Source organism: Thalassophryne amazonica, unplaced genomic scaffold, assembly GCF_902500255.1.
Source record: "Thalassophryne amazonica unplaced genomic scaffold, fThaAma1.1, whole genome shotgun sequence".
Taxonomy (NCBI): Eukaryota; Metazoa; Chordata; class Actinopteri; order Batrachoidiformes; family Batrachoididae; genus Thalassophryne; species Thalassophryne amazonica.
Genome location: NW_022986377.1, coordinates 1 through 58352, shown reverse-complemented (window position 1 = coordinate 58352; position 58352 = coordinate 1). Strand labels below are relative to the sequence as shown.

Sequence of the window (58352 nt, the reverse complement as noted above, 5' to 3'; positions counted from 1 at the left end):
CCACACCACCCAGGACCTCCACATCCAGCATGTTCACCTCCAAGATTGTCTGAGACCAGCCACTCGGACAGCTGCTGAAACAATTGGTTTGCATAACCAAAGAATTTCTGCACAAACTGTCAGAAACCGTCTCAGGGAAGCTCATCTGCATGCTCGTCGTCCTCATCGGGGTCTCGACCTGACTCCAGTTCGTCGTTGTAACCGACTTGAGTGGGCAAATGCTAACATTCGCTGGCGTTGGCACGTTGGAGATGGTGTTCTCTTCACGGATGAATCCCGGTTCACACTGTCCAGGGCAGATGGCAGACAGCGTGTGTGGCGTCGTGTGGTGGGTGAGCGTTTTCTGCATGTCAATGTTGTGGATCGAGTGGCCCATGGTTGGCGGTGGGGTTATGGTATGGGCAGGCGTCTGTTATGGATGAAGAACACAGGTGCATTTATTGATGGCCTTTGAATGCACAGAGATACCGTGACGCGATTCTGAGGCCCATTGTTGTGCCATACATCCAAGAACATCAGCTCATGTTGCAGCGAGGATAATGCACGGGCCCCATGTTGCAAGGATCTGTACACAATTCTTGGAAGCTGAAAATGTCCCAGTTCTTGCATGGCCGGCATACTCACCGGACAGTCACCCATTGAGCATGTTTGGGATGCTCTGGACCGGCGTATACGACAGCGTGTACCAGTTCCTGCCAATATCCAGCAACTTCGCACAGCCTTGAAGAGGAGTGGGACCAACATTCCACAGGCCACAATTGACAACCTGATCAACTCTATGTGAAGGAGATGTGTTGCACTGCATGAGGCAAATGGTGGTCACACCAGATACTGACTGTATCCCCCCCCAATAAAACAAAACTGCACCTTTCAGAGTGGCCTTTTATTGTGGGCAGTCTAAGGCACACCTGTGCACTAATCATGGTGTCTAATCAGCATCTTGATATGGCACACCTGTGAGGTGGGATGGATTATCTCAGCAAAGGAGAAGTGCTCACTATCACAGATTTAGACTGGTTTGTGAACAATATTTGAGGGAAATGGTGATATTGTGTATGTGGAAAAAGTTTTAGATCTTTGAGTTCATCTCATACAAAATGGGAGCAAAACCAAAAGTGTTGCGTTTATATTTTTGTTGAGTGTATAAAAAGATCAGATGGTTTTATCAATTAGACAGCTGTAAAAGGATCTGATAGTTTTACCAAATACAAGGACATTTTGTGCGTCAGCCATTTTGTGTTATGCATCATGGAACTCTCTTACAATGGAGTATCAGCGGTGGGGACTGTTCCGCTAATCCAATAACATAATTATTGAAACTAATGTTTTTGTTAGTGGATTAGCTTTTCAGATAAGTTTTAAAACCATCATCAGACCAATTATCTTCTGATAAATCTAGTTCCGATAGTAACTTGAAAAACATTTATAACCCCTTTTGCATTATTTCTTAACCCTATACATGCAGCATTGAGGCAGAGGTCTTGAAATCAGAAGCAGGTTTCACTTATGGTTTTGCTTTATAAATAAAATTATTCCGGATAGAATAATTGCATTAATGTAAACTTCTTATAATGTACTAAGTGGATATATAACACATATCTGTTATTTTTAAAATTATGTACTCATTCTGAAGATTTGAACATTAACACACAGGTGCCCAAAGGGATTATGGGTAAACTTAGCCTCTGCTCATACTGATTGATTGACTAATTAATTCTGTGTAAAAACTAACACAAGTGAATCAATGTAACATGTGTTGGTGTTTACAAATAAATGTGCTTTTGTAAAATATGTCTTTTTTTTATTTGTATAAAAAATAAATTTTCAAGATCCCACTAGACAGCGCCTAAGCGCACGCATGATGACATCACAACTCTATCTGGTTAGGGAGACAAGGTTTCTTTCAATAACAAGAACTGTCAAAAAACCTTCTCGTGTGTGGTTAGAGTTGTGTGGCGATAGGAATCACTGTTTGAATGCTTGAATAACGATGTCAGTCGCACAAAGAAATCAGTTTATTGGTTAAGCATTAAAAAAGATAACTTTCCAGTTATCTGATTACCAGTTATCGAAGCTAACGTGCTTAGCTGTGCCCACCACTGTGGCATATAGATAAATGTATACATTAGTTTTATAATTTAATAAAGAAACAGTTTGGATTGTTCATTTGAATTTCTCTCTCTCTCTCTCTCTCTCTCTCTCTGTGTGTTCCCCCCCACACACACAGGACATCACTTTAATTTCCTCTGCTTCGCTCACCAGGTTTTGTTACAAAGATGAACACTTTTTCAAGGCCAGGAAAAGAAAGTTCCATGTCACTCCAGGGTCTTAAACTACCTTGTTAGGCTTGCAACCACAGATACATATTAGGGCATGGATCTGGATTCTTGATCAAGTTTCACTTTATATAGGCTTTGAAGGATTACTTCAAAACGACTTCTCAGATTCTCACCAAATATGCACCACAGATAGATATTAGGACATGGAAGACTGAAGACATGGAGGGGATTCGGATCCAGATTGGTGCATACATGTCAACCCCTTTGATGGTCCACCTGTATACCAAGTGAGAAAATCCATAAAATCAACACAAAATCCTTATAACTTCCAAATCGCACCAAAATCAGTTTTATTACTGTCTTTAAATGTGAGAGGAAATCGGAGCACGTGGAGGAAACCCACACAAACGTGGGGACAACATGCAAACTCCACAAAGAAAGGCCACAGGTGGGAATCGAAGCAATGACCTTCTTACTCTGAGGCAACATGCGCTAACCACAAAGCTACCGTGGTTATTAATCTGTAAGATACACACAGATATTGTCTGTATCTTATAGATACAGAAACAGCTTGAAACAGCTTGGGACTCCGACGAAGGCGGTCGCATCTCCTCCACTCTCCCTTATCTCTGCTCTCTGCTTTAACCTTCAAGTCCCTACTTCACCAGACTGTGAATTCCTCAAATTATATTGGATTCTGGATCTATTGGACTACTATTAGATTAACCATGGAATTGATTAGCTGGTCTCTGAACGCTATTGACAACATTTTTTCTACAAGAAGGTCAGGACCGGGGGATCCTACCTGCCCAGATGGAATGTATCCTGCGGGCTATGTTGTCGACTCCTGGGGATCTTGGCGTATTGCATGCTTGATGCCATTCTCCATTGAGGACGTTGAGGATTTATTCATATTTGGTCTTATGGTAGCAGGGCTGGTACTTTCTGGCTTATGTGCTGCCCTGATCTATCGGAAAATTGGCAATATGGCGGCATCAAGAACCACGGCCCCTCACTTGTAAGTCATGATTAATGATGTATGCAAGGCAGTTCATTCTCAGACTGCGATGACTCTTGAACTCAGACACAAATTGGATGACATCTTGGAGCAGATGCGTGCCTTGCAGATGAAGTTGAAGATTTCGAAGGCCGGTGAATATTCTTAATTCATAATTGGGAATATTCTTAATTCATAATTGGGATTTGGTTGTTCAAGTGGAACTGTTAAAAGTGTTTTTCACTGCTCAACCACAACACTCCAGGCTTATCAAGTCTGAAGGACAAATGCCTGACTGTTTTCCTCCAGAGGAATGTCTTCAGGCCTTGGTGATTATTTGGCTCCTTTCTTATCTCAACCCACAAAGACAATAAACTGTTTTTCATAGGACTGAAACATGCTCCATTCCCTCCCCCCCACCCCCCATCACACACCCCACACTCCGGCTTCTGCTCATGTCACCCCCCCCCGGTTTTAGCTGCTGCTGGTCCCCCCCCCCCCCCCCCAAGATGATGGCGGCGCAACTCAGAGTTGCTGTGTGACCTTCACCCACTTGCCTCAATTCGGATAACGGACTTCTTCAAACTTGTGCACATAAACAATGTCAAATGTGTATGTGCTGCCTTTAATTCTGATGTGTGCCATTATTATGGTTTGGACTAATTGCTGTCTGAGGTAACTGCAGTGTAAATGTAATTTCTCCACTGTGAGATCAATAAAGTATATCTCATCTCTTCTCATATTAGAGGTGGTGGCCAAGTGTTTAGTGCACTTGGTTTCAATAACAAAGGTTCCTGGTTCGAACCCCACCCCTCCACATTTCACTGTGTAATGTGATGTTGCAGCAGGAAGGACATCTGGTGTCCAGCTTTTGCCAAATGAATGAATGAATGAATGAATGAAAACTGTTTATTTCGAACATTTGATACAACAACAATTACAAGATAGATCAGTAAAGACAACAACAAAAAAGTTCCTACTGAGTACCCAACATGTCCGAAAAGGGGTAGGGTGAAGCATCAGCTTATTTATCCCTACCCCTTCTTCCCCACAACCAGTAATACCCTTTGCCACATATACACATAGATTCCTACACACCTAAACCGATAATATATATATATATACATATACATACACATATACGAGGTCTGTCAATAAAGTAACGGTCCTTTTTATTTTTTTCAAAAACTATATGGATTTCATTCATACGTTTTTACGTCAGACATGCTTGAACCCTCGTGCGCATGCGTGAGTTTTTCCACGCCTGTCGGTGACGTCATTCGCCTGTGAACACTCCTTGTGGGAGGAGTCGTCCAGCCCCTCGTTGGAATTCCTTTGTCTGAGAAGTTACTGAGAGACTGGCGCGTTGTTTGATCAAAGTTTTTTCTAAACCTGTGAGACACATCGAAGTGGACACGGTTCGAAAAATTAAGCTGGTTTTCAGTGAAAATTTTAACGGCTGATGAGAGATTTTGAGGTGATTCTGTCACTTTAAGGACTTCCCACGGTGCGAGACGTCGCTCAGCGCTCTCAGCCACCGTCGTCAGCCTGTTCAAGCTGAAAACCTCCACATTTCAGGCTCTATTGATCCAGGACGTCGTGAGAGAACAGAGAAGTTTCAGAAGAAGTCGGTTTCAGCATTTTATCCGGATATTCCACTGTTAAAGGAGATTTTTTAATGAAAGACGTGCGGACGGGTCCGCGCGTCGGGACGCAGCCGACGCGGTGCGGCGGCACAGGAAAAACACCTCCGTGTTGATAACCATTTGTAAAATCCAGGCGGCTTTTGATGGCTTTCAGTGGAGTGAGTATATGAGAAATTGTTTAACAGGCAGGACATGTTCCAACTTGTCCTTAAGGCTTTCAACAGAGGTGTTTTTCCTGTGGCGGAGCGTCGCGGCGGCTGCGTCCCGACGCGCGGACCTGTCCGCACGTCTTTCATTAAAAAAATCTCCTTTAACAGTGGAATATCCGGATAAAATGCTGAAACCGACTTCTTCTGAAACTTCTCTGTTCTCTCACGACGTCCTGGATCAATAGAGCCTGAAATGTGGAGGTTTTCAGCTTGAACAGGCTGACGACGGCGGCTGAGAGTGCTGAGCAACGTCTCGCACCGTGGGAAGTCCTTAAAGCGACAGAATCACCTCAAAATCTCTCATCAGCCGTTAACATTTTCACTGAAAACCAGCTTAATTTTTTGAACCGTGTCCACTTCGATGTGTCTCACAGGTTTAGAAAAATTTTGATCAAACAACGCACCAGTCTCTCAGCAACTTCTCAGACAAAGGAATTCCGACGAGGGGCTGGACGACTCCTCCCACAAGGAGTGCTCACAGGCGAATGACGTCACCGACAGGCGTGGAAAAACTCACGCATGCGCACGAGGGTTCAAGCATGTCTGATGTAAAACATATGAATGAAATCCATATAGTTTTTGAAAAAAATAAAAAGGACCGTTACTTTATTGACAGCCCTCGTATATATACATACACACATCAACATACATACACATACACACACATATACATATATACACATATATATACACAAACATAAATATACACCTACACATACCTACTTACATACAAAATACTATATATTTACAAGCCGAAGCAAAGACAAAAACACCCTAACCCTCAAATCAACATGCAGACCCTCCTTGCATCTGCTGTGGTGACCCTGACTGAAATCAAGGGAGCAGCAAAAGGTTTAATGTCAGCATGGCCATGCCAATTCAACATGAAAAAGACCATCAAAATTACACATTAATTTTTTTTAATTACAGGTTTAAACTGTAAAATTTACATAAATATGTATGTGCAAACCACTTACATATTCATTGTAATTTTGACAGAATTCCCCTGGAAACCACAGCTGACAGAATTTTTCTAGAAAAACTGGATTTTTTTTTTTTTTTTTTTTTTTTACAGTGTAAAAGCTGAATTTTATTTCTTGTAAACCAAAACAACCATCGCCCACATCACGTTTGTCTGCTTATCTTTTATTTAAAACAGAAAAAGCCACAGACAAGTACAAAGAGTGTCAGTGGTGGGCACAGATAACCAAAAAACTAACTTCGATAACAGATCAGATAACTGAAAAGTTATCTCTGATAAAGATAAACCGATGAACCACGCAAAAATGTATCGGAGGTTACAGATAACCGATAAATTCCAGTATTGTCTCTGGTACATTTGCAACTGCTAATAAGCTGAATTTGAGTTTAAACACCACGATTGCTTTTGGAAGCATAAAAAGCGACAAAAGACCCAAACAATGAGTCAGCACTTCTATGTCTGAACATGCTGCCCTCTTCTGGAAGCTACACAGCTACAGCACTGAAGCACCCTGAGAGCAGCCACAAGGCCAGCTCTCTGCCAATCACAATGCTCCGGTCAGGCGGAGGTCTTGAAAAATAAAGGCATCCTGACTTATGGCTTTGTGTGAATACTGATAGAATAACTCCATTAATGTCAATTCTGTCATTTGTATAAAGTTAAAATATAACATATATCTTTTAATGTTGAATAATGCACTAATTCTGAGGTTTTGTAACAAACAGACAGATCGCAAAGGATTCTGGGTAAAAGTGCCTCTGCTAAACACTGATTGGTTCAGTCATTCATTATGTAAACCAACACGTTAAAGTGACGTGTGTCATGTGTTGGTGTTTACAGATAAATGTGCTTTTGTAAAATATTCCATTTTTTATTTGTAAAAACAGGCATTTTTACGGAGCCCTGGAAGTGTCATCGCAAAATGTTTTGCATGTGGAGAGAATGTGCGCACGTTTTATGATGTGCACATGTTTTATGATGTTGTAAGACGTGCACTCAATATTGTGTTGACACATAAATGTTGGCTTTACACTGTGCGAGTTTTGGCCCTTTTTCATTCGTGTGAGAATTTTTTGGACTGAGATTCAGGTTAATCGCGCGTCCTGCATAGGTTGACATGTAAGTTGGTGGATGTCACAAATCTTTTATTTATCGGTGTGTCTGCTAGCAGGATTACGTCAAACTACTTCATGAATTTTGAGGAAATTTGCATCACAGGTAGATAATAGGGCAGTGGTCTCCAAACTATTCCAGAAAGGGCCGAGAGGGTGCAGGTTTGGATGTTAATCAGTGAAATCACCTGCTGAAGTCAGTGGCTGCAAAGAAAACCTGCACCCTCTCGGCCCTTTCTGGAATAGTTTGGAGACCACTCTCTTAGGGCATGGAAGAACCCATTAAATTTTGGAGGTGATCCAGAACCGGATTATGGATCAAGATTTCACTTTATATAGGCTTTGAAGGATTACGTCAAAACTACTTCATTAATTTTAACCAAATTTGCACAACAGATAGATATGAGGGCATGGAAGACTCCACTGAATTTTGGAGGTGATCCAGATCTGGATTGGCAGACCTCAGAAATCTATGATTGCTCATGTTACAGATGCTCTGTAGGCCTGGTTGATTTCAGTAAGACCCAGGCCGTCTTCTCTGTGAGGGAGATATATTCTGTCCATGCACTGATTTCTGTATGTGACTTTGTGGAGGGTGAGGATCTTCTTGGTTTTCGTGTCCAACTTATTCAGCTCACACTGTGGCCAGGTCTACTACGCAAAACCCATAGGTCGCCACTACAACCCCAATTCCAATGAAGTTGGGACGTTGTGTGAAGTCAACCTATATTATAGGTATATATTATAGTAAAATTTATCAGTTTATATAACCTATATAAACTGATACATTTTACTGTTTTTGTGCAAATATTTGGTCATTCTGAAATGGATGCCTGCAACATGTTTCAAAGAAGCTGGGACAGCTTTTTTGAAACATGTTGGATGGATGCCTGAAACAGGTTTTGACATGTTGCAGGCATCCATTTTTACCACTGTGTTACATCACCTTTCCTTCTAACAACACTCAATAAGCGTTTTGAAACTGAGGACACTAATTGTGAGTGTCATGATTGGGTATAAAAGGAGCCTCCCCAAAAGATGGGGTGAGGATCACCACTTTGTGAACAACTGCATGAAAAAATAGCCCAATGGTTTAAGAACAATGTTTCTCAATGTTCAATTGCAAGGAATTTAGGGATTCCATCATCTACAGTCCATAATATAATCAGAAGATTCAGAGAATCTGGAGAACTTTCTACACATAAGCAGCGACGCTGAAAACCAACACTGAATGCCCATGACCTTCGATCCCTCAGGTGGCAGTGTATAAAAACTGACATCATTGTGTAAAGGATCTTACCGCGTGGGCTCAGGAACACTTCAGAAAACCATTGTTAGTTAACACAGTTCGTTGCTACATCTACAAGTGCAAGTTAAAACTCTACCATGCAAAGTGAAAGCCAAACATCAACAACATCCAGAAACACCACCGTCTTCTCTGGGCCTGGGCTCATTTGAAATGGACAGACGCAAAGTGGAAAAGTGTGCTGTGGTCTGATGAGTCCACATTTCAAATTGTTTTTGGAAATCGTGGATGTCGTGTCTTCTGGACAAAAGAGGAAAAAGACCATCTAGATTGTTACCAGCACAAAGTTCAAAAGCCAGCATCTGTGATGGTATGGGGGTGTGTTAGTGCCCATGGCATGGACACCTTACACATCTGTGATGGCACCATCAATGCTAAAAGGTACATCCAGGTTTTGGATGTACCTTTGGACCCCAGACTGTTGAACAACTGAAGTCGTACATCAAGCAAGAATGTGAAAGAATTCCACCAACAAAGCTTCAACAATTAAGCCTTGGTCCCACCGAATAATGAAGGCCGTAGAAGGAGCCACGCATGGGTGTGGTGTGATTATTTGAAGAATGACCCACGTTTTCATCTATCACATATCCACTATGAAGGTGCCACTATGTGCCTCTCTGTACCCCGCATGTGCCACGTAGCAGCCTCTAGTGAGCCATGACTGACCTGTCATTACTGCCTCGAATGGCTCGCATCAGCCACACTAAGCCACATAGTGCCATGACAGCGCCATGATAACACCATGTTGGCACACGTTTAGGCATGAGTTTGGTCCAAACCTCCAGCCCTCCCACACCTGGTCCCTTTAAAGTGTGGGTTTTCAATTCACAGATTCACAGCAGCATTTAAAGATGTCCCTTTTTTTTTTTTAAACGCAGTCCAAAAATAGACACTCCATCACAGTTCCGCAGTTGTGCGCTGTGCGCCAGGCTGCTGTCCACCTGTAATGCACGAGACCAGCTAGACCCGAACCACGGGTTCCTGGAGAGCCGCCTCTGTGCTCCTCGCTGGCGCCGCGGCTCTCTGGCTTTTTTTTTTTTTTTTTTTTTTGCGGCTTTAAACACACAAAACTTTGTTTGTCCGTTTATTTCTGCAAAATCACTCTTTTGCGCGCACGCTGCTGTTGTCCTTTCATGGACAGCCGCCTCTCTGCTCTTTCTAGTGGCTTCCTTTTCATCCGTGGCTTGCTGGCTTTATTTTTTCCCTGGCTTTAAACACAATCATTTTTACAACGTGAATCCACTTTTGACTGTGTTCGTCCGTTTATTTCTGCAAAAGCACTCTTTTGCGCGCGGTGCCGTTCTGCATACAGAATGAGGTGGCCGTTTTATTATATACACCTGTGGATCATTTTCTATCTATCTATATGTATATATTTCTTTATTTCTTCCGCAGCTTACAAGTCACCATGATACTTTAACTTTGTGTTATGTCTTCAAAATCGCTCTTTTGCGCGCTCTGCACCTGTGTTGCCGCACAGCTCCTGCTCTTAGCTGCTCCACTGGAGTTATCTTCTTTGGCTTTAAACACACATCCACTTTCACGCAGTCACCCAAATTTTAACTTTGTGTTCGTCCAATATTGACTGAAATATCACTCTTTTGTGAGCTGGCGTTCTCCCTAAATGCTCGTTTGAAGCGTGATGATGAGTCACTGCCTCAGTGCGCACACACAGAACAGAGTTCATGTGATCCATTAATTCCAGAAGTGATTAGAGGTATTTTCGGCATCCAAGGTTTGACAGAAAATGATTAATCCGCTACAAAATAATTATTTTATATAGAGTCCAGCGCACAGAGCTGGTATAATTGTGTGCGCAAGAGCCGCTCCAAAAATAGCCTCTCAGGTCCTGTCTCAGTGTGCACACACAGCGGAGCTCATGTGAGCCATTAACAAGATATTAAATTAACACACTTTTACATACAACAGACATCAACATACAGACATACTTTTACAGCAAGGAACTGTTTTATCAAGCTATAAAAAACATTAAAAATAATTACCTTAAGCTGTTCAAAATACATTCCACATGGAGCAGGAAAGAGAAGAAAAAAAGTGTCCAGATGAAACAGTCCACTGTGATGCCAGAAGTGATTAGAAGTGTTTTCAACATCCAAGGTTTGGCAGAAAATGATTAATCCACTACAAAATATATAGAATCCAGCGCACAGAGCAGGTGCAATTGTGTGCGCAAGAGGAGGAGCCGCTCCAAAAATAGCCTCTCAGGTCCTGCGAAGGTGCCAGGCGCATGGATAATGGACTTTTTGCAGGCTTGTAAGCACCATGCAAATGCCTCTAAGCCGTCGCAGTAACTCGAACACAAACTGCGCCACGCTGTTGTTGCTAAATTTTGAACATCTTGAAATTAGCGCCACTCTCAGAGAGGAGCCTCGTTAACTGAAGATAATGCCTCTAAGAGCCACTCTGAGCCACTATACTGCCACGATAGCTCACGAAACAAAAAAAAAAACAGGGTGCGTGGCTCCTTCTTCACTTGGTGGGACAGAGGCTTAAGTGTCCTCAGTTCCCAAACACTTATTGAGTGTTGTTAGAAGGAAAGGTGATGTAACACAGTGGTAAACATACCACTGTCCCAGCTTTTTTGAAACATGTTGCAGGCATCCATTTCAAAATGAGCAAATATTTGCACAAAAACAATAAAGTTTATCAGTTTGAACATTAAATATCTTGTCTTTGTGGTGTATTCAACTGAATATAGGTTGAAGAGGATTTGTTTTAATTTAATGTCCCAACTTCATTGGAATTGGGGTTGTAGCATTTCAAACTGTTTTATAGCTGTGATCTTGTTCTTTGGTGTTAACTCCAATTTGCAGATCTTTTTTAAGTGGTTTAGGTATTATTCTGTTACTCTTTTTCTCATTTTCTTAATTCCGAACTATATGTGGAATGCTCAGCCAAATATTCAATGTAGCTCCCTTCAGTCAACCGTAGGTTTTCTGCAGCTTCCTTTTTTTCACCTCTTCTAATTGTGCATTTAGAGCATTTGTCCAGTCCAAATTCCGTAACATCTTTGGAGAACTTATGGACCGCTTCCACGAGCCGACTAAGTCCCTCTTCTGTGTCGGCAAAGATTTTTAAATCATCCGTGTACAGCAGGTGGCTCACACTTTGATTTTCCTTCTTCTGCCTCTATTTAAGTCAAAACTGATGTCATGCTCCTGGATCTTGCTAAGCAGGTTTATGGTTAAGCAGAATAAAAGTGGTGAGCGATTGTCTCCCTGGAATACCCCTCTCTGAACTCGTATGTCTGTGTTTATTATTTGTCCCTCTGTGTGGTTTAGGGTGATGCTGGTGTTCCACTTGTCCATTTGTGCCCTCAGGAAAGATCTTATTTCCTCATTGCTGTTGTAGAGTTCTAAGCAAAATATAGCGAGGATTCGTCCCATCCTGTCTATTGCTGATGCTGAGAGTCTGATTCATGCATTTGTCTCTTCCAGATTGGACTATTATAATGTTCTATTTTCTGGTTTACTGCAGTCCAGTATTAGGGGTCTTCAATTAGTTTAAAATGCTGCTCCCAGACTGCTGACACAAAGCAGAAGGTTTGACCACATTACACCCATTTTGGCCTCCCTTCATTGGCTTCCTGTCTCTTTGAGGTCGGATTTTAAGGTGCTGTTACTGGCCTATAAAATTGTTCAAAGACTGGCACCTCCCTACCTAGCTGACATGGTTAAGCCCAACGTAAAGGCTCGGGCCTTGCGTTCACAGGGTGCAGGACTACTGTGTATTCCTTGGGTGAATAAAAAATCTGTGGGTCACAGAGCTTTCTCTTATCGTGCCCCTGCTCTGTGGAACAAGCTCCCTGCACGGATACAGCAGTCGGACTCTGTGGAAATTTTTAAGTCTAGATATAAGACTCATCTTTTTACCCAGAATTATCATTAGCAATTTATGTGATTGTGTGTTTTCTTTATTCTTTTTTTTTTTTTTTTTTATCTTTTAATTATATTATATCTTTATAATTATATAATTTATATATAATAATATAATTATATCTTAATTAATTTTAATCTTTTAATTAATTTAATCCATTGGGGTTATTAGGGCTACCCCTCTCCCTTCGGGTTTTTCTGTCATAGCCTCATGAAATTCGGTACACGTTTACCATGCTGGAAAGCACAAAACAGTCTCTTACCATCATGGTGAAATGTCGACAGGAAGTCCGCCATTGTGATTAGAAGTTTCGATTTTGAGGTAATTTTTGCCAGTTTTGGCCATTTCCACTACTTACATTTGAACAAACTCGTCCTAGGGATTTCATCCAATCGTCTTCAAATTTGGTACACATTATCATGGCACCATGCTGATCAAAAGTTATAAAAAAAGAATTTCTGTCAGTCAAAGGGCGTGGCAGCTAGGGTTCATCAAACTTTGGCGAGCTTTTCGGAGCACGCCATTTCACTCCGAACGGCTGTCACGACCACATACTTCAACGTAGAGCCTTCAAACTTGCTGAACATGATGAGGGCTCCGTCCTAAACGTCTGCATATATTAACATCCCACCTTAGTCATAGCGCCCCCCCCGATGGTAACAATGTCCTATTTATACTTTAACAGGTACTGTTGTCACAAAGTTAACTCCATCATCTTCATTCCACTTCTAAAACATGCAGAACAAGTTGTTGAATGTAGGCAATGAACGCCATGAGGCTACGAGTAATGGTGTCCGTGTGGCAGCGTGCCGAATATCGACCCTTCGCCATGAAATTACGTTCTTTTTGATGGCTTTAATTTTGTCATATCATCATGAAAATTGATACACGTCAACCATGATAACCTCTTACAGGTCATAGGGGCGTCGCCCATGGGCGGAACAAAAAAAAGCCTCAACAGCGCCCCCTTGCAACTTTCAGAAATCCCTCCCCATAGGGTTTTTTTTTTTTTTTTTGCAGTAGGGAGATGAAAATTGGTACACATGTGTGACTTGCACAGCCGTACAAAAAAGTCTCTTGCACCATTGGTGTACTCCAAACAGGAAGTCAGCCATTTTTAATTTTCGTGTCATTTTGGCGTGATTTCCACGTCTTTGATTCTGATTTCACAGAATCAAAGCCAAGATTTTACAGCCAGCCTCCCACTCAGCTGTTTATCTGTTGTATTTTCTTTTAATGTGACTGACTTTTTTAAGGAGGTTCCATTTATGTTTTTGGCCTCCCAAAAAATGTTTGTCATTTGAGATATCTCTGCTCTTACACAGCTGATTTTTTTGTTGTAATGTCTTCTTCCATTGTGGCACTCTATTCTTTTTCTTAATTGTGGCTCCTCTTCTCTCCAAATAATGTGGGGCTAATTTACTTTGTATGTACCATGCCACTCCATAATTCAGACAGTTTAACTCTCTCAATGTGGTTCCCTCTGGGACCAGTCTAGCCAACTTTCTGGAACATACTTTTGAACTTTTTATCCTTCTTCAATTTGATCAGTTTTGGACGCTCTTTCACGTTCATTCTCCTTGTTTCCTCAATCTTGTCACCCAATTCCTCTTCTAATTCCCACTGCTGTGGGTCTGGGTGCATGTGTATGGGTGTATATTGTGTTGTGGCTGAAGTGGTGAATGACTCCTAATTTGTTGTGGCGTCCTTTCCTTGATGCATGTTTTCTGAGGACAGACATTTCTAGGTTGCCCCACTTCTCATGCCTTGAGTAAGCGAAGCAGTAAAAGATCGCTTTCTTCTCCTCAGTGGTCCAGTTTACAGTGGTGTAGTTTCGTGGATTTCTTTTGGCCCTTTGAGGCTGTTGTTGCTGGAGTCTAGGATCAAAACTCTGCTGATCTGATGGATTATCCAGCTTAGTGCTGCCGAAAGAGAAATCATTCCCCGCAGCACTGGGAAAATAGAGAAATGATGAATAGAGCACCATTGCTCTCCTCACACACCCTGGTGCCTAGGTGTGATTTGGGGACCATTTAGACTTTTTCAATATTTGCTTTGTGGAGTTTTCAGCTGGGGTTTGTTTTCATTGAAACGTCCTCATAACAAGATCTCTCCTGGCAAACCCTCTTCACAGTGGGACCGCGGACACTCGAGGCTAGTGTCCAGTAGGAACACCAACCCCCTCCTCTGTATGAGTTCTTAGGTGTCTGATCAGACTACTCTTACGTTCAAATCTTTTACTACAATGAGAACAGCCAAATGGTTTTTCTCCTGTATGACTTCTCATATGAAAAATAAAACTGCTCTTCTCCCCAAATTTTCTACCACAATGGGAACAGCCAAAGGGTTTCTCTCCTGTATGAGTTCGCATGTGTGAAATAAGCTGGCCTTTTTGTCGAAATCCTTTTCCACACTCAGAACAGCCATATGGTTTCTCTCCTGTATGAATCCTCAGATGGAAAATAAGACTGCTCTTTTGTCCAAATCTTTTATCACATTCAGAACAGACAAATGGTTTCTCTCCCGTATGAATTCTCATGTGTGTGATTAGATCACTCTTCTGTCTAAATCTTTTATCACAGTCAGAACAGATGAATGTTTTCTCTCCTGTATGAATTCTCATGTGTCTGACCAGATTGTGCTTACGTCTAAATCTTTGACCACACTCAGAACAGCCAAGTGGTTTCTGTTCGGTATGGATTCTCATGTGTGTGATCAGATTGCGCTTGTGTCCAAATCTTTTACCACATGCAGAACAGTCAAATGATTTTTCACTTGTTCGCATTCCTTTGTGTTGTTTTGAAACATTGCTTTCTTTCTGACAGTTAAAACTTGAATGAAGGTCTCTCGCCTGTTCCCAATTATGACTGTCATCAGTCTCAGTCTCTGAACTGTCTGAGCTCCTGTCACTGGTCTCTGTTTGTAAAGGACTGTTTGGACCTGAGGTGCTGGCTGGTTGTGGTCCTCCATCGTCCTCTCCATCAGCTTGTGCTGTCAGTGTTCTGTGGACGGTCGAGCTGCTGGCTGCAGGATCAGCCTCTGTGCTCTCATCACTCTGGCTTTGATGAAACTGTGGTGACTCTGGTTTTTCAGGCTTCACAGCGGTGAACGGGAACTTGGTGACATCAGCTTCCTCCAGCTGGTGGACCTCCTGTCCGTGTTGACTGATCCAGAGCCTCTCTTGTTCCTCTTTCATGTCCTCCTGGTCAACACTCAGATTACACTCCTGCTGTTCAGAAATAATTTCTTCTTTAATCACCAACTGCTGCATGTCTGCAAAGAATTTGATAGAATTTAGAAGAACGTTCATGAAAATAAAGAGAGTGGTGAGAGTGACCTGACTACAGGAAGTTACTGCACTGATGGAACTGACCATTTGGAAATGTACATCAGGGGCCTCATGTACAAAGACTTGCATGGACTTTCTACTAAAAGCTGGTGTACACTCTGAATCTGGTGTAAGCACAAATATATTCAGATGTATCAAAGTGTCCATAGGAATGAATTCACACATGTTCTGTTTGTACATCCCACTGAACATAGAATTGAACGTGGAAGTAAACTTCTCCTTGGCCATTTAATATGCAATTTCATGTAAATACGCCCTTGGAGCAGGGATTCCCCACGACATCACATCAGACAACATGAACACAGAAAAGAAATTGTACTATAGATGACTGGAAATTACATGGAGACACGTCGCGGGGAGTTTATTCAGTGCGCTTTTCAACGGATTAATCATGAAACTGGAAAAATGTTCATGGGAGCTACAGAGAGTGTGTGAGGCCGACACGCTGCACACACACTGACGTTAAAAGGGTGAGGTGCGCCTCCGCTGACACATTTTAAAAATGCGTTTATTGACAAATACGGAGTACAGCAAGCCTGTTAAGAAGCTCTGCAGCTCACCATCAAGCAAAAATAAAAAAGACATTAATAATAATAACAAAAACATTTGAATGCACACATGCCCAAAACAAATCTCCAAAAAATGTAATTTTTTGTTGGGTCAGGTCAATTTTTCCACCCCAGTCTTTTCACACAACTTGTATTGTGCTACCAACCTTTAATCCAAAAAAATACATTGTGGTTCAGAAAAGAACACAGTAAATGACAATTCAAAGAATTCAAAAATAATCATTCTCAGTATAAATTCAAATGGACCAATAGGAGTATTTATGGCACATTAATGCATCAACTTGTTCAATCTTTTATTGATTTATTAAGCTATTGATAATCTGTTTTCAAATTCTTGCCCACCTTAAAATCCTTACAAATGTGTTTTTACTTTAAGATTAATTTCGGAAGTTAAACTTTTCTGACATTAGAGTTTTAGACAAATACAACTACCTTGAAAAGTAATTTGTGTATACAGTAATGGTAGATTAATTCATGAATTCAACAATTTTTTAAATGTTTCTGATGTGGGACAAGAATATTTATTAAAATATGAAGAAATATGAAACAGCACAGTGCTATTTTCACTGATTACCTACTTCATAGTTAAAAAATAAATAAACAAAAAATCTAAGTTATTTAAACTGGAGAAGTTTCTTGTAGTTAAAATCATAACAATTAAAAAAACTGTGTAGGTTTATTTGTTAAATTAAAAAAATAGGTTGAACACTCAGCTCGACAGTGCTGCAGCTAAAAAGCTAATTTAACTGATAAACTTCAGCAGAGCACTATAACATCACAGATTATTTTCACTCACTCACCTCAATCAAATTTTTGTCCGTTGCTCAAATTCATTAATCTTGTGACTACCAGACACAGTTAAACTCTCGTCTAAAAATGCTAACACATTAGTATTTTTAGCAGCTGAGAGCTTCACCCAATGATCTGTAGATATGACTGGATCGGTCATTGGCTCACACACTCCGTACAATCTGCTGAAGCAAACTGGCAGCCATCTTACCACTCCCAACATATGCAGCCCGCACATAGACAGCTTAGTGGAACATCAACAATTTCAAGTAATAACTGAGCTGATTCTCTCATTTACTTATTTTTGTTCTTCGGATAATGTAAGATTGATTCCTTCTAATCTATGCCTGCCATGATTAGCTACAACCCCTGGCAAAAATTATGGAATCACCGGCCTCAGAGGATGTTCATTCAGTTGTTTAATTTTGTAGAAAAAAAGCAGATCATAGACATGACACAAAACTAAAAGCCAGAAAGCTGCCATTTGAAATGACTTAAGAAACACTGTAAGAAATCAAGAAAAAAAGATTGTGGCAGTCAGTAACGGTTCACCCTGTAAATTTTCATCCCCCAAATTAACACCTGCATCAAATCAGATCTGCTCATTGACATTGACCCTATGCCATGATATTGACCCTATGTGTCTTTTTGCAAGGAATGTTTTTGCAGTTTTTGCTCTATGGCAAGATGCATTATCATCTTGAAAAATGATTTCATCATCCCCAAACATCCTTTCAATTGTCCAAAATATCAACATAAACTTGTGTATTTATTGATGATGTAATGACAGCCATCTCCCCAGTGCCTTTACCTGACATGCAGCCCCATATCATTAATGACTGGAAATTTACATGTTCTCTTCAGGCAGTCATCTTTATAAATCTCATTGGAACGGCACCAAACAAAAGTTCCAGCAGACCAGACTTTCATCCAGTCATCCACAGTCCACGATTGCTTTTCCTTAGCCCATTGTAACCTTGTTTTTTTCTGTTTAGGTGTTAATGATGCCTTTCGTTTAGCTTTTCTGTATGTAAATCCCATTTCCTTTAGGCGGTTTCTTACAGTTCGGTCACAGACGTTGACTCCAGTTTCCTCCCATTTGTTCCTCATTTGTTTTGTTGTACATTTTTCGATTTTTGAGACATATTGCTTTAAGTTTTCTGTCTTGACGCTTTGATGTCTTCCTTGGTCTACCAGTATGTTTGCCTTTAACAACCTTCCCATGTTGTTTGTATTGGTCCAGAGTTTAGACACAGCTGACTGTGAACAACCAACATCTTTTGCAACATTGCGTGATGATTTACTCTCTTTTAAGAGTTTGATAATCCTCTCCTTTGTTTCAATTGACATCTCTCGTGTTGGAGCCATGAATCATGTCAGTCCACTTGGTGCAACAGCTCTCCAAGGTGTGTTCACTCCTTTTTAGATGCAGACTAATGAGCAGATCTGATATGATGCAGGTGTTAGTTTTGGGGATGAAAATTTACAGGGTGATTCCATAATTTTTTCCTCAGAATTGAGTGATTCCATATTTTTTTCCTCTGCTTGGTCTAAAAAAGTAACCGTTACTGACTGCCACAATCTTTTTTTATTGATTTCTTATAGTGTTTCTTAAAGCCAGAATGTTGCCATTTGAAATGACTTTAGTTTTGTGTCATGTCTGTGATCTGCTTTTTTTCTACAAAATTAAACAACTGAATGAACATCCTCCGAGGCCGGTGATTCCATAATTTTTGGCAGGGGTTGTATTTGATTTATTTTCTTTCTTTATTACTTTCACACTTTCTTTCCTTCTATTTTCACTTACTCATATCTCACTGGGACAAATACTCAATTCTAAAAATTATCCTTCTTTAATCAAAGTTTATACAAGTTTTGTGGAATCATATATATATATATATATATATATATGTGTGTGTGTGTGTGTGTGTGTGTGTGTGTGTGTGTGTGTGTGTGTGTGTGTGTATCATGAACAAAAGTGGATGGATAATACAGAAATAGTGGATTTTTTAAAATAGTTGCACTAAAAGCATAAAACACCACTTAATTCTGCAAAAAGTGGTGTCAGCTCATAGATTATCATACTGACAATAATCTCTATGAGCCGCTGCAGTCTGCTTTTAGAAAATATTCCACAGAGACGGCTCTCGATAAAGTGGTGAATGATCTTCTGCTTGCAATGGATTCGGACACCACTATAGTTCTGGTGTTGTTAGATCTCAGTGCTGTGTTTGATACTGTGGATCATCATATTCTACTTGATAGGCTGGAAAATCATTTTGGGATTACTGGGAGTGCCCTTGCATGGTTGACGTTATACTTGACCAGTCGTTCTCACTGTGGTTTGTACAGTAACACTACCTCTAACCTTAGTGACATGAAATTGGGGTTCCACAGGGGTCCGTCTCAGGCCCCCTGCTTTTCTCCCTTTATATAGCACCCCTTGGGCACATATTGTGGCGTTCTGGGATTACCTATGACTGCTATGCTGATGATATTCAGTTATACATGCTGATAACTGCTGGTAATCTCATTCACATAAAATCCTTAGAAGATTGCCTTGGATCAATGAGAAGCTGGATGTCTAGAAACGTCCTACTTTTAAAATTTGATATGGCTGAAATGATGGTCCTTGGTCCAGTGAGACATCAGCATCAATTTGACCAGTTAACGCTTAGCCTAGGCTTGTGTGTCATACATCACAATGACAAAGTGAGGAACCCTGGGGTAATTTTTGATCCTACATTGTCCTCTGACCTCCACATCAGAAATATTACGAGGACTGCTTTCTTCCACCTGCAAAATATAGCGAAGACTCGTCCCATCCTGTCGATGGCTGATGCTGAGACCCTGATCCATGTCCAGCATTAGGGTTCTCCAATTGGTTAAAAATGCTGCAGCCAGACTTTTGACACAAAGCAGAAAGTTCAACCACATTACACCCATTCTGGTATCCCTTCACTGGCTTCCTGTCCCAGTAAGATCAGATTTTAAGGTTCTGCTACTCGTCTATAAAACTGTTCATGGACTGGCACCTTACGTACCAGCCCAGGCTTTGCGTTCTCAGGGTGCAGGACTACTTTGTGTCCCTAGGGTGAATAAGAAGTCTGCGGGTCACAGAGCTTTCTCTTATCCTGCCCCTGTTCTGTAGAATGATCTCCCTGCATCAATAAAACAGTCAGATTCTGTGGAGACTTTCAAGTCCAGACTTAAGACGCACTTATTTTCCCTTTCATATGGCTAGCATACTGGTACAGTATAGTTCTATGCTTTTTACTCTTAATTCATTTTATGAGTAAACGGAGCGTGCCGCAGCCTCAACTAAATTGTGGGTCTTTTAGTGAAGCTTAGGGCTAGTGGCCGGTGATCACCTTCGTATTTCCTGTTTTTCTTGTTGTTTAATGCTGACAAATTATACTGTATTCGTTGTCTTTCTGTCTCCTGATTCTGTTTTTTCTCTCTGTTTAAGGTGCAGCTCCATCCAGAGATGGGTGTGGTATTTCTGCTGGAGACCCTCCTGTCCTGTGCACTAGCAGCATTTCTTGTATATTCGTTCTGTGAATTGTTCTGTAATTTATGTTTGTATCATGGCCCAAGCAGAGGGTCACCCCTTTGAGTCTGGTCTGCTTGAGGTTTCTTCCTCAGAGGGAGTTTTTCCTTACCACTGCTGCTCTGGGGGTTAGTAAGGTTAGACCTTACTTGTGTTAAGTGCCTTGAGGCAACTCTGTTGTGATTTGGGGCTATATAAATGAAAATAAATTGAAATTGAAATAGATACAGGAGAGTAAATTTTCCTTGCAGTGACATTTATTACACACAGCTCTAAGAGCTTCAGCCCAATATATGTAATAAAGCTTGTAGCAACAACACCTAAAGCTCCAAATCTATGCACAAGTAGATCTAAACCTAGACATGTTGCGTTAATAAGCCACTTATTATTATCATTATTATCTTTACCTATATGCTGGAATAAAGGATAAAACTCTTCAAATTATTGTTCATTACTTCCCATTTCAATCATACTCACAAGTGAAATGTTTGTCCACAGCCTTTGACCTGGCGATTTGCGCAGTTTATACAGTGATGAAAATAAGTATTTGAACACCCTGCGATTTTGCAAGTTCTCCCAATTAGAAAACATGGAGGGGTCTGAAATTTTCATCTTAGGTGCACGTCCACTGTGAGAGACATAATCTAAAAAAATAAAAATAAAAAAAAATAAAATCCGGAAATCACAATGTATGATTTTTTTTAATAATTTATCTGTATGTTACTGCTGCAAATACGTATTTGAACACCTACCAACCAGCAAGAATTCTGTCTCTCACAGACCTGTTAATTTTTCTTTAAGAAGCCCTCTTATTCTGCACTCTTTACCTGTATTAACTGCACCTGTTTGAACTTGTTACCTGTATAAAAGACACCTGTTCACACACTCAATCAATCACACTCCAACCTGTCCACCATAGCCAAGACCAAAGAGCTGTCTAAGGACACCAGGGACAAAACTGCAGACCTGCACAAGGCTGGGATGGACTACAGGACAACAGGCAAGCAGCTTGGTAGAAGAAGACAATTGTTATGATTATTTATTAGAAAGTGGAAGAAACACAAGATGAATGTCAGTCTCCCTCGGTCTGGGATTCCATGCAAGATCTCACTTTGTGGGGTAAGGATGATTCTGAGAAAGCTCAGAACTACACAGGAGGACCTGGTCAATGACCTGAAGAGAGCTGGGACCAGTCACAAAGATTACATTAGTAACACATGATGCTGTCATGGTTTAAAATCCTGCAGGGCAGCAAGGTCCCCCTGCTCAAGCCAGCACATGTCCAGGCTCATTTGAAGTTCACCAGTGACCATCTGGATGATCCAGAGGAGGCATGGGAGAAGGTCATGTGGTCAGATGAGACCAGAAGAGAGCTTTTTGGAATCAACTCCACTTACCATGTTTAGAGGATGAGAACAACCCCAAGAAAACCATCCCAACCGTGAAGTATGGGGGTGGAAACATCATACTCTGGGGGTGCTCTTCTGCAAAGGGGACTGCACTGTATTGAAGGGAGGATGGATGGGGTCATGTATTTTGGCAAACAACCTCCTTCCCTCAGTAAGAGCATTGAAGATGGCTCATGGCTGGGTTTTCCAGCATGACAATGACCCCAAACACACAGCCAGGGCAACTAAGGAGGGGCTCCGTAAGAAGCATTTCAAGGCCCTGGAGTGGCCTGGCCAGTCTCCAGACCTGAACTCAATAGAAAATATTTGGAGGGAGCTGACACCAAAAGGAGTGGTGGAGGAGTGGACCAAAATCCCTGCTGCAGTGTGTGAAAACCTGGTGAAAAACTACAGGAAACGTTTGACCTCTGTAACCGCAAACAAAGGCTACTGTACCAAATATTAACATTGATTTTCACAGGTGTTCAAATATTTATTTGCAGCAGTAATATACAAATAAATTATTTAAAAAAAAATCATACATTGTGATTTCCGGATTTTTTTTTTTTTTTTTAGATTGTGTCTTTCACAGTGGACATGCACCTAAGATAAAAATTTCAGACCCCTCCATGATTTCTAAGTGGGAGAACTTGCAAAATCGCAGCATGTTCAAATACTTATTTTCCTCATTGTAGCTGTACATGAAGTTATATATAGTTTCTTGCACCTCATTAAAGATCAACAGAACAGAGCGTTCAGGAGCAGGACATCGGAGTGGTAATATGGCGGCCGGTTTGCTTCAAAAATATTGGCCAATGAACCATCCAGTAATATATAGAGATCACTGGCTTCACCCATTAGCGCCACTGGAGGAAAAATACAGCCCATAACTATTAATGTCCACAACCAAGGAAACCGTGAGGAAAACCACCACACCGACCCAAAAAATATAACTTTATACTAAACTCCCAAAAATCTAAACAAAATAACCTTTCTTCTTCTTTGGACATTATTGGCGCCTTGCAAACCAATACGATGCATTACCGCCACCAACAGTTTGGGTGTGGAACTGATTAGATAGATTTGATGTTTTGGTGAAAGAAAATCCTCCTCTGTATCACTTCATCATGAAGCTGTATAACTGGGGATACAAAAGGCTACACATGCACTATACACAATTTCTCCAATCACGGCCACAGAAGCCAAACATTCTTCCAAAGTTGTGTCTTGGTGGCTTCCCTCACTTGTCTTCTTCCTGCATGGACATTTAGTTTTTGACAACTGCATTTGCATAATTGGTGTGAATAAAGTCCAAGACATATTCAGTGACTTGCAAATGTTCATGTATCCATCCCCGAACTTGTCTGAAGAAAACTGGCTATTTACAGGTATTTTACCAAAGGGGCTGATTACTTATGCTTTTATATTTTACAACCCCAATTCCAAAGAATTGTGGATGTTGTGTGAAATGTAAATAAAAACAGAATACAATGATATGCAAATCCTCTTCAACCTATGTATATTCAACTGAATACCCCACAAAGACAAAGACCTGTTTGGAACATTCCATAGCTGAACAGGTTATCTGGAAGCAGGTGAGTGTCATGATTTGTGAATAACTGTGTGAAAAAATAGTCCAACAGTTTAAGAACAATGTTTCTCAATGTTCAGTTGCAAAAAATTTAGGGATTCTATCATCTACAGTCCACAATATAATCAGAAGATTCAGAGAACCAGGAGAACTTTCTACACGTAAGCGGCAAGGCCGAAAACCAACATTGAATACCCGTGACCTTCAATCTCTCTGCATTGCACTGCATTAAAAACCGGCATCATTGTGTAAAGGATCTTACCACATGGGCTCAGGAACACTTCAGAAAACCATTGTCAGTTAACATAGTTCGTCGCTACAGCTACAGGTGCAAGTTAAAACTCTACCATGCAAAGCAAAAGCCATACAACAACAACATCCAGGAACGCCGCTGCCTTCTCTGGGTCCAAGCTCATTTGAAATGGACAGACGCAAAATTGACAAGTGTGCTGTGGTCTGAGTCCACATTTCAAATTGTTTTTGGAAATCATGGATGTCGTGTCCTCTGGACAAAAGAGGAAAAAGACCATCCTGACTGTTACCAGCACAAAGTTCAAAAGCCAGCAACTGTGATGGTATGGGGGTGTGTTAGTGCCCATGGCATAGGCAACTTATGTGATGGCACCATCAATGCTGAAAGGAACATCCAGGTTTTGGAGCAACACATGCTGCCATCCAAGCAACGTCTTTGTCAGGGACGTCCCTGCTTATTTCAGCAAGACAATGCCAAGCCACATTCTGCGCGTGTTACAACAGCGTGGCTTCGTAGTAAAAGAGTGCGGGTACTAGAATGGCCTGCCTGCAGTCCAGACCTGTCGCCCATTGAAAATGTGTGGTGCATTATGAAGCAGAAAATACGACAATGGAGACCCCGGACTGAAGTCATACATCAAGCAAGAATGGGAAAGAATTCCACCTACAAAGCTTCAACAATTACTGTCCTCAGTTCACAAATGCTTGAGTGTTGTTAGAAGGAAAGGTGATGTAACACAGTGGTAAACATACCACTGTCCCAGCTTTTTTGAAACGTGTTGCAGGTATTCATTTCAAAATGAGCAAATATTTGCACAAAAACAATAAATTTTATCAGTTTGAACATTAAATATCTTGTCTTTGTGGTGTCGTCAATTGAATATAGGTTGAAGAGGATTTGAAAATCGTATTCTGTTTTTATTTACATTTTACACAACGTCCCAGCTTCAATGGAATTGGGGTTGTTTATCAAGTTGCAGAGATTTGCTTTGGGTTTAAGGAAGATAATTTTAGAAAATTTTATATTGACAAGCCTGATTTACTTATTGTATTTGAAATGCCATAAACAAATGAAAATGTATGAAGTATCAAGGGGCCGAACACTTTTGCAAGGCACTGTATATAAAGTGTAATCCATCCATCTATCCATTTTCTTCCACTTCATCCGAAGTCGGGTCGCGGGGGCAGCAGCTCAAGCAAAGCCGCACAGACCTCCCGATCCACACACACCTCCCCCAGCTCCTCCGGGGGAACCCCGAGGTGTTCCTAAGCCAGCTGCGAGATGTCGTCCCTCCAGCGTGTCCTGGGTCTTCCCCAGGGCCTTCTCCCGATGGGACGTGCTCAGAACACCTCTCCAGCAAGGCGTCAAGGGAGCATTTGAAAAAGATGCCCGAGCAACCTCAGCTGGCTCCTTTCAACGTGGAGGAGCAGCAGCTTGACTCCAAGCTCCTCCCGAGTGACCGAGCTTCTCACCCTATCTCGAAGGGAGTGCCCAGCCACCCTGCAGAGGAAACTCATCTCGGCTGCTTGCACTTGCGATCTTGTTAGCCAAATCTCATGACCATAGGTGAGGGTCGGAACGTAGCTCAATCGGTAAATTGAGAGTTTTGCCCCCCTACTCAGCTCTCTCTTCACCACAACGGTTCAATACAGCGACCGCATCACTGCAGACGCTGCACCGATCCGTCTTTCAATCTCATGCTCCATCCGTCCCTCTCTCGTGAACAAGACCCCGAGATACTTAAACTCCTCCACTTGAGGCAAGGACACTCCACGGACCTGAAGAGGGCAAAGCACCTTTTTCTGGTCGAGAACCATAGCCTTGGATTTGGAGGTGCTGATTTTCATCACGGAAGCTTCACACTTGGCTGCAAACCACTCCAGTGCACGCTGAAGGTCCTGATTTGACAAAGCCAACAGAACCACATCGTCCGCAAACTGCAGAGACGAGATTCTGTGGTTCCCAAACCAGACCCCTCTACACCCTGACTGCGCCTAGAAATTCTGTCCATAGAGGTAATGAACAGAACCGTGACAAAGGGCAGCCCTGGCAGAGGCCAACGTGCAAATGGAAACAGGCTTGACTTACTACCGGCAATGCGGACCAAGCTCCTGCTGCAGTCGTACAGGGGCCGGATAGCCCTTAGCAAAGGACCCAGGACCCTGTACTCCAGGGCGCCTCGAGGGACACGGTCGAACACCTTCTCCAGATCCACAAAACACGTGGACTGGTTGGGCGAACTCCCATGAACCCTCGAGCACCCGATGGAGGGTGTAGAGCTGGTCCAGTGTGCCGCAACAAGGACGAAAACCACACAGTTCCTCCTGAATCTGAGGTTCGACTATCGGTAGAATTCTCCTCTCCAGTCCTCTGGAATAGACCTTACCGGGGAGGCTGAGGAGTGTGATACCCCTGTAGTTGGAACACACCCTCCAGTCCCCCTTCTTAAATAGAGGGACCACCACCCCGGTCTGCCAATCCAGAGGCACTGTCCCCGACCGCCACGCAATGTTGCAGAGATGTGTCAACCAAGACAGTCCCAGAACATGCAGAGACTTAAGGTACTCCAGACGGATTTCATCCACCCCAGGAGCCCTGCCACCGAGGAGCTTTCTGGCCACCTCGGTGACTTCTGCCTGAGTAATGGATGAGTCAGCCTCCGAGTCCCCTGTCTCTGCTTCCTCTTCGGAAGATGTGATGATGGGATTGAGGAGATCCTCGAAGTATTCCTTCCACCACCCGACAACATCCCCAGTCAGGGTCAACAGCTCCCCACCTGCACCATAGACAGTGTTGTTGGGGAGCTGCTTCCACCTCCGGAGGCGTCGGACGGTTTGCCAGAATTTCTTCGAGGCCGACCGAGAGTCCTCCTCCATGGCCTCCCCGAACTCCTCCCAGACCCAAGTTTTTGCCTCTGCGACCGCACAGGCTGCAGCACGCTTGGCCTTACTGTCAGCTGCCTCCAGAGTCCCACCTGCCAGCAAAGACAAGTAGGACTCCTTCTTCAGCTTGACGGCATCCCTTACTTCTGACGTTCACCACCGGGTTCGGGGATTGCTACCGCGACAAACACCAGAGACCCTGCAACCACAGCCACAAGCGGCCGCATCGACAATGGAGGTGGAGAACATGGTCCACTCGGACTCCATGTGTCCAACCTCCCCTGGGACCTGGGAGAAGCTCTCCCGGAGGTGGGAGTTCAAGATCTCGCTGACAGAGGGTTCCGCCAGTCGTTCCCAGCAGACCCTCACGATACGTTTGGGCCTGCCACATGCCAGGTCTGACCTGCCAGGTGCCACGTCTGATCTGTTCCAGCGGATCCAACTCACCACCAGGTGGTGATCGGTCAACAGCTCAGCCCATCTCTTCACCCAAGTGTCCGAGACACGTGGCCGAAGGTCAGATATGACTACAAAGTCGATGATCGACCTCCGGCTCAGGGTGTCCTGGTGCCACGTGCACTTATGGCCACCCTTGTGCTCAAACATGGTGTTTGTGATGGACAATCTGTGGCTAGCACAGAAGTCCAACAACTGAACACCATTCGGATTCAGATCGGGGAGGCCGTACTTCCCGATCACCCCCCTCCAGGTCTCACTGTTGCCGCCCACGTGGGCATTGAAGTCCCCAGGAGAACAATGGAGTCCCCAGTTGGAGCACTATCTCCTTACCCCTCCCAGGGACTCCAAGAAAGTCGGGTACTCTGCACTGCCGCTGGCCCGTAGGCCGAGACAACAGTGAGAGACCTGTCCCTGACCCGAAGGCGTTGGGACGCGACCCTCTCGTTCACTGGGGTGAACTCCAACACATGGCGACTGAGCTGGGGAGCAATAAGCAATGCTACCCCAGCCCGCCGCCTCTCCCCGTGGGCAACACCAGAAAAGTGGAGCTCCCAGCCCCTCTCCAAGAGTTGGGTACCAGAGCCCAAGCTGTGCGTGGAGGTGAGCCCGACTATCTCTAGTCGTTACCTCTCAACCTCCCTCACAAGCTCAGGCTCCTTCCCCTCAGCGAGGTGACATTCCACATCCCAACAGCCAGAGGCTGTGAGCGCGGACCGGGCCACTGGGCCACCCGCCCTCAACCGCCACCCAGTCCTCTCTGCACCCGACCCCCATGGCCCCCTCTGCAGATGGTGAACCCACAGGAGGGCGGGCCCATGTCACTCTTTTGGGCTGGGCCCGGCAGGCCCCGTGGGCTAAGGCCCGACCACCTGGCACTCGCGTGCAAGTGCCAACCCCAGCCCTGGCTCAAGGGTGGGGCCCCGGCTCCGCCGTACCGGGTGATGTCTCAATCCTTGATTTCATACTGGTCATGGGAGCTTCTGAACTACCCTTAGTCTGACCCATCTCCTAGGACCTGTTTGCCATGGGAGACCCTACCAGGGGCACGAAGCCCCTGACCACATAGCTCCTAGGATCATCAACTCCCCCACCACGATAAGGTGGCAGTTCAAGGGGAGTAAAGTGTAATCTTGATCCAGAAACCTGAATCCAGGAATCTCAAACCAGGATCTGGATCTAGATCACCTACAAAATTTAATGGAGTCTTCCATGGCGTGATATCTATGTGTGGTGAAACTTTCGTGAAAATCCGTGCAGTAGTTTTGACATAATCCTGCTAACAGACAGAAGAGAGAGAAATAAGCTTGCACCAATGATTTTATTTCGTCCTTGGTGGACGGAACCAGTGGGTATCCATTCAGGTATGGAGTGAAAATAATGCCAAAATGTCTGAAAGGAAATGCTTTTGACAAAAACTACAGATTTTGTTTATTTTTATTTATGTCCAAAGATCAAGGATTCAGTGATCAATTTCATATTTATTTACTTTAAGACTCAATAAAATGTTGTTGACATAGAAAACCTGTAAAGCCTACTTTTAGTACAAGGAAAAATCAATAAGGAACGGCATCGATATTGATAAAATCTTATCAATATCCATCCCTACATTTGACAGCAAATTAATGAAGTATTGGTAGTTAATAATGACGGCTAAATGACTGATGGCACGGACCAATCCCCCTCCCAGAATGATAAACAAGTATTTTTATTTTAAAAACATGCTGTTGAGCAGAATTACTGAACACATCCAGGGCAGCTGAAAGAGGGCACCAGAAGTCTCTACACCTGGTTCATTGTTCCTGACATGTGCATTTCTACACTCTTCCATGGCCTGATGCCTTGGTTTCTTTTGGCTTTAAAGTAAGGCTGTAACAAAGATAAAAACAAAAAACTGGCTTTCGTTCACAAAATGTGGCCCTCAAACTGCAGGCAACAGTGTTTCAGAGAGTTATAAATTTAAAAGTTTTCTGGGTACAACGGTCCCAATCTCCCCTACAAACACTTGCATTAGCAGCGCGACATGCTGCAGCGAGTGCTGGTGGAAGACTGACTGAAAAGTAAGTCCACACCAAAGAGCATTTGCACGCTGTCTCACGGAAACAGGCACGTTATAAGGAACGGGGAAAAAAAACTACTGTGTGAAAGAGTGACCATAGTTTTAAGTAGTTTTTTCCATTTAACAGTTTAACAGATTTTCTTTTCTTGGTTCTTGGCACAGCCCCCGCCATCGTTATTCACATTAAATCTCGCTAAAACCTACCGGGGACAGCCCCCGCCATCGTTATTCACATTAAATCTCACTAAAACCTACCTGGGACAGCCCCCCGTTATCATTACTAACATTAAATCTCGCTAACACCTACGGGCCCAGCCGCGCTTTCATTAATCACATTAAATCTCGCTAAAACCTACCGGGGACAGCCCCCGCCATCGTTATTCACATTAAATCTCGCTAAAACCTACCGGGGACAGCCCCCGCCATCGTTATTCACATTAAATCTCACTAAAACCTACCTGGGACAGCCCCCCGTTATCATTACTAACATTAAATCTCGCTAAAACCTACCGGGGACAGCCCCCGCCATCGTTATTCACATTAAATCTCGCTAAAACCTACGCGGGGACAGCCCCCGCCATCGTTATTCACATTAAATCTCGCTAAACCTACCGGGGACAGCCCCCGCCATCGTTATTCACATTAATCTCGCTAAAACCTACCGGGGACAGCCCCCGCCATCGTTATTCACATTAAATCTCACTAACACCTATGAAGCACAGCCCCACTATCATTAATCACATTAAATCTCGCTAAAACCTACCGGGGACAGCCCCCGCCATCGTTATTCACATTAAATCTCACTAACACCTATGGAGCACAGCCCTGCTATCATTAATCACATTAAATCTCACTAAAACCTACCGGGGACAGCCCCCGCCATCGTTATTCACATTAAATCTCGCTAAAACCTACCGGGGACAGCCCCCGCCATCGTTATTCACATTAAATCTCGCTAAAACCTACCGGGGACAGCCCCCGCCATCGTTATTCACATTAAATCTCGCTAAAACCTACCGGGGACAGCCCCGCCATCGTTATTCACATTAAATCTCGCTAAAACCTACCGGGGACAGCCCCCGCCATCGTTATTCACATTAAATCTCACTAACACCTATGGAGCACAGCCCCACTATCATTAATCACATTAAATCTCGCTAACACCTACCAGGGACAGCCCCGTCATCGTTAATCACATTCGGAAGATTCAGACGGCTTTCGTTGACTTTTCAGTTGTGTGACTATCCGAGAAATTGTGGACGAGGTGAGCATGTCACAACATGTCCTGTAAATGTAAATGGGGAATCTTCTTCACAGACTAAAGTTAATTATGGAGTTCCACAAGGTTCTGTGCTAGGACCAATTTTATTCACTTTATACATGCTTCCCTTAGGCAGTATTATTAGACGGTATTGCTTAAATTTTCATTGTTACGCAGATGATACTCAGCTTTATCTATCCATGAAGCCAGAGGATACACACCAATTAGCTAAACTGCAGGATTGTCTTACAGACATAAAGACATGGATGACCTCTAATTTCCTGCTTTTAAACTCAGATAAAACTGAAGTTATTGTACTTGGCCCCACAAATCTTAGAAGCATGGTGTCTAACCAGATCGTTACTCTGGATGGCATTTCCCTGATCTCTAGTAATACTGTGAGAAATGTTGGAGTCATTTTTGATCAGGATATGTCATTCAAAGCGCATATTAAACAAATATGTAGGACTGCCTTTTTGCATTTACGCAATATCTCTAAAATCAGAAAGGTCTTGTCTCAGAGTGATGCTGAAAAACTAATTCATGCATTTATTTCCTCTAGGCTGGACTATTGTAATTCATTATTATCAGGTTGTCCTAAAAGTTCCCTAAAAAGCCTTCAGTTGGTTCAAAATGCTGCAGCTAGAGTACTGACGGGGACTAGCAGGAGAGAGCATATCTCACCCGTGTTGGCCTCTCTTCAGTGGCTTCCTGTTAATTCTAGAATAGAATTTAAAATTCTTCTTCTTACTTATAAGGTTTTGAATAATCAGGTCCCATCTTATCTTAGGGACCTCGTAGTACCATATTACCCCATTAGAGCGCTTCGTTCTCAGACTGCGGGCTTACTTGTAGTTCCTAGGGTTTGTAAGAGTAGAATGGGAGGCAGAGCCTTCAGCTTTCAGGCTCCTCTCCTGTGGAACCAGCTCCCAATTCAGATCAGGGAGACAGATACCCTCTCTACTTTTAAGATTAGGCTTAAAACTTTCCTTTTCGCTAAGGCTTATAGTTAGGGCTGGATCAGGTGACCCTGGACCATCCCTTGGTTATGCTGCTTTAGACGTAGATTGTGGGGGGGTTCCCATGATGCACTGTTTCTTTCTCTTTTTGCTCCGTATGCATCACTCTGCATTTAATCATTAGTGATCGATCTCTGCCCCCTTCACGGCATGTCTTTTTCCTGGTTTTTTCCCTCAGCCCCAACCAGTCTCAGCAGAAGACTGCCCCTCCCTGAGCCTGGTTCTGCTGGAGGTTTCTTCCTGTTAAAAGGGAGTTTTTCCTTCCCACTGTTGCCAAGTGCTTGCTCATAGGGGGTCGTTTTGACCGTTGGGGTTTTTCATAATTATTGTATGGCCTTGCCTTACAATATGGAGCGCCTTGGGGCAACTGTTTGTTGTGATTTGGCGCTATATAAGAAAAAAGTTGATTGATTGATTGATTGATGTCCTGTGAGGCTTCAACACGAAGGCGCTTTTGCTGCGCCATCAACTTCGTGCCGATGATTTTCACCGCTACTCTTTTCATGGCCAAATCTTCTGTCACAGTGGAATGTGCCGAAAAAGTGCTGATGTCCACCCCTTCCGCAATTTTTCGGATAATCACACGACGGTCCCACATCACCACAGCGTTCACTTTGGAAAGATCCGGTCGTTTCAGCGTGTTGATGGCCGACCGGAGCGTGGCTCGCGCTCCACCGTTGTGCGGACGTCTTTAAACCGGTTGTACCGCTCCTTAATCTGTGTGATGCCCAGAGGATCGTCACCAAAAGCCGTCTGAATAATCCGAATGGTTTCCACCTGGCTGTCGCCCAGTTTCTGGCAAAATTTGATGCAGTCGTGCTGCTCCAGTTGTTCCGCCATTTCCTTGCAAAGAAAAAACGACGAGAGACTCCACCCATCCTCACTCAAAGGCTGCTTGCAAGCAAATGACACAATCGACAGGCGTGAAAATACTCACACGTGAACGAAGGTTCAAGGTTGGCTCATGCAAGCACACGTGATTCAAATTCATCAGGTTTTTGAAAAAATAAAAAGGTCGGATACTTTTCTAACAGACCTCGTATATATATATATATATATATATATATATATAATATATATACAGAATTATATAGAATATATATATATAGAATCTGTATGTATATATATATATATATATAATATATATATATATATATATATATATATATATACATACAGATTCTATTTCTACCTCATTTTCTTATGTCTTGTACTGTTACAAGTATTATTATTATTGCTTATCCTTGCACACGCTGTTTGATGCACATTTTTCTCTACTTGCACCCACCTTGTGTGTTTTTAAGAGCTGATGTAACGTTAATTTCTCCTCTGTGAGATCAATAAAGTTTATCTTATCTTAAAACATCTTAAAACAGGATTGCCGATAATATCTTAATACTACTGTTTATCGTGGTATTTTGAGGTAAAATATTGTGTAACTAAATCTGTGATCATAACAGGACTTTTTTAACTTGCATTTTAACACTTCAATGTCTTTATATTACAACTCAGTAAAAATATATAAATAAAAGACAAGTCCAATTTAATCTCAGATAGCCGATTTACAGGGAGTCAGTCAGACAGTCGATCAGTTATCAGTTATGACATATATTAATGCAGATGTACTGGCCTGAGTATCACTAAACTTCCTATATGGCTTATACATCATGACCTCAAGACACAAAGTCTCAAACTTAGGAATTACATGAAGTTTGTGTGTCACATCGGTGTCAATCCGACTCCAGCCAGGATGAAGAGGGTGCAGGTGATTTCACTGTTTAACAGCAGACGGGTTCATCAGTGAAATCATCTGGTGGAGTTGGTGGTTACAAAGAAACCTGCACCCGCTTTGTCCTGTCTGGACTCAGGTTGACACCGATGGTGTCATCAGTGTGTGTGTCAGAACTCGTACCATCAGGATGTGGTTGGAACCCGTCTCTGGCTGGTTGTGACCCTCCACAGTCGTCTCCATTAGCTTCTGTTTTCACTGTTCTGGGATCAGTGGAGTTGCTGGAAAGAAGCTCCACTTCTGTGCTCTCGTTTCTTCGGCTTTGATGAAGCTGTGATGACTGTGGTTTTTCTTCATCTTCACTCGTCACACAGACAGCAGTGGAAGGGAACTTAGTGAGATCAGCCTCCTCCAGGCCATGAAGATGCTTTCCCTCCTGACCAACCCAGAGTTCCTCCTGTTCCTCTTTAATGTTTGGAGGCTTTGAGTCCGGTTGATCCAGATTTTGATTCCATTCTTGCAGCTCAGGGAGAACGTTTTCTTTACTCACCAGCAGCTGCTGCATGTCTGCAAGGAGGAATTTAAATGGACAGAATTACCAACAACATTCATTATAACATAAAATAAAGCAGTATGGAGGTGTGTCAGATCTGATCAAAACTTGTTATTGCATTGAAGATCTCATCTCAGGGTTGGGATCATGTGCTGGAGTGTTCCACACTATGGAGCCAAAGTGTATTCTGGTTGGTAACAAACTGCATCTTTTCATCACCACCTCGAGAAAGTAGAAAAGGGGGTGTTCACAATAATAGTAGCATCTGCTGTTGACTCTACAAACTCAAAACTATTATGTTCAAACTGTTTTTTTAGCAATCCTGTGAATCACTACACTTGTATTTAGTTGTATAACCACAGTTTTTCATGATTTCTTCACATCTGCGAGGCATTAATTTTGTTGGTTTGGTTTTCTCGGTTACTAGTGTGCTTGGGGTCACTGTCTTGTTGAAACACCCATTTCAAGGGCATGTCCTCTTCAGCATAAGGCAACATGACCTCTTCAAGTATTCTGACATATCCAAACTGATCCATGATACCTGGTATGTGATATATAGGCCCAACACCATAGTAGGAGAAACATGCCCATATCACGATGCTTGCACCACCATGCTTCACTGTCTTCAGTGTGAACTGTGGCTTGAATTCAGAGTTTGGGGTCATCTCACAAACTGTCTGCGGCCCTTGGACCCAAAAAGAACAATTTTACTCTCATCAGTCCACAAAATATTCCTCCATTTCTCTTTAGGCCAGTTTATGTGTTCTTTGGCAAATTGTAACCTCTTCTGCACGTCTTTTATTTAACAGAGGGACTTTGCGGGGGATTCTTGCAAATAAATTAGCTTCACACAGGCGTCTTCTAACTGTCACAGCACTTACAGGTAACTCCAGACTGTCTTTGATCATCCTGGAGCTGATCAATGGGTGAGCCTTTGCCATTCTGGTTATTCTTCTATCCATTTTGATGGTTGTTTTCCATTTTCTTCCACACGTCTCTGGTTTCTTTGTCCATTTTAAAGCATTGGAGATTGGCCTCAGAGGATGTTCATTCAGTTGTTTAATTTTGTAGAAAAAAAACAGATCACAGACATGACACAAAACTAAAGTCATTTCAAATGGCAACTTTCTGGCTTTAAGAAACACTATAAGAAATCAGGAAAAAAAACAATTGTGGCAGTCAGTAACAGTTACTTTTTTAGACCAAGCAGAGGGAAAAAAAATATGGACTCACTCAATTCTGAGGAATAAATTATGGAATCACCCTGTAAATTTTCATCCCCAAAACTAACACCTGCATCAAATCAGATCTGCTCATTAGTCTGCATCTAAAAAGGAGTGATCACACCTTGGAGAGCTGTTGCACCAAGTGGACTGACATGAATCATGGCTCCAACACGAGAGATGTCAATTGAAACAAAGAGAGAGGATTATCAAACTCTTAAAAGAGGGTAAATCATCACGCAATGTTGCAAAAGATGTTGGTTGTTCACAGTCAGCTGTGTCTAAACTCTGGACCAAATACAAACAACATGGGAAGGTTGTTAAAGGCAAACATACTGGTAAGACCAAGGAAGACATCAAAGTGTCAAGACAGAAAACTTAAAGCAATATGTCTCAAAAATCGAAAATGCACAACAAAACAAATGAGGAACGAATGGGAGGAAAACTGGAGTCAACGTCTGTGACCGACCTGTAAGAAACCGCCTACAGGAAATGGGATTTACATACAGAAAAGCTCAATGAAAGCCATCATTAACACCTAAACAGAAAAAAACAAGGTTACAATGGGCTAAGGAAAAGCAATCGTGGACTGTGGATGACTGGATGAAAGTCATATTCAATGATGAATCTCGAATCTGCATTGGGCAAGGTGATGATGCTGGAACATTTGTTTGGTGCCGTTCCAATGAGATTTATAAAGATGACTGCCTGAAGAGAACATGTAAATTTCCACAGTCATTGATGATATGGGGCTGCATGTCAGGTAAAGGCACTGGGGAGATGGCTGTCATTACATCATCAATAAATGCACAAGTTTACGTTGATATTTTGGACACTTTTCTTATCCCATCAATTGAAAGGATGTTTGGGGATGATGAAATCATTTTTCAAGATGATAATGCATCTTGCCATAGAGCAAAAACTGTGAAAACATTCCTTGCAAAAAGACACATAGGGTCAATGTCATGGCCTGCAAATAGTCCGGATCTTAATCCAATTGAAAATCTTTGGTGGAAGTTGAAGAAAATGGTCCATGACAAGGCTCCAACCTGCAAAGCCGATCTGGCAACAGAGAAAGTTGGAGCCAGATTGATGAAGAGTACTGTTTGTCACTCATTAAGTCCATGCCTCAAAGACTGCAAGCTGTTATAAAAGCCAGAGGTGGTGCAACAAAATACTAGTGATGTGTTGGAGCGTTCTTTTGTTTTTCTTGATTCCATAATTTTTTTCTCAGAATTGAGTGATTCCATATTTTTTTCCCCTCTGCTTGGTCTAAAAAAGTAACCGTTACTGACTGCCACAATTTTTTTCTTATTCTTCTTATAGTGTTTCTTAAAGCCAGAAAGTTGCCATTTGAAATGACTTTAGTTTTGTGTCATGTCTGTGATCTGCTTTTTTTCTACAAAATTAAACAACTGAATGAACATCCTCCGAGGCCGGTGATTCCATAATTTTTGCCAGGGGTTGTATTATTGTGAACACCCCCTTTTCTACTTTTTTTTTTTACTAATAGCCCAATTTCATAGCCTTAAGAGTGTGCATATCATGAATGCTTTGCCTTGTTGGATTTGTGAGAATCTACTGAATCTACTGGTACCTTGTTTCCCATGTAACAATAAGAAATATACTCAAAACCTGGATTAATCTTTCTAGTCACATAGCACTACTATTATTCTGAACACTACTGTATGAATGAACAGAATAAAAATCGCACGTGTGATTAAAAAATCCTGATGTGTAGAAACTCTGCAGTGATGTTCAGAAGCAGAAATCACATAAAGCAGCTGAGAACTGTGAACTTTAACAGGCTGTTATTTTACAAAGATATTTATTTTAGATGACTTAATGTAGTTGTTTAATGTTCAAGCACAAAACGTGACTGAGGAGGAGAAAAAAAAGAGGAAATGAACTCTAGTCTGAATAAAAATACAAGCTGCTGATTTTTCTTTTTCAAATTAGGCTGCAGCTCTGAGTTTCATTTATTTCAAAGTAAGTTACCGCTTATTATTTTCAAAAATCACCAGTCAAATCAGTCTGCAGTGTTCAGTTTTTCCTGCACATTTGTGTATTTTTTCCTTCTTTATAAGAGTTTGGTTTTAAAAAACAATAAAATGTTAACACTTTTCCTTATAGCAGTTCTTTAATTTCAGAAATGGAACAGAAACAACCACAAATAAAAAAGTAGGGACTGTATGTAAAATGAAGATAAAATAAAAATGTTGTTATATTCCAAGTTTCTCCACTCACACCCACAGAAGCCAAACATTCTTCCAAAGTTGTGTCTTGGTGGTTGTGTCTTCTTCCAGCATGGACATTTTGTTTTTGACAACTGCCTACCTGACACAGATTTACCATAAAGTACCACACTGTTTGTATTTCTGAATGATTGATGTAAATAAAGTCTAAGAAATATTCAGTGAGTTGGAAATGTTTATGTATTCATCCTCTGACATTTCCCAAGAAAACTGGCTGTAAATATTAACTAATTCTTCCATTAACAATAAACTGCCCTGTCCCAACCTTTTTTTCTTGGAAAATGTTGCAGGCCTCAAATGTAGGAATGGATATATATTAACAAAAAAATAAAGCTGATTTCACAAAACATGAAATATGTTGGTTTCATACAGTCTGCACTTACAGAAATAGAAGACAAAGTAAATGTCAGGATCATTACGTGTCCATCACCACCACATTTTGAAAAACTATAAAACCACAGGCCATGAATTATTTATGTTTTGTGTCTTTTAGTGACTTTTTTTTTTTTTTTGGGATTAAGGCAATAAGTGTCTCCCTGTATTACCACAGATGAACTGTTTCTGTTGCCACATCTTCTGAAATAAAACTGCAGAACACTAAAGCCTAAAAACTAAAAGAAGGAAAAAATGGGAGCGGTACAGGAGCGGGAGTCATTCTGAATGGGAGCGGGAGTCATTTTACCAGGAGTGGGATGGGACAGGAATTTTTTTTTTTTTTTTTACTCTGGCCCGGGATTGGGATGGGACAGGAATTTTTCTGTGGGAGTGGGATGGGACAGGAGTGAAAATCTACTACCATGTCACCCTCTCGTTCGTAGCATCTTCTTGCAAGATGCTGTGGCGGGAAACATTAGATAATGAACATCCCATCGATTAACACGCCTTTTGAAGAATATATTGAACAGAATGTCTTTTCTAAAACCTCCGAAACTGGGCCAGATACCAGGGAAAACACCAGTCAAACGCAAAGCATCAACCCCTGCAAGTGTAGAAGCTTCAAAGAAGAGGTATGAAGAGAAAGGAAGAGAGAGGAAGTTTGTGAGTAGCTGGACACAGGATTATCCGTGGCTGGGGCACAAGGAAGAGGACAACACAATATACTGCCATGTCTGTCGGGATTTTCTTTCTATTGTGGACCAGTAAGTCATTTTTAAATGTTGAAATAAAATAATTTGATTTGCTTTATCAAAAAACATACTGGCAAATGATCATGCATTGAACAGTGATGAATTTAGAAAACACACAGGAGAGAAGCAGATGCATCTTGGCATTTACCAATTATTTTCATTTTTTCCACAATTATGAACAATCACAGGAGAGAAACATTATGAGCTATGTCTTGGTTAATAGATTAAAAGGCTAGAGGCTATGCATGCAGTATGTAAAAAAAAAAATTATTTTTTGGAAATTGAATTTTACCCACACAGGAGAGTGACAGTATTAACTTTTTCATGAAGTAATATGTCACAGCAAAGTAGATGTGATAAATATTTAATCTGAATTTCAGTCCCAGAAAATGTTGAAATGTAATGATTTTTCTATTTCAGCTGCAATTCTTAAGTTGGAATATTAAAGTACTTACAAACAAAAGAAGTATGACAGGACTTTATTAAGTAACAAGTCAGAGAAAAGTACAATGTGATAAATATTTAATTTGAATCTCATTCACGGGTCATCCGGATAACCAGCTTTTCCTATAGGACAAGTAAACTGCCAGGGTTACTTGTCCTAAGGCGTGGGTTAAAGCAATAAATTTTCATCTGACTAAAATTTTTTCCTGGCAAAAATCAATGCCAGTAATTCCCTAAAATGTGGCGTAGTGGGGGCACACACTGTTTTTTCCTCAATACAGTATACAAATTTATTCTAAATAGCCTCTAAGGAGAGAGAGAGACAAAGCATAAAAAGAATGCAAAACCTGAACATAAAGGTACATAAAAGGGCGGTGGTGGGGCAGAGGTGTAGTCTTGATTCTAGGGGGTCTGGGGGTGCTTCCCCCAGAACATTTTTTAAGAGAGTAAGTCAAATTTTGCATGCGCACTGAGAAACTTGAAACTGGCTTATTCACATTTAAACGGTAAAATGCTCTCACTCGTAAAACAAACGTAGCGCACCGCCAGTAAACGTCATCAAAGCCATTTAAAGATATCAATTGTGACTCCTTTTTTGTTGATTAAAGTCACTAACCAGGACTTTGGTGCGATCAATAAATGAGGCTCGTCCACTGTGTCCCACCAGAGTTTTTATTCGTTCCTCATTAACGTGGCTTTTCCGAGGGGCAGCCAACCCTCAGACACTTCATTAACTGAAGTTAAAGATAATGTCCTCCGTTATGTCACGTGGGCTCACCGACAAGCTGAAGTTACGGCCCCTCATGTAAAAAAGGAAAGAAAAAATATATCCTTCATGTGTGGTTTTTGTGGAACTTCACTGATTAAGCGCAATTGGGTGATTCTCATGAAATCAGACTTACTAGGTGGCATGAAGCATTTTGACAAATAAAATAACTGCTATCACAATTATAAGGATACAGTTATAAACATATCATTATAGACTATGTTGCACATGATTTAAAGTGAACGTCATTAAAATATTTTTTGTTGTTTTTTCACATTTAATAGTATAATTCTCATTACTGCGAGTCCATTACTGAATTTAGGTTCTTCGAAATACTAATTTTAATACTTAATAAAAATAAGCATGATAAACTTTCAGTGCATGTTATACTACAAATAGTTACAGTAAATAAACGTGATATTTGGTATTCATTTGTAAAAAAAAAAAAAAAAAAAAAAAGTGAAAATTTTAAGGAAAAGAACTTTGTCCACCACCAATTTTCTCATCCTCCGCAACAATTTTTAATGATCATTTAAGTCCACAAGGAACTTTTATAATCAAGGAATTCTGAGTGGGGGGGACATAATTTCCAGTGACACCCAAGATGGCCACCAGGTAAGCACCTCATTTTATTTCTCTCCAGATAAAATTTGAAAGTTCATACACAACTTTTCATGTCTCATTACCGATATGCAAAGCTTTTAACATTTAAAATTTTAATTTTTTAAAATTCTTGATTAATATTTACCTCATCATGGTCTAAATATAAACAGCTAGGTAAAGTTTAGCTAGGCCTCATAGTGCCTTGAAAGAGGGCAGGAAAGTTCAAGGTCACTCATACTCCGCAACAGCATTATTGCAGTTTGCTTAATTTGGGAGAGGGGTGGAGAACATAACAATTGATGGATGGCATCAATTAAATATAACAGTCCAACATAGAGAAACAGTCCAACACAGACAAATATTGGATTCAGAAAAGTTATTACTTGTATAATAGCAGATGGCCCAACCTCCCAGTACAGAAGCAAGACTTCATTCTATCTGGCCTCCACTGTGTCGTTCATGCATGGGTTTCAGTGGATAACATGGAATTTCACAGAGGCATCACATGGAAAAGGTGCACCAGACGGCATTGGTGGGGCCTTAAAAAACCTGGCAGATAGAGTCGTCTCAACCAGCATTGAAATGAAACCAGCATTCCAGATGCTGATTCTCTATTTAACCAACTACAAAATAATTCATCTGTGACTCTCTACAAGGTGTCAGAGGAAAAAATTAAGGAGAGCAATGAATTGGGTGTTTGGCAAGATGGCGCCTGTGTGTTTGGCATGCCGTCAGCCCTGTCGGTCGTCGAGTTTTTTGCTATTTGTTGCTGTGTTTTTGCTCTGTGTGTTCTGCCGGCACACTTCAGCCTTGCTTGTGTACGGTCGCCAGTCTCTCTTGGACATTAATGCTCTTTATGAGCCGCTGCTGTCGTCTGGGTCCGGGCTTGGAGGGCCCCGCCCTGCTCTGCCACCTGTGCTCGCAGACGTCCCGCTCCACCTGCTCCGTTTTCCTTGCGTTCCTCTCCGGAGGAGGCACTTTAGAAGGCGCGGAAAGTGGAGCGGTGTGTTGGTGAAACTTAAGTTTTACCTGGCAGCCTTCACTAGAGGGTCTGATCCTCGCCTCCTCTGTGATGGATGATATTTTTGGGCGTGGGAGCGCGCGCTGCGCACGAGAGGCTGCTGGATTCGTCCTGTTCCTGAACTGATGACCGGACCGGCTCCGCTAAAGCTGTGCCCGTTTGTGCCGCAGCTTCCTGCTGCTGCCTCTCGCCGGGCTGTGGAGTTTTTACGCCGGTGCTGTCGTCTGCGGGCTCTCAGACGCGGCGTTTCACCTGAGCTCCTCCGGCCGTTGAAACACGCTGCGTCACTGGCTGCTGAGGAGCAGAACTTCCGCATGACCTCATTAAAACCTGCTGATCCCACCGATATCCTTAGTTTGGGTCTCATTAACATCAGATCATTGTCTCTGAAGTCACTGCTGGTGAATGACTTAATTGTGGATCATCGTCTGGATATGATTGGATTATGTGAAACCTGGATTAAATCCACAGCTGTCCTTCCTCTGAATGAGGCCTGCCCACCGGAGTACACTTTTAGTAACGTTTCACGTGATGTGAGGAAAGGCGGGGGTGTTGCTTTTATTTATAAATCCAGGTTTACTTTAGTAACTGTTGGGGGTCAGAAATATAATTCATTGAGCATCTGATTCTCCGTTATGCCCATGATGCTAAGTACTGTCAGGGTCATAAAACTGGAAATCAGCTATGTTATATTGTCACTGTCTACAGGCCTCCTGGCCCATGCTCTGATTTTTTAGATGAATTTGGCACGTTCATCTCTAGTCTTTCAACTAGTGTTGACAACATTTTGATTATTGGTGACTTTAACATTCATATAAATAAGCTCTCTGATCCCCTCGGTAAATCATTTATGGAAATCATGGATGCATTAGGATTTCAGCAGTTCGTTCATGGTTCAATGCATATCAGTGGTAATACTCTGGATTTGGTTCTTGCACGTGGCCTTGCTGTCACAAATATCGACATCCTGCCGCTTGCATCCGCGGTCTCTGACCACTCGCTTATTAGGTTTACAATTACGCTGCCGCGTTTAGTGGAGCAACAACCTTGCCTATCATTGCGGCGACAAATTAAACCTTCAACTTTGACTGAACTCGAAGCAAGACTACCTGAAATCCTAACTTCAAGGTTGATGAAATTTCAGTCAGTAGACAGTCTTGCAGATAGCCTGAATTTAGTGCTAAAAACCACACTTGATAAGATTGTGCCTCCTCTATTAAAGCCACGCCTTCCCAAAGCACAGACACCCTGGTTCAATAGTTATTTGCATGACCTTAGGAAGAAGGCTACAGGGTTGGAACGGAAATGGCGTAGTTCCAAATTAGAGGTGTTTCACCTTGCGTGGCGTGAAGCTATTTTAGATTATAAGCATGCTTTATTGGCTACGAAGCAGGCGTATTATTCTGAATTGATCAACAAAAACAAGCATAACTCAGAGTTCTTGTTTAATACGGTGGCATTTCTTATTCATGGACAGCCACCTGTTGGTCGTTCTCCTTTTTCAGCACAGGACTTTCTGGACTATTTCAAAAAGAAAATAGAAGATATTAGGTTGAGCACATCTCAGCATACTTTGGTTGAATCATTGTATCCAGCTACTGAGCTGGGGACTACTACTGAGGTGCTACCTAGATTCACGGAATTTAACAGTATCTTACAAGGTGTGCTGACGAAACTCGTGATGTCTACTAGAAGCACAACTTGTTTATTTGATCCTATACCAACAAAATTGTTTAAGGATCTTTGGCCCATTCTTGGGCCAACTGTGCTGGAAATTGTTAACCTTTCTTTAAACTCTGGATCTGTTCCAAATTGTTTTAAATCTGCAGTCGTATAGGCCGATATCAAATCTATCATTCTGCTCTAAAATTCTGGAAAAGGTGGTTTCACGGCAGCTTGTGGACTATCTTACTGAGAATGACCTTTTTGAGCCACTGCAGTCTGCTTTTAGAAGACATCACTCCACAGAAACAGCACTTATTAAAGTAGTTAATGATCTTCTGCGAGCAATGGACTCGGATACTACTACAGCATTGGTGTTGTTGGATCTCAGTGCTGCGTTTGACACAGTTGATCATCATATTCTACTTGATAGGCTAGAAAACTGTTTCGGGATTACTGGAACTGCTCTTGTGTGGCTGACGTCTTATCTGTCTGGTCGTTCCCATTGTGTTTTGTGCAATGACACTACCTCTGACTTTAAGGGCATGAAGTTCGGGGTTCCGCAGGGATCCGTTCTGGGTCCCTTGCTTTTTTCCCTGTATATGGCACGCCTTGGGAACATTTTGCGGCGTTTCGGGGTTGCTTTTCATTGTTATGCTGATGATACTCAGCTGTATATGCCGATAGCTGCTGGAAATCCTGTCCACATAAAATCTTCACAGGAATGTCTTGCAGCAGTGAGAAGTTGGATGTCTAGCAACTTTCTACTTTTGAACTCGGATAAGACTGAAATGATGGTTCTTGGCCCAGCAAGACATCGGCACCAATTTGATCAGCTGGCGCTTAGCCTAGGTTCATGTGTTATACATCATACTGACAAAGTGAGGAACCTTGGGGTAATCTTTGATCCTACGTTGTCCTTTGACCTCCACATTAGGGACATTACGAGGACTGCTTTCTTTCATCTGAGAAATATAGCAAAGATTCGCCCCATCCTGTCTATGGCTGATGCTAAGACTCTGATTCACACATTTGTCTCTTCTAGATTGGATTATTGTAATGCTTTATTCTCTGGCCTGCCGCAGTCTAGCATTCGAGGGCTTCAGTTGGTGCAGAATGCTGCTGCCAGAATTCTGACACAAAGTAGAAGGTTTGACCACATTACTCCCATTCTGGCATCCCTTCATTGGCTACCGGTTTCTGCCAGATTGGATTTTAAAGTTTTATTGTTGGTTTATAAAATTGTTCATGGACTGGCGCCTTCCTACTTGGCGGACTTGGTTAAGCCCTACGTACCTGCGAGGCCTTTGCGTTCGCAGGGCACAGGGCTTCTGTGTGTTCCGAGAATTAACAAAAAATCTGTGGGGTATAGAGCCTTCTCCTACCGTGGTCCGGCTCTTTGGAATGATCTACCTGCTGTTATTCGGCAGTCTGACACGGTGGAGATTTTTAAATCAAGACTGAAGACCCACTTTCTTAGACTGTCTTATCATTAATTTTTTAATCTGTTTGTGTTTTCTTTGTAATTTCTTTTTATTCTCCTATGTTTTATCTTTTAACTGTGCTTTTCTTGCTTTTAATTTTGAATTTAGATTAATTTGTGTTGTTGTGAATTATGTGAAGCGCCCTGGGGCGACTTTGTCGTGATTTGGCGCTATATAAATTAATAAATTGAAATTGAATTGAATTGGTTCCTCCACAAATTAAAGCAGTTCCAAGAACCATGAAAATACATCAAGTAAGTCAAAGGTTAAGTTAAATATTACTATAAATAAGTAAGTTTGATAAGTTAATTTCCCTTTTTGGACATTCTCACAAATCATCTTTGCGTACTTACATAGCCCTCTACATCCCATTGTTATCTAGTGCTAGAAAGGGTCTGGTACTACAGTCAGGACATTAGGGACATAATTCCGGAACCACTTCCTGTCACCTCCTCTGCCCGCCATTTCTGTGTTTTGCCTGATATATGGGCAAAGCGCAAAAGGCGTACATAAATGAACTGGCCTACTATTCCATTAAATCTATAGTTCTAAATAAAAAATGGGTTAAGATTCATTACCGTTCTATTTTACACTGAATGTTGTGTGTTTGTGATACACTGCAATTACTTGTTTACTTTTACTTAATTTGTTGTATGTTGTGTGACTGACTCATTCTAAGTTATACAACTGACTCATATTGAATATACAACTAAATGAATTGAATGAAATTAATTGAATGGAAATGTTTTTGTTTATAAAAATATATTCTATAAATAGTGACAATGTGTGTTAAATATGAATCATTGCTGATCTATGAATGTGTTGCACTGAGTCTCATTTCTGAAACAGTGAATTTCATTTCCGAAACACTGTCAATACCGCAATATGTTTATTTGCAAATTATTTAATAATTAGAAAATTGTTTTTAGTTTGTAATTCTGTTGATACAATTTATAGGATTACTTATTTAATCCCTTTAACAAAAAACATTATATAACATTATATAACATGATATAAATCATTAGGTATGTTGCGGTAATGAGACAAATTATGATTTTTTTTTTTTTTTATTTAGAAATATAACAAAGTAATCTTTCCTGAGGCATATATACATCTTGACATAAGTGTTAATAACCTACTTTAAAAATAACTAAAAATAAAAGTATGTAACAATATATTTGATGTGATTTCATGTTGCGGTAATGATATTTTTCTCTGCACTCAATATCTAAAATACTTGTAATTTTATACAAAATTCCCAAAATAATGTCTAATAATAATGTTTTAGTAAGTTCAGATATTAATCTTGGATGCTTAATTGGACATTTGTCTTCAAATGTCTTTTGAAAATTTTGAAGTTGGAATCCTTTCAAATCTGGATTTCGTGAGAATCACCCGCTTTTCTTCCAAGAGGGTCTCTCTCCACTGCAGCTCTCAGGGCAGAACACTCACGCCGCTGAATGGTGATCTCTTTTTTATAATGAATGGGTGGTGACCAAATCGTTAGTGCACTTGGTTCCTGGTTTGTTCACTTGGGTAAAGGTAGAAAAATATTCACAGATTCAAAGTTCACAGCTCAATAAATCCACTACTTTCTACCCTCAGGAAGGTAGACAACAAGCTACAGCCTCATTTCTATCCATATGAACATTATTTTTCTGATCTAGAAAAATAACCGGCCGGCAGATATAGTGTGTTTGACAAACTGATGATATTACGATTATGATATTATTTTCTATCTGCTTCACGACATCTGAACTGGGACCAACAAATTCATTCAAGTCTATTATATAAATAGTCCGATCTTCTGTATCTGTTTTGACAAATAGAGTCTGTACAAATGTGGGACTGAGTTTGAATAAATGTAACAGCACAGCAAAAGCACGGAAAATGCAGATTTATAGTGAAACGCTCTTGAAAACATTGATCATGCCCATCGATTTCTGGTCATGTCTGGTTGTCAGATGCTAACCAAGATGGCGGCACTCTGACAACAGCCAGCAAATGAGCAGATTGCCTGATCCTCAAATTTAGTGAGTAAATAGAAATCTGTGCTTTTGAACAGATGGGATGAGTCACACCAGAGGATCGTGCAATGCCCCACAGAAAAAGACACATTATTGAGGAACTAATAATAACTGCATGTGTCACACTGTGTAAGAGCAGATTCTTTTCTTGCCCCAACAACAGACAAGAGTCCTGGGCCCGTATGCTCGGTGCATCTCAAAGTCCTCTCAAAGAGCTCCTAACTTAGCCTAAAATATCCTGGCAAGGACTCCCAGCCTCAGAGAGACCCAAGAGGTGTCTGAGAGCAACTCTGGACAAGGAGTTGACAGAAACTCCTATCTTAGTGAGGAGGTGGGGGTCACCATGTTGCGAGGTACGATGTGGTCCTGTAAGAGCTGTGATTGGTTGTCACGGAAAGAGAAGGGGAAATAAAAAAATAAATGCACTCTGGGCTCCTACATATGAATGAACAGTAAAATCAACCAATCATATAACTGCATTAAGAAATGTGTAATCGTGAAAATAAATTAATGTCATGATGATGATGATACTCAGCAAAATTAAATTGGAGCGATCACCGGGCCGATGCTAAACCTGTAAATTCTTGTGCTGCAATGCATTATGGGAGTTCTGGGTTTTGGGGTTTTAAATGTTGCTATTGTGGTTCATGTAAGTTTAAAAAATGTTGTTAGTGTTGTTGATTTATTGTGTTTTTGTGAAAAGTGTATCGGGTTTGATGCTGTCCCTGTTGTTTTATCTGAAAAATAGGAGCGCCTCCTAGTGGCAGAGTGCCAAAAAGACAAAAGCTCTTGTTTGTCTTTCATTGTTTCACACAGCTCACCATAAAAATGAATTGTTACACAGTTTGATGTTTGAACATATCTCATTCACATGCCAATTATCTTTATATTAAAAGTGTGTGGGTGCGTGAGTTTATTAATAAGTTCAATGTAAGTACATAATAAAATTAAATATGTTAAAATTGGGGCAGCACGGTGGCTTAGTGGTTAACACTGTTGCCTCACAGCGAGAAGGTCGTGGGTTCACTTCCCGTGACCTTTCTGTGTGGATCCTGCATGTTCTCCCCATGTTTGCCTGGGTTTCCTCCGGGTGCTCAGGTTTCCTCCCACATCCAAAGACATGCGGGTTAGGTGGATTGGAATCTTTAAAATTGTCCTTAGATGTGTGTGTGGGTGTGTCTGTGTTTGTTTGTCTGTTTGTGGCCCTGTGACAGACTGGCATCCTGTCCTGGGTGTACCCCGCCTCGCGCCCTATGACTGCTGGGATAGGCTCCAGCCCCCCGCAACCCTTGACTGGACTAAGCGGTAGAAGATGAATGAATGAATGAATGTTAAAATTGCATGCATGACACAAGAAAGTGAAAACACTTATTTCCATTGTTGTCCATTTAAAAATCAAATGACAAAATAGAAGTAATAATATCAATAATACTGATAATAATAATAATAATGATAATATTAATGTGTGAATATAAGAAACTAAACAATTTATAAATACATTGACAGCAAATTAACGTAAAATAATTATGTAGATCAAGCAGGTTGTGTGTTATTGACACTGTCATCCTACAGAGAATATATCTGCTTCCTCTCTGTCTTTTCCGCCAACTTGTCTGCTTAAGACACGGCTTCCTAAAAAGTCCTTCTCACTACTCTTACCAGTTTTGCACCTTAGGAGCTCTGTGGACAACTTTCATCTTACCAAGGGAAAATTCTAAGAAATGTCTAAGAATTTGAGAAATTATAAGATTTTTCTTAGAATAACATCATTAGGAGCTATTTTTTACAGGCTTACTACACAGGATATGAGTCAATGGCTTTTTTTTTTTTTTTTTGGTTTTTTGGTTTTGGGGATGTTAGACTCCTGACCAACACTGCAGTCCTGTTGGTGGCGGTAATGCTCCATAGAAGCTGGTTGCCAAATGCCATTAAACACGAAGAAGAAGAAGAAGCAGAAGGAGCTATTTTTAGCCTGAGGCTACTTCTTGCATATGGGCCCTGGTCTTTAATCAGCAGACAGGTGAGTCACGATTGACATTGTTAAATGGCTTTGACAGAGGTTGATGAATAAATTGTGGACTCTCTGCTTAAAAAAGAAAATAATAATAATCAGCCCCACCCATTATGCTCTCAAGCTCAGACACACACTGGCACGACAAATGAGTACAAATAGATTCAGCAAGGTTTTATGACTTAATTACAAGATAACACTGAAGGATCACAACTTCTACAACATGTTCGAGCAGGTGTGGTCCCCAAACAATCCCAACGTGCACCGCACCAAGCCAAACATGGACGTATCCATGAAACGGTCTATAGAGCTGATTGCTGACACCAGTTGATTTGCCTTTGATGAGCATTGACAGGTAACTGTTTCAGTGCTCTGATCCATTTAACAGCTACGGAATCACTTCCTTTCATTTTTGCACTTTGTGCACAGTCCCTAAGCTTCTGTTTGTCAGCCTCCTGCTTGTTCAGAACAATGAAAATTCAGTAAGGTATGTCTTCTGTAATATTTTCCAGTTCTAAAGTAGAATTATACTAGTGTATACTAAGGTATATCTAAAAAAGGAAGAGTAGAATAGAGTAGAGTCACTTAGGTGCCTGGTCTTGAAAACCAGGGATGGTAGGTTATTTTGTCATTTTTAGGTCATTTTTAGTTTGTGCATATGTTTTTTGTGTTTTTGGGTTTTTTTTGCTTAATGTAGGGAGATGTGCTCAGTGTGATGCCCACCGGCAGTTACTGAGGATAAATAGAGACGTAGATGAGGTTCGAATCTGTGAATATCTTTCTTTCTTACTTTAACAGAGTGGTTCAAACTCCACCCCTGCCACATCCGGCGTAAAGCTTGCGCCAAATCAGCAAGCAGCTCAGATCTGCTGTGGCGGCCCATTTAACAGAACAGCTAACAGACTTACTAGTAGCAGTTAACCACAGTTTAAACACCGTCTCTGCTGGGCGCTTACTTCCTCTTTTCTTCTTCTGGTTTACTGTACAGTGTTGTGCCTCTGGAGCTCTTTGAGAAGTAAATCAGAAACATAAAAAGTGAAGCTTAAACTGCTATAATCGGAATTTTCCGTTAGTAAACAATTAGCTAATCGAGCGTCGACTTCCTCTTCTTCTTCTTCAAGTGTTATGGCGTGTGACAACCAGAGTAAACGTGCATTACCGCCCCCTATTGTGTTTATTGTGTTTGAGCGTAAACCAGCTTTCCTTACAGCCGGAGTGCAAAACAAGAAAAGGGGAAAAGGAACACGAGGAAGGCAGAAAGAATGGAAATTAAACCTATTTCCAACTGTACCCTAAATTCTACTGAATATATAGAAATTAAAAGGTTTCTGTATTTCTGTCTGTGGGGTGAGGATGTGGAACAGATTGGGAGTGGGGCTCAAGCAATGTCCAAGCATGAACCAGTTCAAACAGCGGTACAAAAATATGGTTTTTTCTAGGTATAGGGAGGAGGAAGGGTAATGAGGGTTAGGGTGTTTTTGTTTTTTGCTTCGGCTTGTAAATATATAGTATTTTGTATGTAAGTAGGTATGTGTAGGTGTATATTTATGTTTGTGTGTATATGTGTGTATATATGTGTATATATGTGTATGTATGTTGAGATACATATATATATATATATATTGATATATATTGATATATATTGATATTGGTTTAGGTGTGTAGGAATCTATGTGTATATGTGGCAAAGGGTATTACTGGTTGTGGGGAAGAAGGGGTAGGGATAAATAAGCTGATGCTTCACCCTACCCCTTTTCGGACATGTTGGGTACACAGTAGGAACTTTTTTGTTGTTGTCTTTACTGATCTATCTTGTAATTGTTGTTGTATCAAATGTTCGAAATAAACAGTTTTCATTCATTCTTTCAAATAGTAAAGTTAACTTCCTACACAATTACAGTTAAAGTTTTTATCTTCAGTTCTTCTCCCCCACGTTTCCTGTTGCCCCTAATCAGTTCCTCTGGTTCTTGAAAGTCCTGTTGGGAGCAGACCAGGATCTGTTCCAGGGATTCCTCGCTGTGACAGTCATCTCGCCATCTTGCAGGCTGTCTGTCAAATGTCACGTCTGCTTCAGTCCAGTGTGTCCCACCCTCAACTTTATTAAAAGCTTCTCCCTCGTGCTGCTTTTAACTGTCTTCGCTTTAACTAACTGTCCTCACTTTAACTAACTGTCCTCGCTTTAACTAACTGTCCTCGCTTTAACTAACTGTCCTCGCTTTAACTAACTGTCCTCACTTTAACTAATTCTCCTCGCTTTAACTAATTCTCCTCGCTTTAACTAACTGTCCTCACTTTAACTAATTCTCCTCGCTTTAACTAACTGTCCTCACTTTAACTAACTGTCCTCACTTTAACGAACTGTCCTCACTTTAACTAACTGTCCTCGCTTTAACTAATCCTCCTCGCTTTAACTAACTGTCCTCACTTTAACGAATTCTCCTCGCTTTAACTAATTCTCCTCGCTTTAACTAACTGTCCTCACTTTAACGAACTGTCCTCACTTTAACTAACTGTCCTCGCTTTAACTAATTCTCCTCGCTTTAACTAACTGTCCTCACTTTAACTAACTGTCCTCACTTTAACTAATTCTCCTCGCTTTAACTAACTGTCCTCGCTTTAACTAACTGTCCTCGCGTTAACTAATTCTCCTCGCTTTAACTAATTCTCCTCGCTTTAACGAACTGTCCTCGCTTTAACGAACTGTCCTCGCTTTAACTAATTCTCCTCGCTTTAACTAATTCTCCTCGCTTTAACTAACTGTCCTCACTTTAACTAACTGTCCTCACTTTAACTAATTCTCCTCGCTTTAACTAACTGTCCTCACTTTAACTAACTGTCCTCACTTTAACTAATTCTCCTCGCTTTAACTAATTCTCCTCGCTTTAACTAATTCTCCTCGCTTTAACGAACTGTCCTCGCTTTAACTAACTGTCCTCACTTTAACTAACTGTCCTCGCTTTAACTAATCCTCCTCGCTTTAACTAACTGTCCTCACTTTAACGAACTGTCCTCACTTTAACTAATTCTCCTCGCTTTAACTAACTGTCCTCGCTTTAACTAATTGTCCTCGCTTTAACTAACTGTCCTCACTTTAACTAACTGTCCTCGCTTTAACTAACTGTCCTCACTTTAACTAACTGTCCTCGCTTTAACTAATTCTCCTCGCTTTAACTAACTGTCCTTGCTTTAACTAACTGTCCTCACTTTAACTAATTCTCCTCGCTTTAACTAACTGTCCTCGCTTTAACTAATTCTCCTCGCTTTAACTAATTCTCCTCGCTTTAACGAACTGTCCTCGCTTTAACGAACTGTCCTCACTTTAACTAATTCTCCTCGCTTTAACGAACTGTCCTCGCTTTAACGAACTGTCCTCACTTTAACTAATTCTCCTCGCTTTAACGAACTGTCCTCGCTTTAACGAACTGTCCTCGCTTTAATTCTCCTCGCTTTAACTAATTCTCCTCGCTTTAACGAACTGTCCTCGCTTTAACTAATTCTCCTCGCTTTAACGAACTGTCCTCGCTTTAACTAACTGTCCTCGCTTTAACTAATTCTCCTCGCTTTAACGAACTGTCCTCGCTTTAACTAACTGTCCTCGCTTTAACTAATTCTCCTCGCTTTAACGAACTGTCCTCGCTTTAACGAACTGTCCTCACTTTAACTAATTCTCCTCGCTTTAACGAACTGTCCTCGCTTTAACGAACTGTCCTCGCTTTAATTCTCCTCGCTTTAACTAATTCTCCTTGCTTTAAAGAACTGTCCTCGCTTTAACTAATTCTCCTTGCTTTAACGAACTGTCCTCACTTTAACTAACTGTCCTCGCTTTAACTAATTCTCCTTGCTTTAACGAACTGTCCTCACTTTAACTAATTCTCCTCGCTTTAACTAACTGTCCTCACTTTAACTAATTCTCCTTGCTTTAAAGAACTGTCCTCGCTTTAACTAATTCTCCTTGCTTTAACGAACTGTCCTCACTTTAACGAACTGTCCTCGCTTTAACAAACTGTCCTCACTTTAACGAACTGTCCTCGCTTTAACGAACTGTCCTCGCTTTAACGAACTGTCCTCGCTTTAACGAACTGTCCTCATTGTACTTATGTTCACTTTAAAGTGTAGGTGACACCAAAAAAAAAAAGTGCACAAATAATCATTAAAAATAATGAAATGTTGATATTTAAAAAATAATTCTTAAACATAAAAGTTAAGTGAGCAGGTGAAGGTATATAAAATATGATGATATAAAATGTTTAATAATGATAAATTTGTTGATGATGTGAAAGCCATTCGCTGGTCTGAGGTGTTATCTATTCATAATCCTGAAATTGCACTTGCAAGATTTAATAGCTTATTCCTGACTTTAGTTGAAATTCATGCTCCTTTGACGAAGTTTACTGTCAGGAATATTGTCACACCCTGGCTAGATGATGAAATTAAAGACTCTATTAAAATGAGAGATCAGATTAAAAAGACGGCAATTATAACAGGAAATAAATCTAACTGGGACCTTTATCATAAAATAAGGAACTCTGTCACCAAACCCAATAAAAAGAAAAATAGTAATAGTGATAAAAGTAATGGACCTTATTATTTTTTTCAAAAACCATATGGATTTGAATCACGTGTGATTACATCAGACATGCTTGAACCCTCGTGGGCATGCGAGAGTTTTTTCACGCCTGTCGGTTACGTCATTCGCCTGTGGGCAGTCTTTGAGTAAGGAGTCGCCCACCCTCTCGTCGATTTTTTTCATTGTTTAGGAATGGCTCAGAGACTGCTGCTTTGTTTGATAAAAATTTTAAGGCACAACTGAGTGGACACCATTCGATAAATTCAGCTGGTTTTCGGTAAAAATTTTAACGGCTGATGAGAGATTTTGGTCTGTTAGTGTCGCTTTAAGGACGGTCCACGGCGCCTGACGGCGATCTGCGCTTCGAGGCGGCAGCGTCTCGCCGTTTCAAGTTGAAAACTTCCACATTTCAGGCTCTGTTGACCCAGTAAGTGTCAGAGAACAGAGAACTTTCAGAAGAAGTCGGCATGAGGAGTTTATTCGGACATTCCATTGTTAACGGTCATTTTGTAATGAAAGAACGTGCAGGCAGAGTCGCATGTCGGGCTGGACCCGACCGCGGGGGGTCGCGGCAGGAAAAACACCTCCGTTGGAAACCTTAACGGGCAAGTTGTAACATGCCCAAGCTGTTAAACAATTTCTCAGTTACTCACTTGTTGAAAGCCATCAAAAGCCGCCTGAATTTTACAAATGGTTTTCAACACGGAGGTGTTTTTCCTGTCGCGGCGCACACAGATTTGCCGAGTCGTCATGGAAACGACTCGGCGAATTTGCACGCACGTCTTTCATTACAAAATGTCCTTAAACAGTGGAATGTCCGCATAAAGTCCTCATGCCGGCCTCTTCTGAATCTTCTCTGTTCTCTCACGGCGTCCTGGGTGAATTAAGCGTTAAATTAGGATGTTTTCAGGTCGAAACAGGCCGACGACGGCGCCTGGAAGCGCTGCGCGATGTCCCGCTCCGTGGGAAGTCCTTACACCGACAGAAACACCCCATAATCTCTCATCAGCCGTTAAACTTTTCACCGAAAACCTGCTTAATTTCTCGAATAGTGTCCACTCGGATATTCCTCACAGGTCCAGAAAAGATGTTGATAAAGCAACGCGCGCCGTCTGCAGCGGCTATTCAGACAAAGAGATTCCGACGGGCGGGGTGGAGCACTCCTCACTCAAGGCCTGCCCACAGGCGAATGGCGTCACCGACGCGTGAAAAAACTCACGCATGCGCACGAGGGTTCAAGCTTGTCTCACATAAAAACATATGAATCAAATCCATTTATTTTTTGAAAAAAATAAAAAGGACCGCTTTTTTCATTACAGACCTCATATATATATACTTGAGGTTCGAGTTCAGAAAGCAGGAACTGACAGCAAAGATATGGAATGTTGTAAATCAGTTGATAGGTAAGAAAAACAAAATCAATCTGTCCTTTCTTGAGGTAGATAATAAATTCATAACAAAGCCTGTAGATGTTGCTAATTACATCAATGATTATTTTATAAGCAAACTAGACAAATTAAGAGAAAATATGCCTAATCCAAGTAATGTTAAATCTTATCTATTGACGCCTTTATGGTGTCAAATCTTGCACATAATCATGTTCTCGCTGGGGAGGCTGAGATTTTGTTGTCAGTGTAAACAAGCGTTTGTGGCAACTTGTTTGCAACATTGCGTCGTTATGGAGTTCAACCAAATTGTGTATTTAGGTGTTTAACTAAGATAATCGTGAGTCTTTAAGGTGAGTTTAAATAAAAAATGGTGTTGCTGTTATGCCGCGTTCACACCGGATGACACGCGAGTGACAGCAGCGACAGGTTGCCATGTAATCCCTATGGAAGGACGCGTTGTGGCGCCACAAAAGTTCAAGCCACGCAATGCGACGCAATGTGATGCAATGCAACGCGATGGACGCGAATTAAGCAATTTTGAGTGATTGGCGCATTTGTGACGTGATATCGTGTCACATTGCCCTCCTCCCCAAGTTGAAAAATCAGAATTTTTTTGTCTTGTCGCATCGCGATGACCAATCAGGGACTGGATATGTAGTGACGTGGAGATGTCTGGAGTTTATACTTGATGTGGACATGTCCTGTCTCTGGCAGCCAGCCTGTGAGCAGGACTTATGTCCCTTTTGTCCTTCATTTCACAATTATGACAGAATTTGAGGGGAGAGCGAGCAGCAGCACCGCAGCAGCCAATTTTTTTTCACGTGCACACGCGAACCAATCGTCTGTGAAGATAATTTTGTTTATTAACTACACAGATGTATAATAAAACAAATGGAGACTGGTTTATAACACAATGATAGAGTTTGAGGGGAGAGCGAGGAATTGCAGCGGCAGCCAGTTTGTTTGTTTTTTCTTTTTTAAGTTGTTCACAAGTGCGCGTGCGAATGGGACAGGAGGTCCTCAAACTGGGTCCTGGAGAGGCAGAAGTACCACTGAAAGCGGCTGTCATCCAGACGCAGCTCCTGCAGCAAATAATGAAACTCCCCGAATTGGGAACGTCTCATGAGGATGTTGTGAACCCAGGGACGGTGCCGCTGGAGATGTTTGTCAGCTGTCCCCAACAAATAGAGCACAGCAACTTGCTCCGTGTGATCAAGGTCCACCACGTTGACTTGACTGACAACCGGAGCCATTGAGCGGAATGGAAGCTCCTCCTATTTGATGACGCATTGAGGTGAATTTGAGGTGAGGTGAAAGCAGAGCAACACACTGGGTGATGGTGGCGCGTCCATCGCCAGACAGAGACGCGAATTTGTGGCGCCGCGTGTCGTGCGGTGTGAACGCGGCATTAGAGTTGTGTTTCGGGAACCGGTTCTTTACAGATATCCTTAAGAAATGATTCGATCCATCAACATCAATAGCCTTTTTGCTTAACGATTCCCTTATCGGTCCTTCAGAGTGGCTGTTGTTTTTGGGGGTGTTTGTCAGGAAAATGATCATTTCTCTACATTGATTACAGACCCTGCAGTGGGTCTGTAATCAGGTGTTTCTGCAGCGCTTCGATCTGCTGCTTCGTTTGTTCTTTGTTTTATTTCTCTTTAGCTTAATTTTCCCCCGCTAACACACCAAACTGTTATTGTCTTCTGAAACAGTTGATAGATGTATTTTATAACTTAAAAACGGGGCCGATGCTAATGCATTAGCATGTCTATGGCATTTTCGATGTTAAAGTTAGCATTAAGCTGAGCCATTATCAAGCCTCCCTCCCCAGCACGTAAAGGATTCTCGATTTCTCTGCTGCTTTTGATATCATTGACCATCATCATTATCATATTATTGAGGAAGAAACCTCAAGCAGACCAGGCTCAAAGGGGTGACTCTCTGCTTGGGCCATGATACAGAAACAAATTATAAAACAGTTTATAAAACAATATTCAGGAAATGTTGCTGGTGCACAGGACATCAGGTTTTCGAGGTAGACGCCACATCCATCTCTGGATGGAGCCGCACCTCAAACAGAGAGAAGAAAAAACAGAAACAGGCATCAGAAAGAAAACAAATGCAGTTTAATTTGTCATCATTAAGTAAACAAGAAAAACAAAAGAAATACTAAGGTGATCACCGGCCACTAGCCCTAAGCTTCACTAAAAGACCCAGAATTTGGGTAAAGTTGAGGTCGCGGCACGCTCTGTTTAGTAATAAAATGAATTAAAAGAGTAAAAAGCATAGAAACATGCTATGCTAGTATGCTAGCCATACGAAAGGGAAAATAAGTTCATCTTAAGTCTGGACTTGAAAGTCTCCATATAATCTGACTGTTTTATTGATGCAGGGAGATCATTCCACAGAACAGGGGCATGATAAAAGAAAGCTCTGTGACCCACAGACTTCTTATTCACCTTAGGGACACAAAGTAGTCCTGCACCCTGAGAACGCAAAGCCCGGGCCGGTACGTAGGGTTTAATTAGGTCAGCTAGGTAGGGAGGTGCCAGTCCATGAACAATTTTATAGGCTAGTAACAGAACCTTAAAATCTGATCTCACATGGACAGGAAGCCAGTGAAGAGATGCCAAAATGGGTGTAATGTGGTCAAACTTTCTGTTTCCTGTCAAAAGATGGCCGAAGGAAAGTAGCTGCGCACAACATGGATTCAAAGCACCTGATATGGGGGTCTGGATCCACTCGTAAACCCGAGCATCAACATCTGTATGTACTGTGTGTACTGTATGTATATACTGTATGTACTGTGTGTACTGTGTGTATATACTGTATGTACTGTGTGTACTGTGTACTGTATATCTGTATGTATGTACTGTGTGTACTGTGTGTATGTATGTACTGTATGTACTGTGTGTGTGTATGTACTGTATGTACTGTGTGTGTGTATGTATGTACTGTGTGTACTGTATGTATGTATGTACTGTATATCTGTATGTATGTACTGTGTGTACTGTGTATGTATGTATGTACTGTATGTATGTACTGTATGTATGCATGTACTGTGTACTGTATGTACTGTGCACTGTATGTATTTATGTATGTATGTACTGTGTGTACTGTGTGTGTGTACTGTGTGTATGTACTGTGTGTATGTATGTTTGTATGTACTGTATTACTGTATGCATGTACTGTGTGTATGTACTGTGTGTATGTATGTATGCATGTACTGTATTACTGTATGCATGTACTGTGTGTATGTACTGTGTGTATGTATGTATGCATGTACTGTATTACTGTATGCATGTACTGTGTGTATGTACTTTGTGTACTGTATGCATGTACTGTGTGTATGTACTGTGTGTATGTATGTATGCATGTACTGTATTACTGTATGCATGTACTGTATTACTGTATGCATGTACTGTGTGTATGTACTGTGTGTACTGTATGCATGTACTGTGTGTATGTACTGTGTGTATGTATGTATGCATGTACTGTATTACTGTATGCATGTACTGTGTGTATGTACTGTGTGTACTGTATGTATGTACTGTGTGTATGTATGTACTGTGTGTATGTATGTATGTATGTACTGTGTGTATGTATGTATGTACTGTGTGTATGTACTGTGTGTATGTATGTATGTACTGTATGTATGTACTGTGTGTATGTATGTTTGTACTGTATGTACTGTACGTATGTACTGTATGCATGTATGCATGTACTGTGTGTGTGTGTGTGTGTGTGTGTGTGTGTGTGTGTGTGTGTGTGTGTGTGTGTAGGTACTGTGTTGTATGTATGTACTGTGTGTGTATGTATGAATGTATGTAGGTACTGTGTGTGTATGTATGTACTGTGTGTGTATGTATGAATGTATGTAGGTACTGTGTACTGTATG

At 41.5% G+C, this 58352-nt stretch overlaps 1 protein-coding gene across 1 annotated transcript; it reads right to left on the bottom strand.

Moving 5' to 3' along the window:
- Positions 1-14701: 14701 nt before the first annotated feature.
- LOC117506146 (zinc finger protein with KRAB and SCAN domains 8-like) lies at positions 14702-49604 on the bottom strand (the record flags this gene model as incomplete). Its single annotated transcript, XM_034165649.1, has 3 exons — positions 49408-49604; positions 33507-34098; positions 14702-15701 (listed from the first exon to the last, which is right to left on the bottom strand). Coding segments are annotated over exons 2-3 (1382 nt in total), but the record flags the coding sequence as incomplete, so codon positions are not given.
- Between the last annotated feature and the right edge of the window lie 8748 nt (positions 49605-58352).